This window comes from Sparus aurata, chromosome 24, assembly GCF_900880675.1.
Source record: "Sparus aurata chromosome 24, fSpaAur1.1, whole genome shotgun sequence".
Taxonomy (NCBI): domain Eukaryota; kingdom Metazoa; phylum Chordata; class Actinopteri; order Spariformes; family Sparidae; genus Sparus; species Sparus aurata.
The window spans coordinates 9,869,268-9,923,299 of record NC_044210.1 but is presented as its reverse complement, the minus strand read 5'-3'; the positions used below and the strand labels follow the sequence as shown (position 1 = coordinate 9,923,299).

General features: G+C 42.6%; 4 protein-coding genes and 1 long non-coding RNA gene across 17 annotated transcripts; 2 read left to right on the top strand and 3 right to left on the bottom strand.

Moving 5' to 3' along the window:
- Positions 1 to 3,540: 3,540 nt before the first annotated feature.
- Positions 3,541 to 4,942, top strand: LOC115577286 (uncharacterized). The gene is made up of 3 exons (XR_003983079.1): positions 3,541 to 3,644; positions 4,191 to 4,282; positions 4,884 to 4,942. It is a non-coding gene; the product is annotated as an uncharacterized LOC115577286 (long non-coding RNA).
- An 18,714-nt stretch (positions 4,943 to 23,656) lies between these two features.
- dzip1 (DAZ interacting zinc finger protein 1) lies at positions 23,657 to 32,907 on the top strand. 6 transcript variants are annotated; one of them, XR_003983045.1, is made up of 20 exons: positions 23,657 to 23,799; positions 24,056 to 24,188; positions 24,286 to 24,515; positions 24,744 to 25,328; positions 27,377 to 27,461; positions 27,666 to 27,781; positions 28,020 to 28,178; positions 28,266 to 28,403; positions 28,483 to 28,545; positions 28,646 to 28,774; positions 29,529 to 29,577; positions 29,671 to 29,721; positions 29,889 to 29,948; positions 30,322 to 30,473; positions 30,559 to 30,763; positions 30,995 to 31,169; positions 31,280 to 31,650; positions 31,977 to 32,098; positions 32,200 to 32,352; positions 32,464 to 32,907. XR_003983045.1 is itself a non-coding variant. In XM_030410170.1 (20 exons), exons 3-20 carry the CDS (start codon positions 24,513 to 24,515, stop codon positions 32,559 to 32,561), a joined length of 2,676 nt encoding a protein of 891 aa, XP_030266030.1. In that variant the 5' UTR covers positions 23,657 to 23,799; positions 24,056 to 24,188; positions 24,286 to 24,512; the 3' UTR covers positions 32,562 to 32,907. The 6 variants fall into 6 exon arrangements, 5 of the variants coding, with proteins under 5 accessions (XP_030266030.1, XP_030266028.1, XP_030266032.1 ...); XM_030410170.1 differs by having other exon boundaries at positions 27,422 to 27,461; positions 32,193 to 32,352; XM_030410168.1 differs by having other exon boundaries at positions 32,193 to 32,352.
- A 699-nt stretch (positions 32,908 to 33,606) lies between these two features.
- cldn10d (claudin 10d) lies at positions 33,607 to 37,841 on the bottom strand. Of its 8 annotated transcripts, none has more exons than XM_030410176.1 (10): positions 37,519 to 37,841; positions 37,162 to 37,301; positions 36,902 to 37,063; positions 36,692 to 36,779; positions 36,499 to 36,606; positions 35,113 to 36,401; positions 34,662 to 34,823; positions 34,498 to 34,579; positions 34,283 to 34,390; positions 33,607 to 34,171 (listed from the first exon to the last, which is right to left on the bottom strand). In XM_030410176.1, exons 6-10 carry the CDS (start codon positions 35,342 to 35,344, stop codon positions 33,985 to 33,987), a joined length of 771 nt encoding a protein of 256 aa, XP_030266036.1. In that variant the 5' UTR covers positions 35,345 to 36,401; positions 36,499 to 36,606; positions 36,692 to 36,779; positions 36,902 to 37,063; positions 37,162 to 37,301; positions 37,519 to 37,841; the 3' UTR covers positions 33,607 to 33,984. The 8 variants fall into 8 exon arrangements, with proteins under 8 accessions (XP_030266036.1, XP_030266037.1, XP_030266035.1 ...); XM_030410177.1 differs by having other exon boundaries at positions 36,692 to 37,063; positions 37,519 to 37,627; positions 37,759 to 37,841; XM_030410175.1 differs by having other exon boundaries at positions 36,692 to 37,063.
- Positions 37,842 to 38,052: 211 nt separating this feature from the next.
- On the bottom strand, positions 38,053 to 41,607 carry cldn10e (claudin 10e). The gene is made up of 5 exons (XM_030410174.1): positions 41,010 to 41,607; positions 40,772 to 40,933; positions 40,572 to 40,653; positions 40,371 to 40,484; positions 38,053 to 38,620 (listed from the first exon to the last, which is right to left on the bottom strand). The coding sequence occupies exons 1-5, from the start codon at positions 41,239 to 41,241 to the stop codon at positions 38,203 to 38,205; spliced, it is 1,008 nt and encodes a 335-aa protein (XP_030266034.1). The 5' UTR covers positions 41,242 to 41,607; the 3' UTR covers positions 38,053 to 38,202.
- A 2,765-nt stretch (positions 41,608 to 44,372) lies between these two features.
- cldn10a (claudin 10a) lies at positions 44,373 to 48,701 on the bottom strand. The gene is made up of 5 exons (XM_030410153.1): positions 48,281 to 48,701; positions 46,946 to 47,107; positions 46,714 to 46,795; positions 46,497 to 46,601; positions 44,373 to 45,072 (listed from the first exon to the last, which is right to left on the bottom strand). The coding sequence occupies exons 1-5, from the start codon at positions 48,498 to 48,500 to the stop codon at positions 44,943 to 44,945; spliced, it is 699 nt and encodes a 232-aa protein (XP_030266013.1). The 5' UTR covers positions 48,501 to 48,701; the 3' UTR covers positions 44,373 to 44,942.
- Positions 48,702 to 54,032: the final 5,331 nt, after the last annotated feature.

The window sequence follows — 54,032 nt, the reverse complement described above, 5'->3', positions numbered from 1 at the left end:
ATGTTTGTGGGCAGACCTCCACAGTGTGAGCCCGTCGGATGTAAGTTCCCATGCAGCCGGCTAACATCCTCAGGCGAGTCATTTTCAGCACCATGGACAGATTCCAACATGTCAAGTCAATAATTGGCAGCCGGCGTGAGAGAAATTCACGTGGGTGTGCCCGCGTGCGCATAAATGTGCGCGTGCGTGTGCGCGCGCGTGCGTTTCCTACCATTTCGTCATCATCCCCTATAGGTTTTCCTTTACCCCCTCTACTTGACCACGCGATGCAGCTCTGTGGACACCAGCAGACAGAACTGAAGGCATGTCAGCCCTCCAGTAATGGATTTCCTTTAAGCTGCACTGATCAGAAGCTTTTGTTAGTTTTTGCCTTAAATGCCCTCCATCAAGGGATTTAACCAGGATGCACTTTGATATGTATTCCATTCAATCCTCTTTCCACGCTGAATGCACTTTGCCCTCCTGCTCAGACACCGACTTAATCTGTATGGGGGTTTAGTCGGAGGCTCACCTCTCTTTGTGTCTGAGAGGAGTCGCCCTCTCTCCTCCTGAGGGAGGGAGGAGGCTGGGAAGGAATCTGTTATGGAAAGCGCCAGGACGAGAAATATCTCCTTTTCTAAAGGTCGCGCAGAAGTGAAGTGCCGGACATCGGCGATGACAGCATCCCATGTCAGCATGCTCTTTACCTGTGCGGCCCTCTTCCACATGCGGTGGTGGGAAGTGTTTCTACAAGTGGCCCGCTGATTAAAATCTGCACAGAATCCCCCGATGGGAGAGAATCTGCATTAATGTTTTGTGCACTGAGGCGAGACTTGTGTTGTTCTGGCTGTGCAGCTGGGATATTTACGAGGTCCCCGACGCTCACTACACAAGCCTTATGAGAAATAACCCGGGGAAGTGCTGAATCAGCTGCCTGCTGCAATGTACAGGCCTCCCAATAATGGAGCCGAAGCTTCCTGGAAATTATGATTGGATTGGGTTTTGCGATTTTCTGTTTGTCTGTTTTTTTTTGCCTTTTTCCATTTTCAGCGTGGCCGCTCCGATGCACCTGCAGATGATGTGTGCGAAAATTTTTATTTATTGGAAATTAGTATTGATTTTGAAATGATGCTGAGAGGCGTGGAGAGAGTTGGCTTTTGGGGATTCTTGCAGCGGGACCTCTGGGGTGAGCTGAGAGTTTCATGGGCGTTTCTCGCAAATGAGCAGCCTGAGACTCTATTAAAGGGAGCAAATGGAATGTAAAGCTGCAGCTACAAGAGACACCAAGAAAATTTAAAGTGGAAAAGAGGAGGCGTGGGGCATCACAGCTGCTGTTGCTTGCATGAAAGATGATCCGAAACGTAAAAAAAAGCCTCATAGCATCAAGAAAAATCTGCCTCTTGCTGCCTTAGACACATAAAAACATATCATTTTAACATGCATATATTTATTATTTAAAGTAACACAAGCAGCCTAATCTGCTCACATCATCATTATCACATCTGCTTATGTTAGAAATGAGGCCCTCGAGCAGGCAGATGTGTTCTGTGAGCTGTCACCTGAGAATATGTATCTGATGGCGTTACTGTCACTGCTCCTCTGTCTCCAGCTTTTTCCTCTCCGGACACTTCAGGCTCCTGTCATGCCTCACCTGCCCACTAAGCTGCAGCCACTGATCACCTGATCGTCACCTGTCTGCACGGCGGAGGCTCATCCCCTCATTAGTCCCCGGCTGTGTATGGAGCAGGCAGGTTGTTTGTCAGGCGTCGCTGCAGTTTCCTGTCCGTGGTCTGACTGCCTTCTGTCTCTGATGGTTCGCTGCCTGGCTCTCCATTTGTTTGTTGTGCTGACGAGAACCTGTTGCTGATTATGAGCCCATGGTGTGCTTATTGGTCCCAGTTCCGTCATTAGCTGATAGGTGCTGTGTCGTCCAAGTCCATAGAAGCTTGTTTTTACTGTGATTTTATTTGTTTTTCACTTTTTCAAAGGCAACGCCGCCGTCCTCAGGAAGCCCACCTGTCTCATGTAAGAAGTATGTGCCAACACCTGAGTCATCCAATGCTAGATCAGCAACAACTAAATCAACTACCTGATAGCAAAGTGCAATCTTTTTTAAAAATTTGTTTACATGTGACAAGGCCGATGTTATGAAATTGTCCCAATGAATGTGCCCTTCTTTTAATTTTGTAATTCTGTGTTTTTGTACATTTCTTCTCATAAAGATCATTCTTTTTTTAACCTGTGTCAAATCTTGTTTTATCTTATTAGACATAAAGTGTTTTTCCTGGGCCGGGCCCATCAGGAACAATATCAAACCGCAAGGTAACTTCCTCTCAGAGGCAGATTTGTAGGTGTTTATGCAGCATCTGACAAACAGTAGAGTACAAACGTACTGTAATGTCATCTTTAAAGCTTCATGACGTGGTCACCTGAAATGGTTTTCACTTCACAGGTGTGCCTCGTCGGGGTTCATTTGTGGAATTTCTTGCCTTCTTGATGGGGTTGGGACCATCAGTTGTGTTGTGCAGAAGTCAGGTTGGTACACAGCTCACAGCCCTATTTGACAACCGTTAGAATTCATATTATGGCAAGAACATCATCAGCTAAGTAAAGAGAAACGACAGTCCCTCGTTACTTTAAAAAAAACCATCAAAAGAGCTACGACGAAACTGACACATCTCTACATCAGCTGTTCAGAGGAGACTGCGTGGATCAAACCTCCAGGCTGTTTAAGGGCTATTTGACCAAGAAGGAGAGTGAGTTTTAGTTTTGTTTCCTTCAGTGAGAATCCACAATGTAAACAGTCCTGAAAATAAAGAAAAAACAGTAAATGAGAAGGTGTGTCCGAACTTTTGACTGGTTGTGTACATGTGTTTCTTTCTTCTTATATTTCATTAGTTTGATGACAAACTGAGATTTTATTGATTTTCAAACTAGCTTTTATGAAGTATCATCCCGTGAGAAAAAAAAACGTTCCTTACAGAATAAAACAGGAAATGTGAATAAATAAAGCTTTAATTTAAACGTATTTATTTACCCGCTATATCACATTTGACCATAGTGGCACATGTTAATGCTAATTTAATAAAAACATCCCTAGAACATAACAGGAGACAACCACAACACTCAGAACATGTCCAGAAAGTAATAAAACCAAAACATATCTGAGCAATAACAGACTATTTCACATTACACTCCCATGAATCATTGCGCCACCTAGCGCTCACTGTCCGTAACTAGTACTCCTCCAGCTACTACAATATATTTAAATGTATGGATATGCTGGAAACTAGGGGTCACGCAATCATATCGACCATTTATTTCCAATACAATCCATTTTAAATTGTCATTATTCATTCATGTATTTATAGTACACTGAAAAAAGGGAAAAGTTGGGATCGTTCATTCAAAGTTGATTTTTACATAAAGTTCTAATGGAAAACCATCATTTCCAGTTTAAAGCTGTTTGGTTCAGTTTAAGATAAAGCGAATAACACGCCTCACTAAACAAACTGAAAACAATAAATTGGTGGTTTTTTTACTTCAAATCAGAGGGGTTCACGTCATGTGACCACATGACGTCACACACCTGCGCACTCCGCCATTACGTCGCTTCAAGCGGGACGTGTGTCGCCGAGCTGGAGCTCAAAACTCTCCTAAGAAAGGTAAGAAGAAAACATCATGTTGTTTCAGGGGAAATGTGGAACTTTATATGCACATTTATGGATCGTGGCAAACATGGAAACTACTTTTATAACTGCCGTGTGTTCAGCGCACATGCGGAAGAAACGTAGGTAGCACTGTGAAGCTAACGCAGGGCTAGCTTGAAGAAGCTGCTGCACACACACACACACACAGAGCGGGCAGCGGGAGTGAGTTCAAGGTGAAACTCTGTGGACACGTTTCATATAATTGATCAGTGAAATGCTTCTTACTGTGAGTAAACCTTCGGTCCGCCTGTCTGTCTCACCCACAGCCGGTGTGTTTACACAGACATCACCTCGTTTTAATGTCTATGAAACGTGACAGCATCATGTGTGATGAAATGAACTCTTCCATGTTTAGAAAGACAAACAACTAATGTCCGCCCCTCTAATCAGCTGGGTGACTTTCTGAATGTGTTTTTTATGTAACATTATAGAATAAAACAGAGTATATAGTAAGAATAGAATAAACCCAACTACTAACAGCACTCTTCTGTCATTTTACAGGCAAAAGTCCTTCATTGTCCTTGTGGAACCTGAAGGTATCGGGGATTCCTGAGTCCAACTCTCTTCAGAAGACGGTGGATTTCCCCACAAATGTAGGCTACATAATAAACTGCATACTCTCTCAATCTTGAATATACAAGACTTGTTAAAAAAAAGTTTAGCGTTCGCTTCTTTACTTGTTACTTTACAGCACTTGCATAAATAGTTTCGGACCAAAAATGATTCTAGAGAACAGTTAACTGTTAATTCAATCTGGGGATAATAAATTTATGGCTTTAATGCAAGGAAGTCTAATTTCACACTCCTTCATTTTTTAAATCAGACTCCAAACTTGGCTACAGACAGAAACCCTGCAAGAGGCAATCAAGATCATTTTAACCCTGTTATATATGAAACCAAACTTTATTATTAGATTCTCATGATGCTTCCAGAGGGAACGAGACCACAACACACTCCGCCCACTTCAGTCTCCGTCATTTCCAACACCCATGTTTTCATGAGCTTACTGAAATGACACTTAATTTTTTAAAGGCCTATTATTTTTTTAAACAAAACAATGATCACAATTCAGGACTAAACATTCAAAGGCTGCCAGTGATGATTATTTTCATTCCTAATAAATATGTCCTTTATATTTCTCTAATTCAGTATTCAAAGACTGAAACTTTTACATGTTTAATTTGTCTTTTTCAGAGATGTGTCGACGTCGCCGCCATATTGGATGTGGCAGCTCTGCCTCGTGAACTAATACGAGTCAGTGGAGTGAATTTCATAAAGCTCCTTCTACAAAGTGCTGTAAGTTAATGCTTCTCATTTACACATTCACACACATACCAATATATTTGGTATGTGTGTGTGTGAACGTATGTAACGTTCTTACGTATGTATTTTTCAGTGTTTACAGCTACCAATGTATGTAACTGTATGTATAGCTGCTCCCATTCAAAGTCAAGAATATGCAGAAAAATAGTAGTAGTAATAACATTAATAATAATAAACTACATTTATGGTGCATATTTATAATAGTAGCATACTGAAACATTTTTTACTATTTACTTTTATTGTATACATTATCATATTGTATAATCTTCTGTCATGGAGTTTATCACAGTTAAATATTTAATATGGACTCTAATATGAACAACTCTTGACCCTGTTTCTTCTCTCCTCTGTCACCAGCTGCTGCTCATGAGGGAAATGTCTCTCTCTGCAGATGAAGTCATCAAGGAGTTTGCTTTAGACCTGCTTAATCTGGAACGTGTCATGAGATGACTTTTCTTGGCAATTATGAAAATAACAAATAAAGATTGATTGAAACATGACGTGATGTAATGAGCAAGTTTCATGAAGCTCATTCAGCAGCAACACAAAGACTTCCTCCTGCTGATGACTCACAACACCTTTAAAACTGTCACGTCCCCACACTTCAATAAAAATGTAGTTGCTGATGGTTCATTTTCCCATAACCCCCTGCTTCCATCTCTGAGAAACCCCGGGGAGGGGACACAGCCCGCCCCCCCCTCGGCTCCAGGTAGGACGAGGCAGGAGTCGAACCTGTGCAAGCACCTCTGTGGTGACTACAAGCCGGGAACAGACCCACCGCACTACCAGTCCACCGAGCACTTCAACTTCTTCTCTGGGCGCTTTTCATTCTGTACTTCAAACTTCACTGAGTTTTATAAGAATCAAATCCAAACCAAGTCGAGACTCAAACCCACAACCTCAGAACTGCTGACCAAGCCTCTATCAGCCTGAGCAACTGGATCTGACTGATGCTCTTCGTTCTTTCACATTTCACTCTTTTGAACCTCGACACTAGAAAATCAATCAAGAATCGAACCCACGACTTTCAGTCTTCACGGCATCGCTGTATCTTCCTGAGCTAATGAGCTGGGGATAAACTTCTGTTTCTGAGAGGATTCCACTCTTTGTTTTGGACATCAGGTTTAAAAATCTACTCAACTACCCAGGGCTTGAACCTGCAACCTCAGACCTGCTAACCAGGCTTCTATCACCCTGAGCTACTGGATCTGACTGATGCTCCTTGTTTCTTTCAAATTTCACTCTTTTGACCCTCAAAAAATCAATCAAGACTCAAACCCACCACCTCAAAACTTCAAACACTGGTTTCACCCTGCTGAGCTAACAGGATACAACAACCAAACAACCACTCCTTCTTCCAAGCAGTAACTTTAAAAAGAGTCAGGAGCTTTTGCCTCTTTTATTTGAAGAGCGATTTTTAAAACTCATACACACTCAAGGATCAAACCTACAATCTCAGAACTCCATGACAGCCCTCCAACCCAATGAGCTACCTGGACATCCAGCTTGGGGGTGTTTGGTTGAATTCAGTGGAATACCCAGAGCCACCAACAGACTGGCGCTGCTGATGACAGATATTCTTCGTTTAGCTTAAAAAACACAATGTCCTTTGGCGACAACAGGGAGAATCAGAAGGACTGCGGAGAAAGACTGATGGCTGCGATGACAGTCAGATGGGATTTGGTCGCCAGCCAGATACTTATATTAGGAAAATAACATAAGACCCAAACCCACAACCTTAAAACTTCCAAGCCTTGTTTTAGCCTGCTGAGCTATCATGATTCACAGAGTTTCTCTTGTTCTTCTGAGCAGCAACTTTATAAAGGGTTAGAAGCTTTTTTTTTTTGGAGTGCGGTCTTCAAAACTGAGCCAGGCTCAAGGATCGAACCTAGAATCTCACAACTTCATGACAGTTCTTTAACCCCCTGAGCTACCCGGGGAGAGCACAGCTGAGTTCAATTAAAGCCCAAAGATTGGATACAAATACCGGCTGGAAGAAGATAACCTTTATATATTTTTATTATTTTTATATATTTTTTTTATTTTTAATTCTATATTTTTAATTGCATAAAACATCAAAAATTTGTTTGAATAATGTGCAGATGAAGTAAGAGACCGCTCATAACTTCAATCCAAATTCCTACAGTATCACAAAGTACAATATGTATTCTTATACCATGGTCTGGAGGAATACTCGATTCTGATTGGCTGCAGGGTGTCCATTAACCCCTGATATATGGACGCCTACTAAGTAGTTCCAGTCAAATTGACTGTTCACCGCTGTAAATCAATGCGCTAGCTGGCGTATCAAATCCGAATGTTTTATTTCCAGCACTGAGTTCAGTCCTTCAGTGTCTTTATCTTCTGAACACCACAGGGTGGCCACTGTAACACACAAGCTGCAGAAAGTACAATTCCCCTCTAAATTTACTGATACGCGAATAATCTCACATCCCGTTCGCTGGTCAACTCTCTACTTCAGGCTGCGGCCACAGTAACGTTACAGACGGCCGGTCATTTGTTTGTGAAAATCTTGCTATTGATTTGGGGACAATGACATGACTGGATATTTAGCTAATCGTGTTAGCTAGCATACTGTCAAATTATATTTACTGTTTGTCAACCGTATTCAGTTTTATTGACTTTGAATCTTGCTAGCATAGCGTTAGCTTTCTGGCTCATCGCTGAGCGGACTAGAATATCTCCCGTTGCCAAGTCGCATCTATGGTCCGTCCTATTTACTGGAGGAGTGAACAACGTCTCTGTTGTATAAGAATCTTACGGGAGAGTAATGATTGTTCCAGGTATTAGTCAAACCCTCAGGCGTTACCAGGGAAACTAAGTTATGGCTTGTGAAAAACTTTATATTTTGATTGTAAAACGCATCACAATGTAAATTAATGGTCCGAATTTCTTTTCTTTGTCAAGTGACCATGGTATAAGCGGGATAATGCCCTTCGAGGTGTCCATAAACAGAAGTTAATGGACTTCGCGGAGGCAACCGTCCGCGTCGTCCATTAACTCCTGTTTATGGACACCTCGTTGGGCATTATCCCTTACATAAATCATTGGTATTGAACAAATTAAGACTGACATGGACATTCCCAAACAATTGTACGTGGTTACTTTAAAGTTTTCTCTGCTGTGTACCGTCGCTGTGTACTAAAAAGTAACATCTTAGCATTCCTGTTGGTTGAAATGTACTTCCTTTATCTGAAGGATTGAAAGGTCTGATTGTAAATCACATAGCATTATGAGACACCGTAGAGCATCCTCCGTTTTAGTGAATCGACAATTCTGGCGATGTGCCTCGGCTGCACGCGGCGCGAGTGACTGAAGATGTGTGAACTCTTCACCGCAGGGATCCACCAGCAGTCCCGCAGACATGCATCGCTGCGACGGCACCACGCCAACCTGTGCCGGGGCTCGCACCACAGCCTCGTCCAAAAACGTTTAATCAAAAGGGACACTCTCCCCACTTGGTCCCGCATGAAAAGGAAGCTGTTGGCCCACGCTGTGCACCTCGGCAGCTCGACAGAGAGCAGCCCAGATTGGCCCTACTCTCCAATACGCTACGAGGACATTGGAGAGGAGGCCTGCGATACGATCCGCATTTTCTGGCAGGTAATTGAAGCTTTGGGGACACAGTTGATGGCGATGTGTCCTGCCGTGGTCTAATCAGCCTCCCTGTCTTTACCATCAGCGCTGATGGATGTTTATCATCTCCTCGAAACAGGGCCCCGCATGTCACTTCCAGCAGAAGTTGATTCGAGCCGCTGAATGAATGTCACAGGGAAAATGACTGTAATTTCACTCATCAGGCTTCGCTGTGGCATGCACCCCGATATTAAGGTCAGCTCTTTTTACCGGCTTCGCTGATTCTTTTCCACACAGCCGTGCAATTTCACTACCGAACTACATGTATTTTTTATTTTTTATTTTACATTTTAACATTTTTCTTTGATTTGCCTCCTGGTGTCTGCTCCTCACATTCAGGCCTCATTTAATAGCTCGAACAAAATGTTGGAGAAATTGGTCATAATTCCCCACTTTGTTTTAAATTGCAGCAAAAAAAAAAAACAAAAAAAAAAACAATTTTACACTTTTCCTTCAGATAACGGTTAAACGGAAATTCAGGCCTTGTGTTTGACGCATACTGCAGTACCAAACGCTCAGTGATGATTCTATTAAGTGTTGGCTTCTATAGGTAGCAAATGTTATTGAACGTAAACACCCGACGTCAGTCTGCCGCAGTCAGGTTGATTAACGGGAGCGATGATGAATCCACTTTTTAATCCCGAAAGAAAGAAAAAAAAGTAATCTCTGTGCTCTCCTCCCGTCTATAGGGTGCTTTAAATCAGAATGTGGGTGTTTATTCCTCCAGTAGGCCTGGCTCGCCTTCCAAGAAACGTCGTTTGTTGTGTTCAGCAGAAATTAACATAGGTATGCAAATTAAAATAAGTCCACGTTGACTTTTGGTTTTGTTACACAGGACACAAACTCTGGTCTTCCGTGTAAAAAGTCCTGCGTTTGACCCATCTATCCACCACTACGGAAGAGGATTAGGTCCACATGTGAATTTTTTTTTTAGTTCTGACTTTAAAGTCAGAATTCTGAGAAAAAAGTCAGAATTCTGAGATTAAAGTCAGAATTCTGACTTTTTTCTCAGAATTCTGGCTTTAAAGTCAGAACTAAAAAAAAAATTACATGTGCAGACTTCTGACTTTATTCTCAGAATTCTGAGAAAAAAGTCAGAATTCTGACTTTAATCTCAGAATTCTGAGAAAAAAGTCAGAATTCTGCCTTTTTTTCTCAGAATTCTGACTTTAAAGTCAGAACTAAAAAAAAAATTCACATGTGGCCCTAATCCTCTTCCATACACCCCAACATCCTCCCTATGTAGACTTTGTTGTTCTTTATACGAAGTTCGTCCTTTACTCCCATCATTATCACCTCCTGTTCTTACTGCACATTCGTTCACATGCCTACTTGTCGGGCTGTAGTGAGGTACGATGTGACACTGATTATCTCATGAGCGTGATCAACAAGCCCATAACTCGGCTTGGCGTGGAAACTAGGCAATAAAAATATCAACAGCCATCTTCGCACTGCCTCATTTGAATGAATCCTCCACCTGTTAGAACAGCCTGCACTGCTCCAGGACTCACACACCAAACTGACCGAGTGCTGCTCGCATCTGTCGTCCAAAAAGCAATTTTAGCTTTAACTTTTTTTTGCGTAGTTAAAGCTAAAATGCACGTTCATACAGTTTAAAGGCTTTTTCCTTTCAGTGTAATTAATCTTCAAACTAACGATAGAGTATCTGAACTGCTGGCCCCGACACATTTTTCAAAGCATCTTTAAGCACTACTTTATCAATTAGAGAGATTAATTCAAATAAAGTCGTTGCTCACATTCCAAAACTAACATCACGCCGGCTGATTCAGGAGCAGGCTTTAATGCCGACAGCCCCAAGGACGGAATAAACGTACATGCGCTAGATATCAAAGTTCAAATGAGGGAACAAACGGGAAAATAATCAGACTGAGAATAAAGGAATAACAAGACGGTGAGGGTGAGAATCGTCCAAACCACGCTGGAATATGTCTTTCAATTAACATTCCGTCTTCATTCAGTCTCTTCGCGTGATATGAGGCGTTCAAAGTGAAACCCTGAAGTGAAATGTGATTATTGATGCGTGTGTGAACTGTAGGTGTGATCAAGACGAGAGAAAAGAAGCATCATATGAAGCATCTGACAGTCACCCAGGCTTTTTTTGGAGTCCTTTATCTTCCTGCCTTTGTTAACATGTACTCTGCCTCTCCAACAGCTTGCATATCTACCAAAGCAGTCACATAATGCTGGATCAAAAAGTTTAATTAGGTCGACGTGTTCTGAGGGCGCCTGTGAACGGTGTTTCTCTCTTTGAACTTAATTGTGTCAAAACACTTTCTCGTCTTAAAAAGCCTAATCTGTGACTGCAGCGTGATGCCTTCTTTTGGGAAAAAAAGAAACCTGCCACCTGGATTTTTTTAAAAGCTAACTGTGAGAGTGTGTGTTCACTGTGTTGGGCTGTAAATCCATTAAACTGATGTCATTTTATTAGCTCATGAGACTGTTAGAGGATGTACAATCTTTTAATATAATGTGTTACATATATCAGTTTCTTGAAAGACACCGGATCAAAGTGCACTTAGGGCTTATGAAAAGAATTGATTATTTCATTTTGTTAATTAGGATCCCCAAAAACTTTTTTTTTTTAACCACAGCCCAACTTCAAGGGGCACCCAAGTGATTAAGCTTTCCACGTTTATTAAGTCGAACACAGATGAAAATCAGATTGGCCAAAATCAAAGCAGCAGAAGCCGAGATCTCTTTCGCTTTAGTTCCCAGAACGGATCGTACATTTCCCATAACGCAACTTTAAAGTGTCGTCTGTTAGCCAGGCTTTTCTTCTAAAAAGAAGTTTGACTTATTGCGAAATACTTTTGTTTGACATAGATGAGACATGGACTAAATGTAAAGCTAGAGCTAGCGGCTGGTTTTCGTAGCTTAGCATTAAATAATGGAAGTAAATAACTTGCTTAGCCCTGTCAAAAGTTAAAAAACAAAAATCAGAGCTGAATAGTTACATGCTTTATCTTGTTGATTATGTTGATTCGCTGTTGTTTAAAGTTAAAATAAAAATGTTGGTTCTTAAACAGCTAGCTGTATCCACGCTCTCAATCTTTATGCTAAGCTAGCTTACAGCAAGAAATAAACCTAGTGCATTTCCCAAAAAGCGTTCCCTGTAAATATAAATAATGAAACACAAAGAAATCTTTACGGCACACATTTCTCACATTTACAATACAGAATGTCCGGCAACGTTTAAATGTAACCGTACTGTTCCCACCACGTGTTATATACGTACAGTATGTTAACGTAGATAAACAGCCAGCCAGACTCGCTTTTCATGAGCCAGGAAGCGAGCGCCTTGCTCGGTATGCTAATGTGGTAACAAAAGGCTTGAAACGCTATTAGCATGCTAACACAGTCAAACAATAAGCTGAAACGCTTCTAGATTAGCATTAGCAAAGTCAGTTGGCTAACAGATATGCAAAAAACGAACTTTTACAGCACAGAAAATACATCTAAGACACCTAAACTTACTTATAGCCTATCTCTTACAAGCCTTCAAAATAAGAGTACATCATGAAATAATGCGAAGCAATGTAATATTATCATTTTTTTTTAGCTGTAAAAAGTATTCTTGAACATTACATGAATTATGAACTCTCTTTTTTAAGGAAATAAATTAGAGGGCAAATCTCAACTTTCTAGAAGACAGAATATGTAACGTTTTCGCACTGAAACGAGATGAGAGGTCAGAGAGTGAGGCAGGAAGTGAGGAAAAAACATCAACTACCGTGATCCCACACTACTTCACAACGGTATCAAACTCGAACGTTTTGGTTTTGGCTGAGTTTTGTTCACTTGTGGTGGATTCAGCGGTTTTCCCTCAACTGGTGAAGCTGTAAACATGCTGCACATGTATTGTGTCACAACGACACAGCAAAAAATACCAGTTTGTCTGAGTTTTGACTTCTGTATTAAAAAATGATGCAGGCGCGAGCGTGTCAGTTCATTCTGGTGAGGTTCAGACTGATTATGACAGTTAATGGTCCATCCAGCTGGTGTGTGTCTGTGCCAGGTTAACCATGCCTTTGAGCTGAGTCAGGGACTGCCTGGGCCACGTGCCCAGTAACTCTGGCAGTAAACAGTTCACTATTTTACAGCCAATTTACAGCAGCATTGCTTAAGACTGACTGCATGCCGCATGAATCCGGTCATCACACATTCCAGGCACAAGTGCGCTGGAAGCTGTCCCGGTCCTCTGCCTCGTTTGTGCCTCACTTTTTTTTTTTTTTTTTTTTCCCAAAATCGCATCAATGCCAGCTACCTGGCAGCTGGGCCTCTTTGTTGTGTTCGCCATAGAAACGGAATAATTAAAGTCCGTCCAATTCTGCCATGTGTTCTCACGCCAATGGGTCATGATTAAACTCATGTCACAACATTTGCAGGTACTCAAGCCTTCTGCGGGTAAAAAAAAAAAAAAGGGGGGGATCGTGCATCAGTCTTTGGGGCGAGGTGTGAATTGAAATAAGTCATTATCTACAGAAAACACCTTCCCAGGAGGCAGCGAGGAGAGGCTTCAAACGGATACTTTATTTTTTTCCGCGATCCAGACACATTGCAGAAAACAGGGGAGAAGCGTGCGGGGAGAATCTCTCGGAGGCCGGTTATGGCAAGCTGCTTAGGTAAATGCATTAGACAACCAAACATCAAAGCCTTAAATATTCAAGGGGGCCCCGAGATGGCGAGAAAACTTACAAATGGATTTATTCCTCCTTGAGTAAACACACGTAGAATATAAGCACGTGGCGGGCTGAGAAAAGATGGTTCGCAAGGGAGCACGTGCCGAATCGCGGAGGGCTGGGAGATGAAAGGAAAATGGCAATACATGATGAGAGCTGAAAAAAGAATAATATGTTCAGAGGTGAGACGCGGTGTGAGCGCAGATCGGACGCCTTCCTCGACAGCTCTTACCAGTAAAACCAATTCAGCTCCCCGCAATATCCAGCTGTCACCGGTGACGGTATTAACATTGTGATGCTTCTGTTGCGCTCCCCCTCCCACGTTTAGGTGCCATTTCCAAGGAAACCGTTCAACAAGGTGTCTGAGAGCGTGATGAAGCATTAAACCTGCAGCCTACAGGAACGAGTCACCGTCATCAGAGAAGTGGGGGGGAAAAAAACAACAACAAAAAAAATGAGTCTGGGGAAGTTCTCGGGATGTATGGGTAGGATGTGTTGTGATGAATAGCCGGCCTTGTTTCCTAAACTCCGCAGCTCCTGTGCAGCGGCTTCATCACTATGCAGCTCTATCTTCATACATCTAACTCCCGCGCCTGATTTATCGGAGGGCACGGCACAGTCGCCAGACCTTGCATCAAAACGCTGTACGGCGTTTCGTGCACTAGTACAAATGCTTAGACAGGCCGCGTGACGTAGGGTGCACTCGTGAGACGGATGAATGGGGCGCATTTGAATTGCAAAGCACTCAGATGCTCATTTTGGATGATTTACATGGATTAATTTGTTAAGAAATATCACGGTGGTGTTCTTCTGTATCCGGCGGTGCGATACGCACAGGTTCGCTTTATTCGGGAACCCAGCAGAAATGATGATTTATTAGTTCAATCTCAGTGTCCGCAGCAAGCGTGACCTTTCTTTACCTTTTAAATATTCATGCCGTCTTGTTGTGGCGGTCCTTTCAGGATAAACCCACGTCAATGCGAGATACTTAGTCGGGTATTAATGGAACGGAGATTTCTGAATATTATTCAGGGGGAAAAGAGTCTTTAAACATGGCTGTGATCCACAGTTAAGATGTGTACCACGACCATCTGGTGAAGATTCAGAATCCCAGAAAGCTCGCGTCGCCCACTCATGAAGCTCAGCGTGCCCCATCATGTGGCCGTCTATTTAAAATGCACAGTGCATGTGTGGATTTCTTCTAAAGGATAACAGCAGCCCTAATGTACAATCTAAGAAGATTGTTCTGTAAGCCTTGAGAGATCATATCTGATAGAAAGGAGATGAAACCATTTCAGACAAAGCTTAACGTGAGCCCCAGAACGGGTGCAAGAGGTGCAGGACCAGAGGCCGGGTTATTCTCTTATCTTTGTGGCCAAAAGCTCTCTGGCAAAGCAGCCCTCCTGGCATTTAAAACACATGTCTGCGATAACATCATTGGTTCTTTTCTCCCTCCCTCTGGCCTCCAGAGAGAATCTCTGGGCATCTCTAAATGTCACGTTAAGTGCTTCTCTTGTCCCGCGCTGACACAAAAACGAGGTGCTCGCTGAATACAAAGGAGGCCCATGCTGGATGGCTGCCACAGCTCAAAGGGAGCGACAGTCATCCTCTCTCCTCTTTTCTGCTCTCTCCCTCATTTGTTCAGACTGTCAAAAGTAACATTTAGTCTCTAATAGGGCTTCCAAAAACAAGGGCAAAGACTTCCGCTCGTGGTCCTAACTAAATGTGAGTGCCTCCACATCCATAAAGCGCACATCATGGCTATTTGAAAGGTTGCTATTACAACATTATAGTCAATTTAATTCAAATTAAAACTCTCCCTCTTGTCAAACCGGTGTATTTAAGAGCGGAGAGAACAGAAGCTAATTGTTCTGTAACTTAATACTAAGAGGAGGATGTAATTAGATCTTGCAGGTACGAAATCAGGAGAGCGATGGTGTAGATATAATGACTGCCGAAAATGTTAATGTCATAACAAGGTGCTATTTTAGCTGCCTGGAGCTGTGCCTGAGCAAGTGTGAGACAGAAATTAGATTCCTCCTTGTTGGTTTCTTGTCATTAGCAGTTTCACCAGCGCTGTTTTTTTGCCATTCACATATCAGACAATTACAAGTGAGGACAGTGCAGCTACAAAATCGGCAATTAAAACAAGACACCAAGGAGACAAAGAAGCTCTCTCGATTTTAGCACACAAATGTAATGCTGTAAAGTATTGTTAAATGGATATTTTCGCTTTCTTGCTGAAAGTTAGATGATAAGATGATTAGAGTGTTGGTTTGTAGCCTAACCAGGAGCTGATTAGCTTAGTTTAGCAAGTGAAAACATGCAGGTGAGTGTCAAAGCCAAAGCTAGCCGTTTCCTCCTGCTTCCTGTGTTTATGTTCAGCTAAGCTAACCGCCTAGCATACGAAAAAACGCTATACGAGTGGTCCAGCCAGTGATGGCAGCTTTGCGACTCTCTTAGATTTGATTCAAGACCCCTTTAACAACCGTTTAAGTTTTACTTTTTCAAGTGGAGTGTTTTTTTTATTTTAAGTTTATTCCAGTGTCTGTTCATGACAGTCTATAAAACAGTTTTAGAGATACCCGAGTAGCTTGAAATTAAATAACAGGCTAGCTAATGTACCGAATATATTATATCTACAAAATATGATATAAGTCAGTGAAGTTTAAATTAATCATCTTTAACTTAAATGTCTTAAAACTCGAGTGGAATCTGGCATATGTTTGGGCTCTAGCTAGCTAGGAGGTGACATACAGGGAGCTGTGTCCTGCTACAGTAAATACATATCTTGAAGACAAATTATTTAGCTTTCGAGGTGATGGCAGGTGGCTTTTCTTTTCTTTCTTTTTTTTTTGACCAAGCCAAGCTAGCTGTTTCCCCCTACTTCCTGTCTTTATGTTAAGCTAAGCTAACTTGGTGCTAACTTGATTGAGCAACTTTTAAGACCCCTTTTATCAACTATTTAAGGGAAATGTCAGGTTTAGATTTATTATCTTTAATTTCAATTTCTTAAAACTTCTTGAATCGGGTGTATATAGAATGCACTGTAAAGTAAATAAATATGCACATTAGCACATGACCTAATTGAGCATCATAAAGCCACTATCGGGCTTTATGGGCTAATTCATATCTAGCTACCTGTAATGCAGCTAGCTAATTATTAGCTAGCTGCATTACAGGTAGCTAGATATGAATTATTGACCTTGGGAGGCGTTGGCTGGTGGGTATTCAAAAAATGTAAACCAAGCCAGGCTAGCTATTTCCCCCTTCTTGCAGTCTTGCAGTCTACTAAGCTAAGCTAACTATCCTTCTCTTTTACTTAATGGACAGAACAAACAGATTTAAGAGTCACATCTTCTCATCGAACTCAAGAACTCAAGAAGAAAAAAGTGTATAACAAAGATGTCACCCCACCTTCCCTTCTGATTCACCACTTGTTGATTTCAAGCATACCCCAGTCTCCAGTGTTCAGAATGGCTTCCATGTGAAAACGGTTGACCCCTTAACTTTTGCAAACAACAAAACAAGAAATCAGGTGCTTCGGGAGAAAATGTGCAGGGCTTGGTAATGCTGCAGACAGCAGCAGGATTTAATACTGTCTCACAATGAAGTCTGCGTTAAGTTTTACACCCATGAGCGCATTCCTCATACATTACTCCCTCCATATATTCGATCTCCATTACCTGTGTTTCTTCCAAAGGCTCCGCTGCTGCTGCTGCTGCTGCTGCTGTGGCTGATTTGCCCTACAGAGCCCGGGCCTCCTCGCTCAGTGGGAGGACAAGAAAGACTCCTTGCAAACCTCGTCATTTGTGTGCTATATATAATGCTTTAGTGCTGGTAAGTCTTACGACCTGAGCAACATTCATAGGGGACAATGAAAGGAAACGGTGGGATGCTTCACTCCTTCTCCCCTCCCCACCACAGCGCTCTTTTCATCTCTCCTTCCCACAAGGCTGATTCACCACTTGTGACCCCTGCGGCTGCCTCGTTGAAAATAGACAACAAAGTGTCTGAGATGAAAACCGGTGGGCAGTTGTAGGCTAGATTGCCGCTCAGCTTTAACTTGGTTGGGCAGTGGTGAGCGCTCTCGCGACGCTGACACGTCCATTTGTCTGGACTCTCTTGTTAAAAAGGAGGCGAGCTGGCACTGCCGTGCACCCACACGCCTCACCGACAGTTTCTGTAAGGAAGATTAAAAATGCCAAAAACAAAATCAAACTTATTTTTATGCATGCATCTACTGTGTCTTAATTTAAATAATCTCCCATTTGATTTCAGTCAAAACACAACACAGAAAACAAAGTGACAAATGGTGACGTTATGAAAATCAAAATCCATCCTCACATTCAGGAAGTAGCTATCTGCCTTGTTGACATGTGTCAGCATCAACTTATCCTCCTCTGTTAAGCCCATGGATGTATCAAAAGAGCTGGATACAGTGGAGCAGGCACCTTCATACAACATGGATGGAAACTTGGAAGCTAGAAAACTTTTTCTGGCTGATGGGATCAGTTTACATAACTGAATGGAGACATATTGGCGTCCTGTGTCCAGCTCCTATAATACATCCAAGAGGATGATACAGCTAGTCGATAGTTACAAGTCGTTAATCCCGTCTCCCAGTCTAAACGTGTCCCCGGCAAACTGATGGTTGTATGGAAAGACTCTGAGCAAGCAACCACTGAGGACTGGTTTAACAGATTAGCTCAAAGGAGCGCTGTATGCTAGCAAACACGTCTGAAACGAAGCGGAAATACGACTTTTCACAACACAAAAACTTCTTCAAGCCGTGATTTCAAGTGTGTTCATGTGAGCAAAGTCAACATTGATGGCTCTCGTTTGCAACTTGAACATCAAACTTGATTGATCATGTCGGAGTTAATTTTTTTTCTGACTACAACACACTCCTAACTGCTCAAATGTAGTGCACCTCCGCACCTCGTTTTAACCACTCTGATTTGAGTTTAAAGGTGCAATATGCAAGATTTCACCACCTGCTGAATGAATACTCCAAACTGCTAACTGCTGCTAACTGTTTTGTACACATCCAGACTGCCTTTAGCTTGTCAACTCAGTTAGCCATGCAGCTAGTTAGACCACTTGGGGAGGGGATCTTGGTGTTTACACCGCTAGCACAGGAGCTTTGCATGCCGTTTTCAGGAACAGGGCTAGCTAGTTAGCACGCTATGTTCATTGGGTAATTGTAGATCATTTTTGAACGTTTAAACTCAAATTATATATATATACATATATATATATATATATATATATATATATATATGTATGTATGTATGTATGTATGTGTGTATATATATATATATATATATATATATATATATATATATATATATATATATATGTATGTATGTATGTATGTGTGTATATATATATATATATATATATATATATATATATATATATATATGTATGTATGTATGTATGTGTGTATATATATATATATATATATATATATATATATCGCACCTTTATCGTGGCATGAATTTGGGTATTATCATTGACAAAAAGCTTGTTCTTTTTGGGTATGTTTTTTGTTTGTTTTTGCTATGGTGTTGGCAGTGCATACATAAAAGGGAAACACGCGTGACAACATTATTTTATTTCCTTTTCTCATTTTGTTTGATTCGTTTTGATTCAGGCATTTAAAATCTTCCGCAGTTACTCTCCTTACAGAATCACTCACGCAGGTTTTAAGAGCTCTTGTTCCTCACGGCGGCGGCGCTTTACTCCCTCCTCATCATCTGCGTCTCCATTTAAACCGCTCTAGAAGATGAAAGTCACTGCATTTGAATGCGGTTATCTTTGAACAGAAAAAACAACCGTGTCAGAGGTCTCTTTTCACCTCTTGATCGCTCTCCAAACTATCTCGCGATGCTAAACTGCGAGCATAAATACAGTAAGTATCACTGTACGCGCCCTTTCAGCATGCAGAGTGGTCCGAATCCATCTCGTCCTCTGCAGGGGAAGATAAGAACCCCCCCTTCATGAATAAAGATGTTTTCGGCATCCTCTCCTCCCTGTGTTCAATATGTACTTGTTACAGCGGCCATTATTTATAGTCCCACTAAGGCCTAGAGTGGTGAGAGTAGGTCTCATGGGGGATTGGGAAGTGGAGCCACCGCTACCTATAGTGGGAAAGATATACCACCTCACCCCCGCTGAGAACTTCGCGCAGGAAATGAACTCATAAATCAAGCAGTAAATTGAGCGTAGGGCTGTGCTTACTCATCTCGAGAGGTCCGCTCCTCTTCCTCCACACACCCCTGCTCCTTTTTACTGCATGACTAATACAACGCTGCAACTTCTCTGCCCGTGTGTGTTTGCGTGTGTTTGTGTGTGTGTGTGTCTCCTGCTCTGCTAAACTCTTATCAAACACTGTGGATTTTTTATTTCCAAGCAAACATCATAACTCTGGCCTGGAGGCTACAGTGAGGAAAGAAAATGAGTCTAGTTGGGATTTTTTTTTTTTTTTTCCCCAAAGGTCCAGAAACAAGCACATGAGCATCCTGTCCTACAGCTGAACTTCACCGCCTCATTGTGATGCCACTGGTGAGAGCTGCCTGTCTTTACCAGGACACCGCCTGAGAGGAGACTAGTCTCCCCTGGCCGCCTCGGGCTATACTGACAGTCACAGGTCCTGTCTGGAGGAATTAAAATCTCTATTTATCAGGAGTCGACTGAAGCCGTCTGGGGAGCGGCTGGGGAAATGGCACATAGTGGTCGACTTCCAGCAGTGGGACTCTGACGGAGAGTTCAACAGGCTGGGATGTGCCCGTGCAGGTTGTTTCTTGACAGCATGTGTGATGTCAGAATAAAACCCTCTCATCCCCCGGCCGCGTTTCACTTTGTCAAAAGCGCAGTGCGAGCATCTGCATTGTCTTGAATGAGAATCATTCTTTAATCTCATGCTTAAAAGAAACATCCAAGGAGCAAATTTTAAGACTGATCCTCGAGCACAGGCGGTGCATGCACAAGTGGCTGGGAGGATCCACCCCGCTGCGTCCAGCTCCCCATTAAAAAGGAAAGGCTGTGTCGCCTCCTGCAGCTCCCCTCCATCACAGCAGCGGTAGGCAGCATCTCCTCTGACAGTGAGGGAGGACCGGAGGGAAAACTCGCCATCACTCCTCCATCATGAAGCCGCGGCGCCTGCAGAGCTGAGATCAGATCTCTACTGACCTCCGTCGGTGAAATAATGCACATGTTAGGATGGATGCTGCGGTCGTGGAAATGTACCGGTGCACAGCTCAGATGTGAGATGGCTTGTTCAGCAGAATCATAAAAAACAAACACCTGTGATAAAATGTGTTTTTGTGTAATTTGGGTGAACTTTAACCTCGCACTAGACAAAAGCTCTTAGTGAGTACTAATACACTCTGTGCTTCTGAGAGAATCCTTTTTAGTAAACACGTCCTTCTGCTAACCTTGATTTCAAGACCACTTATAAAAGAATAATGGAACATAACAGAGTGCCTTTACTTCACTTCAACACTTACAATTTAAAGGCGCACTAAATCTAACATTTACATCATTGGCATGGTAACAGCACAAACTCAGAAATATGTATTCTTTCAATAAGTGAATAAACAAGCTGTTTATATAATAAATAATAAAATAAGGTCCCCAGAACACTGTTTGAAGATAGACAGGTGGCAGGGTCCGCCACATATAAACAAAGTAAAAGTTGTCCTTTAAGGTCAGTTTGTTTATTCAGTAATTAAGATCAATCATTGAAGATGATTCTCTTCCTATTGATTATCGTTGTTATAAAAGTGTTACCAAAAAGTAAAGATCACGCAAAAGCTGAAAAATGTTGTCCCAGAATTTGGTTTTCTTTTCTACTTTTCTAGCCAATTAAGAATCTCATGTCCCCCTACAGTTATCTTGTGACCCTTCAAAGGGACCAGAACCCCAAGTTGGGAACCTTAAAGTAGCAGCACATTGATATACCTTTATTAACTGTTAAATAATGTCAGCTATGAATGAATCAATGAACGAATGAATACATCCAAATTCATTTCGGACATGTCAAAACAAAACACCAAAAAGTTAAATTAGTGCAACAAATAAGCATAACATGATAAAAAAGTAAATTCCATTAGCAACCAAAACAGGAAAAGAAGTACCCACTTATTTAATCCTACCACGTCTCACATCTCAATAATGATTCATCAGTTTACTTCCATTCCTGACCTGTGTACCTTGTACATACACTATATTGCCAAAAGTATTCGCTCACCTGCCTTGATTATGAACTTAAGTAACATCCTATTCTTAATCCATAGGGTTTAATATGACGTCGGCGCACCCTTTGCAGCTACAACAACTTTAACTCTTCTTGGAAAGGCTTTCCACAAGGTTTAGGAGTGTTTATGGGAATTTTTGACCGTTCTTCCAGAAGCACATTTGTGAGGTCACACACTGATGTTGGACGGGAAGGCCAGGCTCTCAGTCTCCGCTCTAATTCATCCCAAAGGTGTTCTGTTGGGTTGAGGTCAGGACTCTGTGCAGGCCAGTCAAGTTCATCCACACCAAACTCTCTCATCCATGTCTTTATGGACCTTACTTTGTGCACTGGAGCACAGTCATGTTGGAACAGGAAGGGGCCATCCCCGAACTGTTCCCACAAAGTTGGGAGCATGGAATCGTCCCCTCCGCTGACCCCACTCCATCATTTTACGTGGCCTACCACTTTTGTGGCTGAGTTGCTGTCGTTCCCAATCACTTCAGCTTTGTTATAATACCACCAACAGTTGACTGTGGAATATTTAGGAGCAAGGAAATTTCACAGCTGGAATTCACTGAGCTCCTGAGAGTGACCCATTCTTTCACAAATGTTTGTAGAAACAGTCTGCATGCCTAGGTGCTTGATTTTATACACCTGTGGCCATGGAAGTGATTGGAACACCTGATTTCAATTATTTGGATGGGTGAGTGGATACTTCTGGCAATTTAGTGTATATAAAAAATATATATATCTGTCACAGAAGACTTTTTTCTGCTTAACACATAGTTTTACTTTCATATTCTATTCAAAATTGTACATACTTACTTTTATTTCATTACTTTTTTTAAGTAGAGGCTCTCGATGATATCCAACACTGCCAATTCCACAGCAGCAGGTCATTGATATTTCCACCACAAGGGGGAGCTCTCACACAAGACCAGCACTGCATGCCAAACTTTTTGAACCCTTCACTTGCATCCCTCCTTCCTTTGAGTCGTAATTATGGTTTCTTCAATGTTTCAGCGTGTTTCCAACGCTTCAACTATTGGGTTTCCTTCGATTGAAGAGGGGGACTACACCCCCGACTCCCTCACCCCTCTTCCCGGACTCCCCGCTTCAAATCCCCGCAGTGTGCTTCTCCCTCCCCCCCGTTCTCCTTCTCACTGCGAGCTGCGTCAAGTCAACACATCTCACCGGAAATGAGGAGCATCGTTCGTAAATCACTTGACTCGGTCCTGGAGAGGCTCCATGCTTTATTGACACGGATTGAAATTAATGTTTCTTTTTCGGAATGGTAAATGTGCTTCCTGTTTGGCTGACAATCTTGCCCCCTGAGGGTTTTCACAGCTTTATTGGCCTATTTGTCTCATAGTCAACAAAATAAGAGGGGAGGGTGTCATAATGGCATTTGGTAATTGTAGCAGCAAAGTCAATTGAATTGATTAAAATCTTTGAATACACAAATAGGGGAAATAAATGATAAAAACATGATATATATCTAAATCCTTCTGTCACTACTGGATTTGTTGTCCTTAACAAATGTATTTTTCCAGTATTTAAACTGCATTACATTTTGTTTTGTGTCCATGTTGGTTCTCACCATGTGTTCAATTACAAGGCACTATCCCTTCCTAAACAAAACAAACTTAACTCCAAAATACAGTTGCATTGCAGTAAATCAAACTGTATTGAGTATTAATTAAGAGTCATTCAATTTTATTTCCATTTTTTTAAAGGAGAAAAAAGGTTATATTGTTCTCATTTCCATGTGTAAATATACTAGATTAAATCACCTTTGCCTGGATGTTAAAATGACCCTACCTAAAAAGATGTTCCTTAAATGAAGTGTTTATTGTCACATTTGTCACCCTGGTCGGTTCATTTTGCCTTTTTTTGTCTTTCTTTAATTGTTGACTCAACCTACTTATTTTTTCCCCCTCATATTTCTGGTTGTAAAAATGACACTCTAACACACACACATTCATTTTCACTCAATCGCCCCTTGTTTTACTTTGAAGGTATTTGCAGGAAGTCCCGTTGATTCTCGCGAGCTTCACGGCGGTCTGTTTTTTGAGCAGGGATTTAGGAATGTGGAGACCAGCAGCTACGTCACCCTCAAATCGGCCGGGGTACCGTCGTCTGAAAACTTTTCAAAAGCGTATAAATGTATAACACAAACCGTTCGGTAAGTTATTTTAATGACAGTATGCGATATATAACTCAACAATTAAAAGTCATAATAGCTGGTGATGTATAATACTGTTTGACGTGGTTTAAAGTTCACTGAAAGATGTCCGTTAGCTAAGTAGAGGTTTGAAGTACGTGAGCCATCGTAAGCTAGTTAACGTTACTTGAGACTGTGAGGGGAAAGGCTCCATATTTTCTGAACTGGGAGTCTAACCGCTGCTCAGACAAGTTCAAGCATGTGTGCCTTTGTTTAGGTTGAGGTCAAGCAAGGGGGATAATAAGCCTGCCCCGACATGAAGTGATTGTTTCGGGAACGTGATGCCAGGAGATGAACGCTAGCTGTGTTTGGTGTTAGCTAGGAGACCATTTTAAACATCCTCGCTGCAGGTAAGTTACGCTGCTTTTTATGTGTTTTTACACGCTTGCCCAAGTCGGTTCATAACCACAAAATAAGCTGTTAAATGTATGTATGTCTGTCCCACAGGACCACAATTCATCTGCCACACACTGTAGGGAAACATTTGCTGATTTGCCCGCAGTGTTTTGATAATATTTCTCTCCCGGGGACGCTCGGCTCGGGCTCCATGGTAACGTGGCGGACGCCCAGCCTCGTTGTCGCGTTGAGCTGCCTGCAGAGGGGGCGGAACCGGAGAGGAGAGGAGCGACGGGTCCTCGATTTCTTTCTCCCCGATAAGGCGAAATCAGCCGAAGATGGTAAGGAGAGCACGGCTACGTCAGGACAGAGACAGCGTTATAGGTAGATGGAGACCGGTGGTGTTGGAGTCTCTGTGCTCTGCTGTTTTACCTCGCTGGAGCAGATCCCTGCTGCTTCTCTTCTTTCTGTCATTCTCTCTTCTTGTGATTGTCTGATTTAAGGATGTGATGCTCATGTGAACTGTTTGTATTCTGTCTCTTTAAAAAAGAATTCTCTCTTTGTTACAGCCATTTCACGACGGAGCCTACTACCCGTACTCCAGTGACACCCAGGGGACCCACTCATCAGCAGGGATCCCATCGCTCCTGAATTCCCCAATCAGCCAGCACTCTGTGCCTGCCCCAGGCATGACACCATCGAGCGGAGCCTCCGTCGTCCTTCCTTTCAAGTTCCGTCCACGGAGGGAGAGTGTGGACTGGCGGCGAATCAACGCCGTGGATATAGAGCTGGTGGTGAGCCAGCTGGACGTGGATGCACTGCAGGAGCACATCAGTACAGTGACCTTCTGCAGCTTGGACGGGGAGCGATGCCAGCGGTGCCAGAGCCCCGTGGACCCGGCTCTGGTGAAACTCCTGCGGCTGGCCCAGCTCACCGTGGAGTGGCTCCTCCATTGCCAGGAATTCCTCACCCTCAATCTGCACGCAGCAGAGGAGAGGCTGGCGGCTGCCGGCAAGGAGCGCGAGCAGCTGCTGGCTCAGCAGAAGAAGCAGGAGGAGAAGGTGAAGGCGCTGACCGCCGAGCTCAAGCAGAGGAGGAAGGTTATCCGCACCCAGCAGTCGATGCTCGCGCCACGAATCCTCAGCAGCCAGAAGGTACTGCTGAGACACTAAACGCTCACTCTCTGGGGGGGGTATCGGTTACACATTTGCATTTCACATATGTACGACAAGCAGACGGCTAGCTCCATCACCCCCACCCCCTTCACTCCTCCTCCTCCTCCTCAGGGCCCCCTCTCTGTCATTGTTCCCAAGATCTATTCACAGCTCCGGCTTTGTGCATCACACATGGAGGGGAAAAAGGGGAGGCTTGACAGAATTTCGGTTCTAATAATGGTTCTAATTTACAGGAAAACGTGCCGTGGCTGTGTTGTTTTGGTATGATTATAATGAGCTTTGTTTTCAGACTGGAGGAGAAGGATTTTGAGCCGCACAACAGATGGTGTCATGTGGTGGCAATTAGTTTTTTTTTAATCCACTTACAAAAGGGTGACAAGAGTCGTAATCAAGATGACTGGCTGACACTCACATCCCCCACACTTACATGTGCACGTCCTTGTGCCGCATTTAGTTCTTTTTTGTGTTTTTGAAGATATTTAGGTCTATTAGTACTGCTGGTTGATCTGTAAATGTGCCTGTAAATAAGGTCTCTTTGAGGTTATTTATGGCACCAATCAAAAATCAAACCCCCTTTCTTCAAGGCTCCCGCTGACCTGGCCAAGCGGTTGCCAAGGCAACAGATATAGTGTGTCATGACAGCATGTGGTTGCTAGGTGTGCGCCAGAAGCTCAGCTAACAGAGGTGGCTCAATAATTGATAGACAAGCCATGTGTTTGTGTCCTTCGAGGACCTTTGGCATTTGTTGCTGGTCATAGCTAACGTTTGTGTCTCTCCTGAATAAACACCCTCTTTGAAGACTAATTTAATCTTCCTCTTAATTTCCATGGTCACTTCAAATATTAATGTAATTGCAGCGGCACACGTCTCCGGTCATGTGTCTGCCTTTTAATCAGCCCTACCATATGGTGCGACAAGATATCAGTAGCAGCAGGTTTAACATTGAATGAAGTCACAGGCGCATTGAGCGGCAGGGTTAAATGTAGCGTGTGATGTGTGCCTGTGTTTCTGTGCAGTATCTTCTTTAGTTGGTAGTGTGGTGACGCCTGCCGCAGGGAGCAAATCAGAATCATTCACGCTATCTGTCTGTTGGGAAACGCATGCCTAAACTCAGAGGATGCTCCTGTTGGAGCCTAATCAGCCTTAATGTTGACTGGAGCTTTGTCCCCAACCTCATTCAATCAGTCACTCACTGCTCAGTGGTCCCTACACAATGGAGACCCAGTAGTTTATGAGGTTTGTCACTCCCCCAATTATCATCATTTTGTGTTATAATTGCATTGTGGGATTGAATTTAAGGCTCTCTATTTCTCATACCACATATAGGTCATTTCACATCCAGGTACATACTACATAAAGAACATTTATTTTACTTAAATAATGTATATAAAATGACTATATACAAACGTTGTTTTAAAAAAGAAAATGTTTTAATTATACTCAGCAAATTTATGACACTTAAATGTAATTATTTTTATCCTTCTAGTTATAACTTTTATGTAATTTCAATTAAGTTTGTAACAAAATATAAAATGCTAATATATAAAATGTTAAAAAGGTAAACAGAACAAATGTTTTCAACTATAATGCAACCAAAATATAGGACTAGAATCTGCAGCCTGTATTAGAATTTTCATACCCAAACAATGTGACAGAAGTTGCCCTCCCCTGTTTGGAATTATGCTGCTCTGTGTCACTTTAACTCTTCTCCACATTTGATTGTGTAGCCTTTATTCTAACTTTCTGCCTTGCAACCAATGCTGTGACAAAACAACGTCCCACTGACCAAAAATATTGCCAGAAAAGGTGTCTGATAAAATTTTTGAGGTACAATAGGGGTGAAATGTTAAATTGAAAATATTGTAGCTGCTATATAATCTTGTGAAAATACTGAATGAAGTCTGAATCATTGTTAAATTCAGAACAGCATCTCACTAATACTTCACCAATACTTAATAATAATGCTTTCCTTTTCAAAAATGCACAGGATGACATACTAATCACAGTCTTTTGTTTGTTTCTTTTAGTGTCTGCAGTGTGATAAAACCTTCCTCAATGCCTCTTTTCTCCAGAATCACATGCAGCGCCGCCACCCTGACGAGTATGAGATCCGTAAGTCAACCAGTCAGAAAGAAAGATATGAGGGACAGTATTGAAGTGCATGAAATGAAGGTAGGAGTCAGATAAATCAGGGAAAAGATGGAGTCGAATGAAGCCCACTACGCAGTTGAAAAATGAAACATTAACTCGCATTATATGGGTACATAAAATATATATTTCACAATGTCTTTTTGTTTTTGTTTTACCTCCCTTCAGAGGTGCGTTCAGACAGCGAGAAGAAATCTGAGATTGAAAGCCTCAAGTCGGAGATCGGCAGTCTGAAGGAGCAGATTGTTCAGCAGAAACAGGAGTTGCAAACTAAAGCAGCTCAGGTAGGACAACCAGACCATTGCTGGACCATATTTGGGTTACGGCTGTTTGTTGTGCAAAACAAGCAGTTTTAAAAAGTTCATCCCGAGGCTCTGTGATATAATGTATTTTTCAATACATACATTGTAGTGTTGTTGAAATTATGGTTGCGGCCCACTTAACATTTTCATCTTAACCTATTTATGTGTCCCTTGTGGTTTGGTGGTGACTGAGCTCTTTTCATTTCTGTTGTGATTCCAGGAAAAAGAGCAGCAGTCTCTCCACAAAGACCTGCAGAGAGAGATGGACCGTTTCAAGGCTGAGGAGATGGCGCGCATGGACAGAAAGATAGAGGACAGCAGGGACGGCATACGCAGAGAGATGGAATTTCTCTACAGCCGAAATATTCAGGCTCTCAACGTACGAAAACAATATTCAGATAGTTCCCTCAGCAGTTTTTATATTGTTTATTTACATTACATTCATTTTGGTTTTATCCACTCACAGGAAGCAAATCAGAATCTGACAGCCAAGCATGAAAAATCAGCCAGCCCTGTTCATTCGCAGCCAGAGAGAGATGTGGACAACTACAAAGAGATGCAGATACAAGCCATCCACAAGCTGGAACAGCAAATGAAGAAACAGGTCAGTGTAGAGGATGGATATTGTTTTAAAACCAACAGGTGGATGAAGTTATTTTGAGTGCAAAAATCTTCTCTTTTAGGATAAAAAGTGGGAATCCAGGCTGCAGGACATAAAGGCTCAACACGAGACTGAAAAGAATCAGGTAGGTTTTAGCATTGAAACATCAGTAAGTGAAATATTCAACAAGCCTTTGTGAGAAATCAGCCCGCTGGAAAATGCATCCCCGTCCTGTCGTCTTCCAGCTGCTGAACGAGCTGAGCAGAATGCAGTCGTCTGTGTCGGAGCACCAAGAGCGCAGCCAGAGGCTGCAGCAGGAGATGGGGAGGAAGCTGCAGGAGAAGGAGCAAGCCATAAAGGCTCAGAGGGAGCAGGTTAGCACTGATTCACATACTCACGCTGCTGCCACAGCTCACTGTGATTATGTCGAGAGAGGAAGTGAGGCGGAGGGTCAGCCCTTGTTCAGGATATCCTGTATATGCTACATGGGCTCAGATTGTGTTGTATTGAGACATGATGATACTGTACGCTTGACAGGAAAATAGTCAGCCACGCACTCACATAAAGTTCCTTTTAAAGTTAAAGCCATTAAGATTTCAGTTCTGACAACTAGTAGTAACTACAGGTGCAGTTTTATACTACTGGTCCCAGAATTCTCAGGGGCAGCCAACACTCTTTGAGCAGCCACTCTGACAGAAATACAACAGAGGCAGCTTGTGTATCTTTTTACAGTGAAGCCAGACAAACTCATGTTGTTTTGATAAACAGATCAGTCAATTACTGTGTCCATTTCATGAAGCATTATTTAAGAAAGATTATTTGACAAAAATATATCACGTTTTGTATTGTTTTGCAAAATATTTTTGTGAAATGATCCCAGCCATGTTGACTGCAATGATACACTGATGATACATTTCCTGTGGCTGCTTCACAATGAAAGCCATCAACCTGTAGAATATGTATTTACCAAACACAACTAGGGCTGCAACTAATAAATTAATTGTCGATTCATCTGTTTATAATTCTTTTACGATGGAAACGATTCATGGCTATTGATGAAAAGAAATTAGAAGTAGGGTTTAATTTCAAGTTTCTTTAACCAATTAAGATGCTGTTTCCTTCTTACAGATAAGGAATATTTCTTCAAACCCACCCACCAAAGTCGTGGAAGTGCCAGGTATGGATTCCTCCCCATTCCTTACACTTGACGTTTGACAAAATCAGACCGCATGTCTGATTCGAGTGTGTTAACTTACTCTCTGTTTTTCAGTCATCGTCAGTGCACCAGCTCCAGAGCCGAAACCAAAGAAAGTCATCCTTGGTAAGTTAGTAGAAGCCAGTCATCTTAAGAAAATGAGGAAAATAAGAACATTGTCACTCCCAGAGAGGCTGAGCATGTGCTTTCATCACATTAGTATCCTCCACCTCTTTTAACACATATTTTATCTGACTTCCAATGACGTTTGACTCTGCGTGGTGTCCAATTAGAGGAGACAGTCTTTGCTCTAAAGCTGGATCCTATACAGGAGCTTTCAGAAGAGGAGAAAGGTAAAATAGACAATGAAATGGTTGACTGCATGCTGTCTGCATGGATGCATCAGTCTGTCATGGGCAGCCTTTTCCTGAAGTGTCGAAAATGACATGAGCGGCATGCTCTTAGTACGAGAGCGCTTTTTGGAATCATTCTGTGACGCCTGCCATACACGTATCGCTGGTCTTCACATCCATCCATCATCTTGTCGCCTTGTTTGTGGCAAACACACTTGTAGATGTTCTCCTCTTCTGCCTGCCCCTCCACAGTCTGCGCCTTTAGCATGGAGCTTGCTGTGAAAATTGGCAAATGCATGCTCATTTCCCCCACATGTATTTGGAGCCTAATTTTCCAGAAATGGCTGTTTTATTATTATTATTTTTTTAACAGACGCAAGCAGCTTCTCTGAGAGGAAGCCTGAGCCTGCGCCAGAGAAGAAGCAGAGGGCTACTGTGAAAAGGAACACCAGCATCAAGAAAGACATGCGGCCGGATATGGAGCAGTCTCTTATCAGGAAACTGGAGAAATTCGGAGTCAAGCCTGTAAGTGTTGTACAACATTCAGTCTAAAAGATGACAATCTTAAATGTGCTGTCATGTAACCATTGCTCCCCTTACCTTCCCTCAGGATCAGAGTGGTCTGAAGAGCAAAGAGCTCACTTCCATCCTGGCCAAGGTGCATTCAGACCGGGAGAGTTTCGCAAAGGGGAAGCCCAGCTACTGGCGCCAGCGAGAGGAGATTGTCGGTACTGTGGTGCAGAAGCTGGGCGCTCAGAGGAGAGGCAGCGACCCTGCTCCTGAGTCACAGACCAGATCCAGACAATCGGTTCAAGGTGAGTCATCAAACAGCCTCTCAGCACATGAAATCATCTTGCACTATATAGTCCTTCAGAGAAATCCAGCTAGCTTGTCATCAGCCAATATTGCATTAGCAGCTCGTAATTGGTTGTGTGCGAGTGTGTCCAACATCATCATTGTTATCTGTGAGAGCTTGTTTAAGCTGATTTAAGCTGTCGGCGACTGATCCGCTAACTGCGTTTGTACAACCTGTTTGATCTGTGCAGTGTTACAGATCCGCCCTCGCTCCAGCAGCCTGCCCTCCAGAGCGACACAGGTAACGTCTGGACCTGCAGTCAAACAGCCAAAGACCCCCCAGCCGGCACCGAGGACCAAGACCACCATCCAGCCCAAGACGTCTACACCGAACAGCAAGACCGTTCTGAGGGGCTTCACACCCAGGTAAAGGAGACATATTAGCAGATTGTTAACAGTATTTTTTTTTTTGATAGATTTGAGAAAAACAAAAAGGTTGAGTGATGAGTTAAACCCCTTTTCTGTGATCCTTTAAGAACCCCTCCTTTCAGCTCAGATGAGGAATCTGAAGAAGAAGATTCAGTCATGGAAGAAGAACAGCCCATAAAACACCAGAGGGGCAAGTCGCCACAGTCCAGACCAAACCAGGCGACACCGGTGCAGATCAGACCGAGCAAAGCCTCACCAGTTCAGGCCAGGCAGGTTCCAGCCAGGCACTCTTTCCTCTCCAACCAGCAGCAGGCTCGGGGGACAGCGGGCAGCGCCACCAAGACGGTAGTCACAAAGATAGACAGCGACGAGGACGACGACTGGTCGGACGTCAGCGAGCTGCAGGAGATCGATCCAAAACAGCTTCAGGCTCGCAAAGACCAGAACGGCAATGTGGAGAAGAGAAGCTTTGGGAAAGGTCAGTGGTGCATTATCTGTAGATGTTACATGTTAGATCATTTTCAACACCTCTGCCACACTTATTTTGGTTCATGACAATTCACAGATTTTTGTTCATGGTGTTGATTTTTATTAGTTTAAAAATCTACCCATATTACCTGTCGTGTCCTCAGTCTGTTGCTAATCTGATTGTCTGCTAAGCCAAAAACTATATCACAGTTGTTACAATAATTTATGTTTGCACTTTCTTCCTGCCAGGTGCTACTTAACTATATAAACCTGGTCCTGAGTCTATAAAAGTATATAACTGAGACCATGTGTTTATTGTTTTTTGTTTCTTTTTAGAGAATAAAATCAACGACCTGGCCAGAAAAATGGAAAAGCAGTTTGCAGGTAGAGCAGTGAAGAAACCAGCAGGGGGCGTCAGCATCTTACCAGAGAGGAAGGACGAAGTTCAGGACCTCACGGTGAGACTCACTCACGGCTGTGGTGTATGGTGTTGTTAAATCATTTGATGTTATTATGAAATTAAAATCCTAATGTTTGTTCATGTGGTGACAGTACACAGATCTCGAGGAGAGCAGTGAGTGGTTGGTCTCCTCCTTAGAGGACAGACAGGAAGTGTCCAAACCAGCTCAGGGATCTGGACCAGTGAGGAAGAGCCTGGACTCACCCAGCACCAGCGTCTGGGGAACCTCCACAGGAAAGGCTCCCAAGTCAGGTCAGTTGATTCAGGATATGTTGGAGTGTATATGGGTTTTTATAATGAGTTTCCATGATTATGGTCTTAGCTGTGTTTTAGTTAACACGTCTGCCGTCTTGTGTCCGACAGGTCTGACAGAAGCTGGAACAGGAAGCACCCTGAAGAGCAGCCTCTGCTCCCTCAGTGACATCAGCGACTCCGAGGACATTAGCAATAAATACAATTAACACTACAGCTGATCAGGTGACACACAGACACAAAGACCTCGCTAAATAGCCATGTTTTATACTTTTCTCATATGGATGCTATAATACAGACACAGCAATACTTCACAAAGGGTTATCAAATGGTTTTCCAATCAAGTAGTCTCACCTCGCGCCTTGTGCCAATTCTTCTTTCCTTGCCTTAGACCCTTTCAGTGTTCAATAGATTCTGTTTTTTGTATATTCAATGAAATGTAACCCACGCTGAGACACTATATGTAGCTTGTGTAAAAGCTTTGTACATCAAATTTTATAACGTCCTCATGTGTCAAATGGAGCAATGAGATGTGATTTTTTTTTTTTTTTTTTTAAAGAATATATTTATACAAATAAAAGATTTCTTTGTGGAATACAAAGTTGAAAATTGTTGAAAATGTGATTTATAACAAATGACAAATAATTGTGTCTTCACACTTTGGTTTAGCAGCAATTCATATTAGTTGTTTCTGCATATGATTCGTATGACTTTGAGAAAAGCTGTTAGAACAAAACATGCTCCTTAACCTCGACCAACAAGGCAGATTATAATGCTCTTTGAATACTTTAAATCAAGTACTTTTGTAGTTTTACCTTTACATTTGTAAGTAAATAATAAAACAGCACTTCCATGTGTAACTTATTAGTAACACGCTGTTGGAAAGCAGACATAAAACCCAGAGTATCAGTGCTTCGTTCTTATTGGCTACTTTAACCCAAGAAACTGATGGTTAATATGAGGAACTGGGTTTTTATTTGGAGCAGCAGCTGTGATCGCTTCCTGCCCTGACAGCGTTGCAGGGGCTGCGTTAAGAGACAGTCAGTCGTACCATAGAAATAAAAGTATTCTCTTTTGAATACATTTATATTAAGAGTTATGCCTGAGCGTCTACCTGTTTTTTACATTACATAACATACGACATTTCTGACTGGCTTGCCTTCATCAGGGTTACATCTTGACCAGTGGTCAGTCATGTGACAGAGATCAACACAGATACTACCCATTAAAACATTTTTACTGAACTGCGGAAGATTCATGAAGCACGTTTTAATTTTGCACAGATTTGTAAACAGAGTCGTATCACATGATTTGATGCTGTCAAGCTGCGTTATGACCATCCATTGTTTTCTTCTCTTTTATATTGAACCTTTGAGCCTTTTTAAAAAACAACAAAGCCCGCAGCTAGAAAGGAAAGGAATCAGAGGGTCAAGAGACATAAATATAAATACAGAATGTTTTAAAAGCAAAATAACAACGCAGACATATTGCAGAATCTGGAAAGATGAGATCAGGAGACCATGGTTACAGTGAAAGTTAAAGAATAGGCAAAGTAGTGTGTTTCCAAAAATGTCAAACTATTCCTTCAAAGTCTTAAAAGTCTCTCTCTCAGCTCAGCGTTCGACCTCCGGCTCAGACAAAGCTGTCCCTGCTGAAGGTCCGACCGGTCTTCGTTGTCGCTCTTGTTGCCCGGCTCTTCCTGCCTTCATAGAACAGCGGCGGCACCAGGGTCACTCTGGACGAGCCGGGCAGCATGTAGGTCCGTCGGGTCCTGGCGGTGGCATATGTGGCCGGTCTCCGTGGCCCCTTTGGAGAACTGCTGACAGAGATGGGGACTCTTGAAATTACTGTTTTTCCAGTCAGAAATATATATATATATATATATATATATGTTAAAGGCAATAAAACAGTTTAATTGAAATATTTATACCTCGATGGTAGGCCTTCTTTTCCGGAGAAGTACGTCAGCACCGTCCCTCCACAGATGAGAAGGATGGATCCTCCCCAGCCAATGAAAATAGCAGCTCCAAGTTCAAATCTGAACAGCAGGTATTGGGGTATATCAAGAGTTACGGTGTGTTTTACTGGATTTTTTATTTTTTATTTTTTTTATCACTATTTTGACAACAATCCAAAAGTACTCACTTCTGTGCCCTGAAATTTGGATCCAAGAATTCTGTTATGACTCTGTTGGCCCACCATGAGTAAGTGATCATGCCGCAGAACCCTAACAGAGAATATAACTTTACCATCCTGTGTGTGTAACATTTACAAAAGGTTAGACTCTTGAAAGGAATGCATTTAATTACCTGAGGCTAGGTAGGTTATACCGCCTGCAAAGGTCACCCTGGCATTGGCAATCTCTGATCCTCCTATTTTAGTGCACTTCATCCCTACGAGGGCGAGGACGCCGCCGAAGAAGCCGGTGATGACGGCGCAGACGGCGAGCGCTCTGGTGGCGTGGAGGTACACTGAAAGAAACCGGGGAAACTTAAATGTAGCCAAAGCTTAAATGAATAAAATGAGTATGTTCAATTCACTGTTAAAGGGACCATGTGAAAGTTATTCACAGGAAGGGGTAATGTTTTTGTTTTGTTTTTCTTTTAATTAAAGGGAAAGTAGTCTGGAGAAAAATAAGATTTCAAATATTTAGAACACAAAGATGGCTTTCATAATAATAATAATACACTATATTTCTGTTGCGCCTTTCAATTAAATAATTAAAAGACTGTAAACAACAATGTTTTCAGTTGATCCTACCAGGCAGAGCCAGCATGGAGGGGTAATCCTTGCAGTCGGACACCCCCGTGGTGTCTGAGATGCAGTCCTTCCACAGGTTGGAGTAGTAGTTGGAGGTGGTCAGCACGATGCTGCCCACCTCGGAGAAGGTCCAGTACTCGGTGGGGAGGGTGGAACACACCAGGATCCAGCCGCACAGACAGGAGACGAAGCAGCCGATCTCCATGTACATCACCACCGTCCTGTACTTCATGGTGAGTTCCGTTCCTAAAAACTATCGAGAATCGGTTGAATATCCGGAGTAACATCCAAACTTCTCGCTGTGGGAAACTGGTCTGAGCTCTCCCTCTGTGTACTTGCTGATGTTTGTCTCTGTCTCATCTTATCTCTGAGATGGTTTTGCCCAGTAAGCATCCTTCATATTCCCAGCACTCAGGCAGAAAGCGTGAAGGATTATGTCATGCTGGATCAGGCTACTAATGTGACTACTGTTACTGTTTCCAAATCAGTACATTTGTTATATTCTTTTATGACTTAAATAAAACCCAAATGTAGAAAAGTCTGGACCTCTCCCCTTTGCCATGAACTGAACTTGCACATTTGGAGGAAAAGGTGGCAAAATGAATGAAAGGCTTTACAGAAATGTATGAAACAATTAAGCATGTTCAGTGTTTATAGATGAACTGCACAGCATTTATTAAACATTTAAACAAATTACTGTAGAGCAATCGCAGCTTCATAGATAAACAATTGCTCAATATACGGTTTTATACATGTTTTTACTGTTAGTTAACAATGAAATAATTATTAACTTATGTTTGATTAACCATAAATGTACCATTTATTAACGATGGTTATTATAAAGTGTTACCACAAACTCTTGCATAACAGGGCTTTAATTTATATTCCAGAAGGGGGAGCCAAGAAAAGCGTAAAGAAACTGTTAAAGGTGCAATATGTAAGACTTTTAGTATAAAACATAAAAATATGAACTTAGGTTTTAAACATAATGTGAAGAACTAACAGTTTTGGCATTACGACATTTCGGTATAGTATTATTAGCAACATTAGCTGCATCTGAATCAGCCTTTTGTTTTGCACGAGTCAATTTGACCTCAGTATTTCTGACATCCTGCATCCTGAGCTGGACAACTCAAATGAATCCCAAGTGCTACACGGTCACAACAGAAGCCATCTTGTAGGGAGAGACGTTTCTGGATATTTTTGCCGGTCCACAGATGTCTTTTCTTCCACTGGACAGTTCTTTCTCTTCTCCCTTTTCACAGATAAAGGGATCCACGGGCTGTCTGCTGCAGAGAGAGTATTGTGTCCAGTCAGAACCAGCGGTAATGCACGAGTGAGTGTTTGGTCGACTCAACTGGCAGGCGTAGCGGCACGTTCACAAACCTTTTCGGGTGGTTACCGCTGCATGCAGTCGCACAGTGGACGGCACAGCCGAGGATAATGAGGAAACTCGCCACCAGGCCGAGGTACAGGGCCGGTCCCATTTCATAGCTGAGGAAACAGCAGTAAAAATTGGTTTCTGTGTGTTTACTCACATTCGCCCTCTCATGAGGGTTATTCAGAGGCCGCATATTACCTCAGTTTTGATGGATCTGCCTCTCTGTGTAAAATGGCTCCAACCACCCTGTTTATATATAAACAATAAGCAGCCATGCCTGACGCGCCTGCATGAGGGAAAGCCGATGACACATGGGGGGGGGGGAAAAACAAAAAAACGAGACAAACCAGTGGGTTAGATGTTCCGAGAGGCTCAGAGGTTTGTTAAATCCAAACAAGTCGCACTCACAGCCGACCAGATGCAGCGCAGCGGCGGTAATTAACATCCTGTCTTTACTTCTCCGCCCTCCGCCAATGTTTGTGCACTCGAGTCCAGGAAAAGTGAGCACTATGCCAATCAAGCCGAGGCAGAGGCCGACGATCAGGAGCCCCTGGACCGCCTGGATGTGCGCTGATGACAGAGGGACAGATCTAAATCACGCATTCTGCCTGCTAGATATATCTGTGACTGACTGACAGAACCAAAGGTTTATTTTTCAGTGCGCCCACATTTCACTTCCCACAGCACCATGAAGTTGACACAGTTCACCACAGACTGTGTGTTGTCATAGCAGTCTTTCCACAGGTCAGACCAGTACCAAGGTGTTGCCACTATAGGGGAGCCCCCCCGATCCTCCAGCTGTGCCACCCTCCAATGAGAAAATACAAAAACGACACTCAGTCTTAGACCTTTTTGCCAACTACAACTTCAAGGATACGTCTGGAGTATGTCACACAGCAGTTCAGCAGTTTAGCATTGCACTTGCACAAAGAGAATGATTCAAAAAGACTGGTGCGAACCACAAAAATGGAAATTTGGTTATTAATGGTTTTGACCTTTTAGGACCACCGTACTTATTTGCTTACCTCCAGTGGCCAAAGGCAAGGGTGCTTCCAACAAAGCTCCAGCCAAGTATGCACAGCAGCAGGCCCAGGATCTGAGCCAGCGTCCTCGACATCGTTTCAAACAAAGAGCCTTCGCCAGTGAACACCAAATAGTTACTGAAACGGTTTCACTGTGATTTGAATGTGTCTAAACTAAAGACTAAAACATACGTTTAGCTGAGCAAATAATGCCAGTTGTGAAGGTTTCTGTTGCCTTCTTACCTCGCAATGGAAGTAATCCACTGGTAATTTAAAAGAAATAAAAGCCACAAGGGTTTCACATTAGAACCGAGGCGCTGCAGTCCTCTCACTGCAGCTCCCTGTGTGTTTGTGTGAAGGTTTGAAGGAAAACCCTGTTTACTGTCAACCAGACCCGATCAGCCCGGCGATGTTTTATTTGTCGTCTAAATGGTCAGTCAAAGGCCGACACTTCTGCTAGATATGGATGTGGGCCTCAGTGAATGTGTATTGTGTCTTATTTTTAACGTGTAATAGAGGATAAACATAAACAGCAAGAACTGTTCAAACAAGACAGTTTTTATTAATACAAAACACACTTCACTGAATTTGCTTTCACCACAGACTTGTGATTGAATAGAAAAGCATCAGATCTTCAGTCCATCACATTTATGCACATCTGTCCCTCACACAATGTCTCGCAATTATTCAAATATAAGAGTTTTTGATGAACGGCGTCTTCTCGCTCCTCGTACTGCCCGACAACGATGACACCGCCAGGCTGCTGCCGCTGCTCCTCGACGCAGACAAAGTTGATAGGCTCGACCTCGACGAGAGGCCGGACTCGGACCCTGACCCCGAGCTTGATCCGGACCTGGACCCCGCAGACCCTGCAGACCTGGTGGTTCGCCCAGTCTGCGACGACCGCCCTGACTTGGCTGTGCGTCCGGATTTTGACGTGCGTTCCGATGTCGAGGAAATGCCGGACACGTCTGAGCGCTCAGACCTGGACGACAGCTCTGAAATGGAGGACACTTTGGTCTTGGAGGTGATGCCAGACACCGTGGACAGAGCTGTGGTAGACTTGGTTTGCTCGGGGTCTGGTAGTGGCTGGACGTTGACTATCCTGAAGAGAGAGCGAGAGGTTAATTTGTTGCCAAACATGACAAGACTGCTGAACCTTCATTACAAATCCCCATAATAGACCAAACAATGTTTTCAAATGTTTTAGTTTGTCAAATGCTGTTGTTATATTCAGTTGAATATTCAATAATGGACATTTTTCCATTTTATTCCCACCAAAATGTAATATGTACTAAAAATACCAGAATCCGCTCATATAATATCCAACATTACTTAGTTTTTATTAGGTTAGCCATGCTAGTCGTGTGGCTCTAGGTATGGTAATGTTGGTTGATCTGTTAATACTATACTATCCCAAGAATAAATGGTCTGACGTGGAGGATTTAATGGCACCTAGTTGAGGTTGCTCATTACAAGCAACTAAATACCCCTCATCTCAACCTTCCCTCTCTTTCTAGACAAGTGTGGTTTGTACGTTCTGGGCTACTGTAGAAACTTGGTGCACTATAGCAGACTCTGTGGAAGAGGAAAACTCATTCTAGTGTCACAAAAACACAACGATTGTTAGTTTCGGTTGATTAAACAATAATGAAAACATATTTACAGCTATTTTATACCATTTCGGCCCTTAAATCCTTCATACTGGTCCTTTAAATACCTGCAGTACTCATGACATTCCCATCAGCCTTTGCTGTGCTTTGCATTCAGAGCAAATTTGCACATGCTAGCATGCTAAACTCTAAGGTAACGCTAAGCTAATATAACAGAAAATGTTAAACCATAATATGTTAGCATTGGCACATGAGCATGATAGCATGTCAACATTAGCATTTAGCTCAAAGCACTTTCCAGAAGCAAGCAAATGTATCTGCTAAAATAACATACACTAGAGGACCATTGTAAACATTTTAGGAAAAACACCTATTTGGGTTGTTGTTCAACAACACTATCATATCTTTTCTTTCATTTTTAAGCCAGCCGCTTGTTAGCCTAACTTAGCATACGGACTGGAGGCAGGAGGAAACAGCTAGCGTAGCAAAATCTAATGGTAACAAAATCTGCCTGCCTGACGTTTAGTGCCCGTTTTTAGGCAGATTATGTTACATCCGGACAGGACAGGGCTAGATGTTTCTCCTACGTTTGCAGTATTTATGCTAAGCTAAGCTAATTCACTGATAGCTTTGGCTCACTTTCTTAAGTGCGGTATCGACCTTCTCATCAAACACTTGACAAGAAAGCGAATATGCATATTTCCCAAAATGTCAAATTCTTTCTTGGGATCAACTTTGGATATGTTTCGCAGCCTAGCTGATATCAAGCTGTCAATCAAACCAGACGCGTGACATAAGCAAGATCGATGATTTCCTGATATGTTTGCAGCTCTTTCTCACTCTCTGCAGCAGGATGTTGTTCTGGTTTATGTTACATGAATTTAGCTTGTAAAAGAGGTTTGAGGTTGAAAATGATGTGTTATAATAGTGAGCTGCGGCACTGGTGTAGATTTAAAGTCTCTGAGCTTCTTCTAGTGTGGAATTTAATCCACGGCAGTGGTTTTTTTTCTTCTTCCTTTCCTCGTGTACTCAAGAATGCTTTAAAAACCCCAGACCTCTGTTTACTCTAATGGCTTCAGGGTTGTATCACGAAGCGAGCAGAGTGTGCCCATAATGAGCATCTGCACACTGAACGCTGGTATTTATTGGAGGAAGTGGGGTGTGAAGTTATTTATACCCTTCCAGCGACATGTTACAACTGGCACAACATGCGTGTGTGTGTGTGTGTGTGTGTGTACTCACGTGACCTCTCCCCCACAGAGCGGCTTACACACCGACCACAGATAGAAGAAACCGCCAGTCATGTGGAAGCATGAGCCGACCAAGCCGAGGAAGATCGGGGTGCCGAGGTCGTACCTGCCGGTGTTGGAACAGAGAGACTGTGAGGGGAAAAATGAAGTTGGTGTTCAGGTTAAGTAGTTATATGCAAGCCTGTTGACTTACTTCAGATCATTAAAGTCGGGGTTGAAGTATTCTACAGAGACGTACTGTGCATAAACACTGTACCCTGATATGGACAGCGCACCTGGAGAGAGATCACGTTGGTAGACGAGAGAACAAAAAAAAGAGAAGAAACTATGATGTATAAGACTCATCACGGGGCCCTTTACGTGAACCGTCCTCTCATTAAAACTACACATTACCGCTGACTATGTGGCACCATCCACCGGCGTAGATCTTCTTGTACTTCGATCTGTCCTTTCCCCCAATGAAGGTGCACTCCATCCCCAACAGGCTGAGCACAAAGCCCAGCATGCCCAGGGAGAGAGCTGACATCAGCAGGCCTCGCACGATCTGGATGGAGCCTGGAGATGCAAATATACATCAGCGGAGCCCTCGACTGAAATGTTTGTTGGACAGCGAGGAAAGCGCGTCACCTACCTTCAACAGACCAGAGCACGGGGTAGTCGTAACAGTTGCTGACAGCGGTTGAGTCTGTGAAACAGGATCTCCACAGGCTGGACCAGTACCAGGCCACCTTGATGATGGAAGAGCCCCCCATGCCCCCGATTGAGGTGATCTTCCAGCCCTCCATGGCCATGGTGCAGGCCACGAAGATCCATCCCAAAACGCTCATCAGGAAACCCCAGATCTGGACCACACGGATCTTCATCTCGGAGGCGTGAGTTGATCTCCAGTCGATCGTATATTTTCAATCCTAAACGTTAATCCACAATGCAGATGTTGATGTCTTCCAGTTTTATGTCCCTTACTCATGTAGAGGACGTGGACATCCTGAGCTGAGCTGAAGTGGCGTCCTACTCCACTGCTCTCCTCAGAAAAAAGAAGAGGACGAGTGCATCGCAGGTTCAAATCAGGTGACGTGTTGTTTTCCATATGCGGTTGTGGATGAGAGGCGAAAGTCGCTCAGGTTCCCACGGGCCTCATTTTGAATCTGGACCGAGAATGCTCACCTAAGCATTTATCTCGAATTACACTTCATGCCACCATCGTGAGCATTACCTCATGTGCCGGAGCACGATGGACCAAACACTTCACCTCCTGTTGGTAAGTGAGGCCTTTTGTTAAAACATTTAAGTTTTCAGCCCAAATGTGGGCGTGGCTTTGTGATACAGCACAACACGGAGCAGGAGATGACTATTGGCTTCCACCCACAGCTCCATCACTTGCTTTGTTAGTCCTGAAGGTAAAGAATGAGGAGAATTCATATTTTGGCGCATAATTGACAGTCTCTTAAGATGATGTTTAAGATAGCGGCTACAAACTGATGGTCACATTGGGCGGACATCGCGTTGCTCCATTTGTGATTGGATACATTCATGACCCCAAGTTTAAGATTAGTAATCAAAAATATTATAATGTTCTACATAAAGACAAGAGAGGGGATTAACATCAAAACATTGTTGACATATGACAATTAGAACAGGGGGACACAGAATTCTTATTTCAATGTGCGTTTAAGAAGCAAAACAAATGTGAAAATAAATCACATTGCTCAAGATTTTACCCAAAATAGTGTACATGACCTTTAAATGTTCTGTCAAATATGTAATAACACTGCCGCTATGACCTAAGCATCATTCTTGACTTTGCCTCCGGCTTTAAGCTGCTAGTTATTAGTAATTTTACCAAGACCTCGCTGTGCTGTGGGTCTCATAATCACAGCACAGCGTCTTTGTGCCGTTATAATTAGAGTTAAATCTGAGGTAATGAGAGTTAGGGGGAGTGATGAATGTTCGGCGGGTGATGAAAGAGCTCCTCTTTGTTTCTGAGTCCTTTCGGCTTATGACAAAGTTATTGGTGGTGGTGGGGAGTTATTGGAAATGGCGGACCGCTCGGTAGCCTTAATTTGTTTGGTGAGGGTGGGTTTAATGAGCTTTAATGAGATGGTCACTGCTAAAAAAAAAAAAAAAAAAAAGGAAGAACACATATAAACAAAGGAACACTTGTATGACTTGAGCTGACCATATTTGAAAGAAGAAATGAAAATAGATAATAAATGAGTCAAAGCCGATGTTAATTTTGCTTATGAGGTGTCTTCTTAGTTAAAAGTTAAATCTCGGAGGACACGATTCTGCCACTTACTCTGTAGTTCCCTCAGATCTGTCAACCATTAGTGTATTAATGCTGCTCTCTGCTGGTGTGACTGCAGTAGTGGGTGTAGGGACATGGCTCTGTGCCCTCAGCTCAGATCAATATGTAGGTCAGTGGTCTTCTCAAAACACCTCATCATGCTTTAAAGTGTTTGATTTGAGCACACAATTATGTTTTAGGCATGTGTATGCTGGTAGCATCCATTACTGTTTTGTTTTGAATAAGTATACAGCATTTAAAATAGAATTTAAAAAATTAAAAAATAGAGAATAAACTAAAATGTAACATAATGTTATGTAGCACAATTTAGAATCTAGAGGCATTCATGATCCCAAGAGGATGAACCTTACTGACTGTAGGAGCCCTGACTCTTCCTTTAGTGACATGAACAGTTCACACTCATGACTTATCAAACTTATCCAGGTTATTTTTGCAATGGAAACATTTCGTAGTGATATTCATGGTTCCCTGATGATGTATCATAATGATCCTAATTCCTCTCACGTTCAGTTTTTGGTTGAAATGTCTGAACAACTACTGGATTGATTGTGCAGACAGTTATGTCTCCTTCAAGTTAAATTGTAATAATATTTTTTTATAACAAAGAAAATGTTCAGTTATTTGGTCAATAGTCATATAAGAGGATCGATAAGCTACATTATTGTTAGCACATGCCTGTCCTCTTTTGTTGTAATCACTTCAGAGTTCCCTACACTTTGCTTTCAGCTCCGTCATCGGGTCAAAGTTTAACCCGAACAAACTAATGACATCCTCATTAGCCGCAGCTGTGCTTTGTGTTTGGAGCTAATCGGCTAATGTTACCATGTTAACACAGTGATATAAGAACATTAGCAGGGATAATGATCGGCATCTTAGCGCACTGACATTAGCATTTAACTCAAAGGATAAACTGGGTTGAAGTGCAATCTTCTCAGAGGAGAGCTGTGGATTTTCTGACAATGTAAAAAGATATTCGAGAGTAGTACAGAATACAACAAAATGTATTTGATCTCTCGATTTATTTGATTAATTTGTGGCCACTTGTCAAGGTTAAATACCTTAAAAGGAACAGCAAGTTAAATTGAAGGGTACTGCAGAGCCTCAAAAAAAAGCAGATAATCAATTTCAAATGATATTTAAGGATTTTTTAAAAACTGTATTTGTTTTAAAATATTAGCTTGTAAGAAACAACATAATTAACTTTTCTGAGTGGAAATATACTTTGACATTTTCTTCCAAAGTCTTCAGTCTTTAAAGTCTTTTAAAAGTGAGAAGGAGTTTGATGCATTACGTTTTGCAGTTTTAACATTAGAGTATCACTATACAATACCATCATTATATCAGACCGCATTGTGCAGAGCCCAGGACACCTGACACTTGTTTACGGATGCAAGGCGCCGGAAAGCGGAGGGCAACTTCCCTCTGCCAGCTGGTTCAGGTATCCAACCTCTGGGCCAAGAGGTTTTGCGTAACATAGCCTGGGGTTCCTATTGATAATAATTTCGAGGTGGAGATGGATGGCTGATAGGAGGGAAAACCTCCGGTCGGACCTCCAGCTCTGCATAGCCACCACCGGGGTCAGATTTGACCTAGTGACCCGAGAAAGGCCTTCATGTGATCCATCCCCAGTGTCCTCTATTTCCTTAAAGCAACAGGAGAAGATTAACTGGAGTTACGTCATCGCATATATACATTTTTAGCTACTTTTAATTGCTTAATACAACAACATTTGGTCACATTTACAGAATATCATGTGTCCAGTTATCAAAACACTGTAAAAAATACAAAAATTCATATCTAATAAGCTCACGCAAAAGGTTACTTGTATCTGTGTGACATCCTCTAGTTTGAAGGTTTAAAAAAAATGATAGAAAAATACATTGTTGATACATTGTTGTCTATGTGAGACGGGCAGGAAGGAAGGGCCAGCCTGTTGAAGGTGACCGGAGAGTTTGAGCGCTGTTTTGTGCCAAATCAAATTTCCTGCCCTAAAAGAAAAAAAACAATCTTTTACCTAAGAGCCATTGACAGAAATGTCCCAAAAAGCAGCCGCATTAAAAGAGGAGTCTGGCCCCTAAAAATAACACATTAACACATGTAAACTGCCACATGATTTTCACTTTTAAAGCCGTTCTTTTTCACATAGCTCAAGCCCAGGAGTTCATGAAAGTGATGGTGGTGAAATGGTCTCCGGTGACCACAAGCTTTTACGACGAATTCCACGTTCTTGTCACGTAACGGCGCGAACGGAGTCCGATTTCAAACGTAGGCATTTCGTCCAAACTGTCTGGACGGCCCTCCCGCTTCCTTCTGGAGGCTGTTGGCTGTCCTGCTGTGCTTGTTGCGTGCTGTCACAAATGACGCCGCTCCGCGGTAGGAGTATTCAGCTCTGAAAGAACAAAAGAAAAAGCCCCTAAAACTCAGAGACACGCTATGTTTTGATCCCAGCTCCAGTCGAGTGCCCTTTGGCAGAACACTTGAGGACAGTAACAGCTGCGGAGGCATGTGATTTTAAAGTCGAGCCGCAAAGCTACAATGGTTCCAGTTATTCCATTTTTGTTCAGTGACACTTGAACGAGAAGTAAGCTTTGAGGATTTTCTATGTCTAGTCTAGCTATTTTTTCCCTTTATCTTCTCTCCTTTGTGTGCCTCTTAGCTTTCTTGCTGTATCCACACCAACAAGAATAAGAGGCTACACGCTAGCAGCTGTGCAAGCTTTTATTTAGACACAAATCTGGCAAATTTTTTGTTTCCACAGTAGCTCTTCCCTCCCTTGTGTTCCTCATAGCTTTCTTGCTGTCCGCGCAGTATGACAACAATGAAATGAAACACATTTAATCTGCCATATCTCGATTTTTACTGTATATGCATCAGATTTACTCCCCATCATCTGACCTGATGATGGAACTAAATGAACGTGGATCGCGTGAGCACCGTTAACTCACAGTTGTTGGGATGTTGTGAGCTACTTCAGTCCATCTTTAGCCTGCCAGCGCGGCTAAAAACAGATATGTTGTTCCCTATTTCATATAACTTCAGAGAAAAACCCACGAGGGAGATGTGATTTAAAGTAAGGCTTCCATTACAAAGTGGTCAGCCATCAAATCTCTGGAAACTACATGTACCCTTACTGGCCTGGGACCAAATCCGTCTAAACTCTGTCTTTCTACTCCTCTGATAAAAGCAGATCCTTATATTGTTGATGAAGCGAGAAAACTGACTGTTGACAAAATTATGATGAAGGACGTCACCAAGAGAGAAGATTATTCTCTGCCTGGAGCAGCGCTTCCCTATAGGTGCCCTCTATCAAGGTGACTTTTACTTTGAAAAGGTCCTCATTACTGCAACAAAGGAAACATTCAGTCTTCAACAGCCGCGCGACTTATCGAAACGACGATCGTACAGTTTGCTGTGTAGGTTCAGCAATTATGAGACAAGATGTTGAGAGAGATTACGGGATGTTTTACGACTGTAACAATCTCTCCATTGCAGTTAAAGTAATTATTTAAATTGCCTGATTGAATTAGTAACTCAGTGCTTTTTACGGTCCGTCCAAATCAGATTTCCCCCGAAGCCCTTGTCGCTGGTGACAGATGCGGGATCACATTATAAGCGCAATACTCCGATATGACTGGGCAAGTTTAAGCTACTTTATGTAAAGTACTTAAAAATTAGCTGAAAACTATTGGATGTTTTAATCCTGAACGTGTGTTTTGTTTCTAAAATCTTATCCTGAAAGTAGCCCTTGTCGCTGGTGACAGATGCGGGATCACATTATAAGCGTTCAGCCAGAAAAAAAATCAAGCAACTTGCCTCATGCTAAAGCCTTCGGACAGGGAGAGACAGAAGATTAGTCCTCCGAGGATACACAGCACGGATCCAGCCCAGCCGATGAAGAGAGCTGCTCCCAGCTCAAACCTGCAAGTGTTCATTGTAAAACAAAATGAAATGTATGTCTGGAATTCCTTTCATCCACATGTGGTTATGATCTGCCATCAAAGATATCTTCCTTGTAATCCTGAATACCTACTTCTGAGCAACAAAGAGCGGGTCAAAGAAGTCAGTTGTGATCCTGTGAGCGTATATGGAGCATGCAATCAGAGAGCAGAGGCCTGCGGAGAGAAATAACAGGATTTGTGCAACAAATTCCGACTTAAACCAAAGCAGAAGGAGCTGATGATGTGATTCAGTTGAACAAGTAATACATTCCAAATGCTTCATCCCCGATAAATCCAGACATAGAGAGACAGGTTTTTTTTTACCGTTGAGAATGAAGTGGAAGCCGGAGAGGACGGTCAGGCGAGCCTTGGTGGTCTCCGAGCCTCCTATTTTCGTGCACTTCATTCCTACCAAGGCGAGGATGGCACCGAAGAAACCCAGACACACCGAGGCGATCATCAGACCCCTGCACACCTGGATATAGGCTTTATGACAGAAGCAGAGAGGGAGAGTGCTTTAAATTGGTGGTTCCACACATTTTTGCTTTGCGACCGCTAACAAAACAGCTGTGTCCAGAATTTTGATACTGTTAGCACATTTTAGGGCTGGAAGAGATATATATGAGGTATAGTTACTTATTTTGTATGAATAGTTAATAATAAACATTTTTTGCCAAGAGTTTGGCTTCAATCAATTCACATGTCCCGATGTTAAAACTTAAAGTCTGTCTGCCAGAGTCTGCCAGTTAGCTTAGCTTAGCATAAAAATGGATAAATGGCTGTCCTGGCACTATCCAAAGGTAACACAGCTCTATAGTTCACTAATAACCACGTTATATCTTGTCCATTTAATCCATACATCACCATCACAATGGTTATGGTTCATCACAATTTTACAAACCACAAGCTAAGTCAACTGTAGCTTTAGGCTATATATAGCAGCTTTCGCTTAAAGTGACAAACCAGCAGATAATTAATATTATTAGCCAACGTTTTGCAACCAGTTTTGTAAAAATCTAAAATAAATTGACCTTGAACCATTCCAGCATCTTTTGTTTTTGGGGCCTGTGTAATAGTGTTGTTTTAGGCATCAGTTTTCCTAAAAAAAAAAAAAGAAGCTTATATAAACCTCTTAACAGCAACAAATGCAAGACAGTTAGCAACTACCTGTTGAAGAGATGGACACCAACCCAACATTTTCAGTGGCCCCCCCTCTGGGCCCCCATAACAAAAACTTTCTGGGGACGCCCCTGCTCAACACCAATGGGCAACAGGATAAGAAGTGGTATCTTTGAGACTGCATGAACGTCTCAAATCACCTCAGGACATTAGAATTCGAACATCTAATAGCACTTCCTTTCCTTGTTGTTACAAGTAAGTAATGGGGAGTGACCTCAGTCTGACTCGATGACTTTCTCAGATTGCTTCATTCAGTCCAGCTCTGCTCATTCACTGACACATGCCTCCACTGGCCTTTAACTTTAAATGCTGTGGTTGTTTGCAGCCTGAAGCCAGAGTCAGAACAGGAGATATCAGGTTCTATTTGTTTACAGCGGGGTTGGTTCATCCGAAACCAGCAGGTGTTCTTTTTTTGGTCCAATCAGATGGACCGAAATGAGACACACGCACAAAGACCTCAGAAAGGACAACAAGACTCACCATCCAGAGCCAGCATTGAAGGAAAGTCCTTACAGTTGGACACACCAGTGGAATCAGTCACACACGTTTTCCATAGGTTGGACCAGAAGGTAGCTGTGGTGATGACCGTCCCGTCCACAGAGGACACCTTCCAGTAGTCTGTAGGCAGCGTGGATGACACCAGGATCCAACCCGAGATGGTCAGGAGAAAGGCAGTGATCTCTGTTGCCATGTTGCCCATTTCTTCCTCTGCCTTGGAGGTCCGGACTGGGACAGGACGGAGATCTTCCCCTCTGGAGTGACACGGAGGAGGTGGGAGGGTCGGGCCGCGACAGGTGCGTCAGCAGAGCTCCCCTTCTCCTTCACCTGTTCCACCGAGCATCCGCGCCAGAGAACCAGCACCTTTAAGTGCACATCAGTCAGTGACGCACAATCAGCCGCGTTGTGGTGTGTTTGTGTGTGGCGGCGGGAGGGGGTGCAGACGCTGGTCATCACTCCACACAGTGTGCACGGGGTCTGCAAGGGGATCTGCAGGAGGAGGAAGTCTTTAATTGAAAGGATCTGAAAAGTCTTTGACAGGGAAGGAGGACAAGATGAGGAACAGAGATAGGATATGTTTTGTGTTGTTGACTGACAGAATGAATGAATGATGGGCCCGTTTCATAAGGGTTTGATTCTTAGCCCTTTATCACAGTGATGCACCAGAAGTGAACAGTTTTCTGACTACAGTACTAAATAAAGGTTGAAAGGGAATTCTGTACGAGTTTTACAGTATCATAGCACCATCAAGTGGCAAAATGTTGGGACTGTTTCAAGCCATCTGGGCATTCCTCTACTCTCTTCAGCGAACTTACTCAGTATTGTGTCGTTGCCTGTAGTTGTAATAAAGTATATTATTTGGCATGTTTGTCTCTACAGGAGCTATGAAATGAGCTCCTCTACCTCATCAGCTTCAAATGTGATTTATTTCAAACTGGATGGTGTTTAACAATGTTAAGCTACTATCATTACAATATCTATTTCAAAGACAACTGATCCTTGGTCTCGACTTTTTACTTGCCAAAATAGCGACAAGGCTCCGTAAGGATGCCTTTTTTTAGCCTGTTGGTCCACCAGTCTACCCAGGGGTGCCCCCAGAAATGTAGGGAGCTTGTTTGGGGCTCAAAATTCGGACCAGATGGTGGCACTAGATGAAGAGTTAAGGGGTCATGCATCACCAGATTAGCCTTTTGCTGGTTAACAATAACCTGTAAAACTGACATACCCATCAGTCTTAACTGTATTTGTTTAGTTGTAATCAGCAAATGAAGATGGACATCTTTGTCAACTATTCTTTACTAATTTTAAACTATTCTGTTAATGTGACCACGGTGGTTGTTGTTCATGCAAAGTAGCGAAAGGTCTTGCTTGAATGTGTAACCACCGCCTTAGGTCTGCGTCTGTGCATTTGGACCGTTTACAGCTGATTGATTGCTGTGACAAAAATACCCAGACACCAGTCCCTGCTTTCAGTAGTGGAAGAGACATTCAAGCATTTGCTTAAGTAAGAGTTATCTATAGGCTACTACCCTACAGAAAGTATTTAGGTGGATGGTTCTTACCACCAACCGCACAACAAGAAGTTCAAGTTCTGCATTCAAGTAACACAACTTGTTCCACAACGTATTTGAATGTCAAAGGACCTATGATACAGAATGTCTCTCACCAGTTTAGAATTATTATATAACTGGATCAGTATTAGTGATACAAAAACTTTTAAGCAATATTCCGATATGACTGGGCAAGTTTAAGCTACTTTATGTAAAGTACTTAAAAATTAGCTGAAAACTATTGGATGTTTTAATCCTGAACGTGTGTTTTGTTTCTAAAATCTTATCCTGAAAGTAACCCCAACTGTTAAATATATATGTAGTGAAGCAAAAGTAATTGGGGAATGTCTAGGCGGTGTATCGTAGGCCGCTGGACTTCTTTCATCCAAGAGGCTTCTTCAGTTCTAACTAACTGGGGGAGGAGTCGCAGGCTTTTAGACTCTGCGTGGGAGTGTCCTTCCAGAGTCGTTAGGGTCACTTGTGTGTCATTGGTCGTACCGGCCTTCATGTGGATTGCTAAGGCTAGGTGAGCCCAGGTGTGAATGGTTGTTAAGCCGTTTGGGGAGGGAACTCAGTACAGCATTGTAGGTGGGTGATAGGTAATGTCGTAGGCCACCTCTGTTCAAAGACCAGTGGACTGGAACTGGAGCGTCCATCTGTTTATTTACATACATACCCCAGCTGCCTAGTTATGTCTTTTTGTTATCTTTTTTAAAAATACGTATCAGAAATGTCCCCCCTCTCCCCATAAACACGCGCTAGCACCATGTGTTACTGTTCATGCTTGTCTTATCTGCGTATGTTTTATCAGTGCTGTCATATTCTGTTCTGTGTCATAGGTTGTCTTAGCGGAAAGCTTTGTGATTACCCCGTGTGTGTCCCGTCTCAGCTCAGTCAAGGGCTGTTGAGCAACTGAGGCAGTGTCAACAGGGTCGATGAGTCTGAAACGTGAGGAGAGATAGTGAGGAAATGTTATGAAGAGAAAGGGCAAAGGACAAGAAGTCAGAGTAAAAATGGTGAATCCTAAAATAGTCAAAGTAAAAAGGCAAATGTGAAAGTAACCGAACCTCCTAGCAGAAAGAGGCCGTGTACTAATTAATTAAAATCCTAATCTTGTGCTGAAAACTGTTTGCAGCCTTGTGGGTCAACTTTTCTTTTATTGAAGGGCTTTTACAAGCAAGGATTAGATCTAATCTCTTATTTCAGATAAAAGGGGGATTGTTTCCGGGGGAAAATAATTACCAAAAACATTTCCGGAAACAATGGAGCTGCCCCCTGCTGACCCTGATCCCGGGACAGTTTGTGGGGTCAATAAACGGGCAAAAGTACCAAGTTCCCGTAATCAGCGCTCCAGGAAACTCAGGTGTTTTACTGTCAGTGTGAAGGTGCTGAGAGTGTTGTTGCCTGAATCTCTAGACATTTGAAGCGTTGATGCCATGTTTCCATAGTCGCTGTTGCTGAGCAATGTCCAAGGGGACCCTAATCCTGTAAATCTGCTAATGAAAGGGAAGCAGCTGGAGCAGGTTGTTATCTGTGTTAACCTGTTGATAACAGTCCATTTAGACCATGAATATGATAAAGACCTTTTCCATTGGAAATCATGAATCCTTAATGTAGGACAGGAGCAGATTCCTTCCTCGATACCCAGGATGTTTATCTGTGACTCAGTCGAGAAGGACGAAAAAGATTGATATTGAATGTTAAAAAAGCATGAGTAAATGAGTAAATTGTTAAGTAAATATAGTAGACTGCATTCTGACACGTTTTAAAATCTTTTATTTAATCAGGACGGCCTCATTCAGATCAAAATTCTCTTTTTCAAGAGTGTGCGAGCCAGAATGGACAACAATAAAATGACTTCCACACAAAGAAATATGACAGATGACAGATGTTTCTAAACCTACATTGCACCTTAAAGCAACCCCCGCAAAAATCAATGACTTTGTTTAGACTGAGATATTTTAACAATAGTGAATAGATTCTCATGTAATCTTGTGCAGATATTCACGGTCCCCAGATGACAAGTCTTAATAAATATGGGGAATTCTGATTGAATTGTAATAGCTTTGATTTTTTTTCATCAAGATCCACGCATTATTCCCTGAGAATTCAACAAAAATGTCCTAAGCTATATCTCGCATTGTTAAAGAAAGTTGAGAGCAAAATTCCTGGATCCGTCCCTTGAACAGGATCTGCACCGAAAGTTAATAGGATCTACTCTGGGCTGAGACCCGTTCTCCATCCAGGTTTCATCGAAATCTGTTCTGTAGTTTTTGTGTGATCCTGCCGACAAACCAACCAACCAGCACACAAACGGACATCAGCACCTTATTTTTCAGGGCCAAGTGCTAATTAGCAAGTGTTAGCTTGCTCGCATGCTGAACTAAGGTGGTGAAACTGGAAAGTAACAATCCTTCTAAACATTAGCATTTTATTTTGTTTTTGGCTTTCCCCCTCGTGTGCTGATTAGTCGCCCTTCCAGATGCATTGTGTTGGGTTAAAAGCAGTGGTTCTGGTCAGCCCCTTCTCAGAAGCCAGAAAAAAAAGTTCCCTTCCCATTCTCTGCTATTTTTTAATCAGTAATTAAACAATGGTAAGGAAAACAAGAAAATGAAACGTTATCAAACTCAGCCCGTCACTCTCAAACACCCCAGCTCACCTCCTGCAGCGGCTGTATGCCACCCCCAGGCCTTGAACCATTGTGTTAAAGTCCTTGAATCCCTGACCCATCCGGTTTTACTGTTACACCTGCCTTTCTTCTGTTTGTAACCAAAAACTAAAAAGTACTTTCACACAGCGCTGCTTGCAACGTTTACCCCATCTGCACCTGAACAATAAGACACGCTGAATTAAAACTGTAAACCGTAATTAGAGTTAAAGAAAGTGAGTGCCTCTCCCTGGGGGTGCTTATTGAAGGGAGAAAAGAACCTGGCACGATGCGGGGGGAAAACTAGGCCTAGCGCACGCCTGGGGTAGCATGGGAAAGGAGTGTTGATCCTCTGCAGATGAATGTTATTGGGCTGAGTTCAGCTGCCTGTAATAATCTCCTGCTGGCTTTTCTCCTCCAGCCCTTTCCCCAGCCGGGGTTAGCTAAACATCAACAGGGGGATAAATGTGCGAGGTGTGAGGGCCAGGGAAACACCGGTCTGTTATCATTACTGTCGTCAGTATCAGGATAATAGTTTGTCTTGGTTACATGTGAATGGTTGGAAGTTTTCTTTAAAAAAAGGGAAGAAGGAGAGTGACGGGAGGCGTTTCAGTCTCCCAGCTCACTCCCTAGTCCTTTATTACGGTGCAGGAAACACCTGCAGTGTGTCAGAGGGCATCTGTCATCTACAGCCTACAGTTTATTTACAGGATATCCTCTGTGCGTGTGTTTCTTTGTGTTTGTGCAAGGGATCAGAGAGACCAGCGAGAGTGCGAGCAAAACAAAATTAGCTCGGAATTTTCATGCGGCCTGCCGTCATCGTGGACGAGTCGTGATGAACAATTGGCCCGACTCCTCCGTTTCACTTTGTATGTATCAACGCACTTCCTCTTATCCAAAGTGACACATATTACTCAGTCGTCACGAGATAAAGCCCAGGCAGTGAGAGTGCAGGACTCTGCAAGTTTGAGACCGTGTGTGTGAGCCAGACAGACAGATATGGGGAACCGGGGATTTTGCTGAGTAATAGTGACAAGAAGTAGATCACACACACACCCGGTAATACTCCTTCGACCTGATACTTTGACCTGACAGGATGTTTTTGAATGACAAAGGGGACTTCGCTGACCGGCTTACAGAATTATGACAGGGACTAAACAGTAACTTGTCATACATTACATTTTTGTTTAGGAGAAGAAGTTTAAACTAACAATTTTAATATTTACAATATTAAGTAGGTAATCACACAGACTTAGAAGTATTTATATTTTCTGTAGGTCTGTTCTCAGAGAAAAATAAGGTCCAAGAGCACTGTTTGAGGCTAGAAAGGTGGCAGAGTCCGCCATATATAAACAATGTAAAACACTATGACATTGTGTTTTCCTTTTCAGATCAGTTTGTTTATTCAGTCATTAGTGTGTTTGTTTAGGCGTAAAATAACCAATCTATGAAGATATTTATTTTCCGGTTTAAATACAATAGTGCACCTGTGATGTGTAGTTATACTGAATCATCTTGAAACTCGTCTGTTTAACAG

What these genes read in the sequence shown, in the direction of transcription:
- cldn10d (XM_030410175.1), bottom strand. Translation starts at nt 35,344, where the DNA reads ATGAAGTACAGGACGGTGGTGATGTACATGGAGATCGGCTGCTTCGTC. An exon ending in CTCCATGCTGGCTCTGCCTG is followed by an intron (nt 34,824 to 35,112) that starts GTAGGATCAACT and finishes GGTTTCTTTCAG; the next exon opens with TGTACCTCCACGCCACCAGA. An exon ending in CCAAATTTCAGGGCACAGAA is followed by an intron (nt 34,391 to 34,497) that starts GTGAGTACTTTT and finishes CCTGCTGTTCAG; the next exon opens with ATTTGAACTTGGAGCTGCTA.
- dzip1 (XM_030410168.1), top strand. An exon ending in GAAATATTCAGGCTCTCAAC is followed by an intron (nt 28,179 to 28,265) that starts GTACGAAAACAA and finishes ATCCACTCACAG; the next exon opens with GAAGCAAATCAGAATCTGAC. An exon ending in ATCCAGACAATCGGTTCAAG is followed by an intron (nt 30,764 to 30,994) that starts GTGAGTCATCAA and finishes TGATCTGTGCAG; the next exon opens with TGTTACAGATCCGCCCTCGC.
- cldn10e (XM_030410174.1), bottom strand. Translation starts at nt 41,241, where the DNA reads ATGAAGATCCGTGTGGTCCAGATCTGGGGTTTCCTGATGAGCGTTTTG. An exon ending in ATGGTGCCACATAGTCAGCG is followed by an intron (nt 40,654 to 40,771) that starts GTAATGTGTAGT and finishes ATCTCTCTCCAG; the next exon opens with GTGCGCTGTCCATATCAGGG. An exon ending in CTCTGTGGGGGAGAGGTCAC is followed by an intron (nt 38,621 to 40,370) that starts GTGAGTACACAC and finishes CTCTCTCTTCAG; the next exon opens with GATAGTCAACGTCCAGCCAC.
- cldn10a (XM_030410153.1), bottom strand. Translation starts at nt 48,500, where the DNA reads ATGGGCAACATGGCAACAGAGATCACTGCCTTTCTCCTGACCATCTCG. An exon ending in CTTCCACTTCATTCTCAACG is followed by an intron (nt 46,796 to 46,945) that starts GTAAAAAAAAAC and finishes TTCTCTCCGCAG; the next exon opens with GCCTCTGCTCTCTGATTGCA. An exon ending in TCCGAAGGCTTTAGCATGAG is followed by an intron (nt 45,073 to 46,496) that starts GCAAGTTGCTTG and finishes TTGTTCTTTCAG; the next exon opens with AGCTGAATACTCCTACCGCG.